This window comes from Lipotes vexillifer, unplaced genomic scaffold, assembly GCF_000442215.2.
Source record: "Lipotes vexillifer unplaced genomic scaffold, Lipotes_vexillifer_v1.1 scaffold704, whole genome shotgun sequence".
Taxonomy (NCBI): domain Eukaryota; kingdom Metazoa; phylum Chordata; class Mammalia; order Artiodactyla; family Lipotidae; genus Lipotes; species Lipotes vexillifer.
The window spans coordinates 1-72089 of record NW_006771640.1 but is presented as its reverse complement, the minus strand read 5'-3'; the positions used below and the strand labels follow the sequence as shown (position 1 = coordinate 72089).

At 39.5% G+C, this 72089-nt stretch overlaps 2 protein-coding genes across 2 annotated transcripts; one reads left to right on the top strand and one right to left on the bottom strand.

Annotated features, from left to right (window-relative positions):
- Nucleotides 1-6789: 6789 nt before the first annotated feature.
- On the bottom strand, nt 6790-9073 carry PEX12 (peroxisomal biogenesis factor 12). The gene is made up of 3 exons (XM_007447056.1): nt 8866-9073; nt 8017-8570; nt 6790-7189 (listed from the first exon to the last, which is right to left on the bottom strand). The coding sequence occupies exons 1-3, from the start codon at nt 8989-8991 to the stop codon at nt 6790-6792; spliced, it is 1080 nt and encodes a 359-aa protein (XP_007447118.1). The 5' UTR covers nt 8992-9073.
- A 5526-nt stretch (nt 9074-14599) lies between these two features.
- On the top strand, nt 14600-71267 carry LOC103070590 (AP-2 complex subunit beta; the record flags this gene model as incomplete). Its single annotated transcript, XM_007447057.1, has 13 exons — nt 14600-14695; nt 21095-21154; nt 25523-25628; nt 33222-33357; nt 35291-35536; nt 48441-48631; nt 50893-51114; nt 51640-51760; nt 51893-51988; nt 58593-58708; nt 60696-60861; nt 62560-62658; nt 71008-71267. Coding segments are annotated over exons 2-13 (1796 nt in total), but the record flags the coding sequence as incomplete, so codon positions are not given.
- Between the last annotated feature and the right edge of the window lie 822 nt (nt 71268-72089).

Sequence of the window (72089 nt, the reverse complement as noted above, 5' to 3'; positions counted from 1 at the left end):
ATTACACACCTAGTAAGTAGCAGAGCTGGGATTTGGACTCCTATCTATCTGATTCCAAAACCCATTTACTATCATTCTGCCATGCAGCCTTTACTGTTAGCAAGAAGAAAAAGACGCATGTCCTGTTCACAATCTAGAGGGGGAAAACATGTATTAAAGAACTCATTGCAATACAACATGTGTGATAACACCAGGTGTTATCGCATTGTTCTCATTCAGTTCTCATAACAGCTCTGTGAGGTAGGTACTGTCATTATTCCCTTTTCACAGACGGGGAAACTGAGGAACAGTTTGCAAATACTATAGTCCATATACATGACCACTACACTTAGTGCCATTCTGGAGAGCTAGAAACATATGAACAGTGTGCTTGGGGTGTTCTAAGGAGTGACAGTGACTATGCTTGTGAGAACAAGATAAGATTTCATAAATGAGATGGTATATGAGCTGAAACCTGCAAGTAATGCACCAAGTTGAGGGCTTCCGTGGTGGCGCAGTGGTTGAGAAAACGCCTGCCAATGCAGGGGACATGGGTTCGAGCCCTGGTCCGGGAAGATCCCACATGCCGCAGAGCAACTAAGCCCGTGTGCCACGACTACTGAGCCTGCGCTCTAGAGCTCGCGTGCCACAACTATTGAGCTTGCGTGCTGCAACTACTGAAGCCTGCGCGCCTAGAGCCCGTGCTCCACAACAAGTGAAGCCACCGCAATGAGAAGCCCGCGCACCGCAACGAAGAGTAGCCCCCACTCGTCGCAACTAGAAAGGCCGCGCACGGCAACGCAGCCAAAAATAAAATAAATAAAAAAGGACTAACCTCATTTCCATAAAGACAAGCAAAAAAACTTACCAAAAAAAAAAAAAAAGAGGGTTTCCCTGGTGGCGCAGTGGTTGAGAGTCCGCCTGCCGATGCAGGGGACACGGGTTTGTGCCCGGTCTGGGAAGATCCCACATTCCGCCGTGGAGCGGCTGGGCCCGTGAGCCATGGCCGCTGAGCCTGCGCGTCCGGAGCCTGTGCTCCGCAACGGGAGAGGCCACAGCAGTGAGAGGCCCGCGTGCCGAAAAAAAAGAATGCACCAGGTTGAGAAAGGGCGTTGAAGAAGGAAGGGGAAAACCAGGCAGAGGAAACAGCACTTGCAAAGGCCCATTCTCTTCACTGTCTAAAGTCTATCCTTAAAGTACAATGGAGGTCCTTCATAGGTCTGGTACAGAGCATATTCCATTTTTCTCCATTTATTTCCTCATATCTTTCTCCCCATCCCTATCTGACACTCGTCACATTCCTCCTGCTGTCCTTCATATGCCACCTCTCCATTTCTTACTAGCTCTCACCTGGACCATTGCAATCACTTGGCAATAGCTTCCCCTTCTTTCACTCTGCCTTCCTTCAGTTTATTTTTAAAACACAGTTGCATATTGAGTTTTCAGCTCTGATCACCCATCTCCTCAGACTCTGAAATCTTTAAATCTCCCACTTTCTCCAGAGTAGTCTAAACTACACAGCCAGCAAGCCACTATCTTGAACAAAGTCTTGCCCTGTCTTTCAAATCTCTTATCACCCCCTTTCTTTACACTAACACTGGTCCTGAAACTTTGGTGTGAATCAGAATCTCCCCTGGGGTACTTATTAAAAATATACACGCCTGGGTTCCAACTCCAGATTCAACCTTAATGATTCTGTAAGTCTGGATTGTGAGAGTTTGTCGTTTGGTTTTGATGCTGGGGGACATCTATGTTGTTAAGTTTCCTCCTGGTATTTCCAACTCACTGAATTTTGGAAAACACTACACCAGTTTCAACTTTACCTAAATTTGGTAAGCTCCGCTATGCTTTCTCATTTAATTCGGGAGTTAAATTATTTTCTCCCAGAATCTCCAAATCCAACACATCTTTCAAGACCCAGATCAAATGCCACCTCTCCCAGAAAGTCTTTCTTGCTCTCTTTCGCAGTTCTTTGATATTTAATGGCACCTCTTGCTTATTCAGGAAGCGTCCAAACCCCTGACAAGCCAATGAGTTTCTCCTGGTCGGGGAGAGAGGGACACATTCATCAAAGTCCACCCCAACCCCTAGCCCTCAGGCGGGAATTCGGCGCAAGCACGATACTGTCGGAACACTGAATCGATATTTCCTCTTGGAAAGCCAGGGCACACACACCCTCTACAGCCCGCCTCAGATGCCCTTCCCCAGTTGTGAAACGAGGCACCAGCAAAACCACTCCGGATGTCAGTCTCCCCAAGGTCGGGGATCAGGGAATTGGAGGGCGTGCGGGGACTACTCAGGGTCTTGCTTTCAACTTTGAGCATGTAGCCCGCCACGCCAAGAAGAGACTGCAAAGACGCCTGCGCCTTCCGGCCCGCTCTCCCCACCCCAACCCCGGCGTTCGCCTAGCCCTCCGATTGGCTGCTCCTCGCACCAGCCGAGCCTCAGGGCTGCGGCCCACGTGGTCCACTGGCCGTCGCGGGATTGGTTGTCCGGATCGGGCTGCTGCGGCAGCCGGCGGGGTAGCGAGGTGGAGCAGTGTGGGAAACCCCAAGCCCGTACCTCTGGGACTGAACGGCGGCCGGTGGGCTGCGGTCAGCCTCTGCAGGCCTGGGCAGGCCTCCTGAGAGTCTAGGGCGTAAGAGTTTTGGGGGGGTTTCCAAAGCGGGCTGCGGACCCCCTGCTTGAGGCTTTGGTTTGAGCCCTGGATCCGGCCTTGTGTTTCCCCGGAAGGATGGCGTCTCAGTCTTTCCTGAAGTTGGTGGGGTTTGGATGTTATTATTATTATTATCAGCAGTAGTATTGTTATTGTTGTTATTATTATCGTTTGGAGGATACACCGTGTATAAGTATTGGTGGTCCTGCGCAGGGTGCCATGCAGAATGCCATGAGTTATAAGTTGGAGGACGGAGGGCTTAGAGATGCTTGAGGGACGTCCTTAACCTATGTGAAATGTTGGCGGTAAGTCGGCTTTATAAACTGCTGATGCTTGTATAATCCAGGAGCTTAGGGTTCAGTAGGGAGGGTCGTTCACTGACTGAATTAAACTGTCGCTTATTGAGCCGCCTTCTGTGTCCCAGGCATCATTCTGAGTGTAATGGATGCAAAGGCCAGTAAGAGGAAGTCCTGGTTCTTTAGGAGCTCTGCATAATGGGGCTGGTGGGCGAGACGGAAAGTGGGGGACGTGAATGGGTGAATAATTGGCGTGTGATGCGTACTGTGGTGGGAAAAAGTGCTGTGGGAGTCAGAGGAGGGGATGACTGAGGGAGTTAGGGACCACTTAACAGAGAAGGTGACGTTTGAACAAGGTTTTAGAACTACAGACTTTCTCCAGATTGAAAGGGGTAGGGAAGGCGCTCCAGACAGAGGAAAGCTTACTGAGGAAGAGAACTAGGAAAGTGTGCCCTCTGTGTGTGGCTGGAGCACACTTGGAGCTCTGCTCACAAGTTTCATGCTTTTAGACAAGGTTATTTAATTTCTCTTAGCCTGTTTGCTTTTTGTAACGTGTACTTACTTCTGCACAGGTTGATGAGATAAAGGCTCGAGCCTCTAAACAGGCACTTTACTAGTTTCCCTCTCTTTGTGGAATTCAGTTGCTGAATGGAGAACACAGACCATAGATGTACGTTTTTAACTATGGAATATCAATCTACTGACATTTATAAATGGCTGAAGGAGGCATGTTGTGTCTCCAGAATTGTTATTTAGATACAATGCTGAAAAGCTGGAGAGGTTGACATTGTGATCCTAGTACTTTAGCATAGCATGTCAGCGATAGTAAACTCCGAGGTGTCATTTAGAATAAATAAAATGCAGGCAGCTTTCTCATTCAGAAATTCATCATCCATGTTGTGAATTACCCAGGCTTTGCATTGTTTCCTTTATCTTGCCCATGGCCTGGAGAAAAATGAAATTAAACCTTGTATTTAGCTGGTAGTGGAAAAATGTAAATCTGGTAATCAGACCTCAGTTTCTCTTTCCAGCATTGCTGTTATTTTGCTATGGACCTTTGTCAAATCCTAGCCGCCCTGGGTCTTGGACTCTTTAGCAGACTCTTGTATAAAAATTTTTATGACTATACTTTTCATCTTTGTTGGCAGCAGAATTGTAGATCAAATTGTATGTTAAATGAACTGGAGTTTACTTTATAAAGGATTTTAGGAGAAAATCTTTTCTAAAGATTTTGCTTTAGAACTAGATTATAAATCCCTTCACAGACATCCCTGAGATTTTATCATGCGTGGTGTTTGGACTCACTAAAACAAGAAATGTTTTTGAACTGTAAATGCTTCTCCACTCTACTCTGTATTACAAAAATTTTTTAAAAGCACCTCCAAAACAAAACTTGTTCAAGTTTGCATTTTTGTACAGCAGAGTTGCTTGAGGTGAATAGTAGAAGATCAAATATTGAAAGCCCACGGTTGCAACTTATCTAAAAAGAAGTCTTTTTTTCTCATGGGTAAACCTAAGTTTTCTTGGATGTGAAAATAGGGTGTTGGGCTGCTCTTAGATAATATAAGGAGGTGAAAAGCAATGATGCAATGATGAGTGAAGTATATTCTGACTTGGTATTGCCATTGCTTCAGTGTTGGCATTGACCAGGGTATGACCCCTTAATCTTCTCTCTGAGCTGATTCTGGTTGTGGTTTTTCCACATTGGTATGTTCTAGCCTATTTGGATACTGGTTTTATTATGTGTAAGAGTGTTTAATATTCTTCTTAATTACTGATACTTTCCTGTTTTTCTTTGTAGGTTGAGGTGAAAAATATGGCTTTGAAATCTTCATGGAAAACTGCATTATTTCAATCCTGAATCTGGTTCTGTTCCCTTATTGACTTATTACTATATTAAAAATGTTTAGTTAGCAGTGATTGTAAAATGAAAGTAATTAACATGTACATGTTTTTTGGGGGGAGACTAAGGGGAAACAGGTGTTCAGCCTAGAAAAACATTTCTCATTGGATTTCCTGTGAAGTCAGTGTGTCTTGGGTTTAACTTTGAAACAAATTAAAAAATTTTTAAATTAAAAAAAAAGTTTACTTAACTATGGTATTTGTTCTGGTAAAACCTTGTGGATTAATAAGAATTTTTGCAAATATCCATTATACTCTTCTCATGGTACATAAAAGTGTTAATATTTTTAAATCTATAGGATATTCTATTTCAAAATTTAGTTCTATTATCTTAGTGCTATCAGAAAATGTGCTTTGAATTGCTAAAATGAGTTGTGTTGGACACCTGTCTCAGCAGAGGCACTTAAAAATCATTTTCATCCTTCCTCTTGTAGTAATGATTTTTTTTTTTAACCGGTATGTTTTTAACCTGTATGTTTAATCCTGCTGATCCAGTGGCAACTTAAGTGTTTGTGCAGTATTTCACTTGAGAAATAAGGTATTTCACTCAAGATTGAATTCTTGCTGTTGGAGGAGAGGATTTCTCTCCAATATTGGATTAGCAAAAAAAGCAAAATGTTAATACAGCATGCCTCAAAAATCACAGGTAGGGGCTTCCCCGGTGGCACAGTGGTTGAGAGTCCGCCTGCCGATGCAGGGGACACGGGTTCGTGCCCCGGTCCAGGAAGATCCCACATGCCGCAGAGCGGCTGGGCCCGTGAGCCATGGCGGCTGGGCCCGTGAGCCATGGCGGCTGAGCCTGCGCTTCCAGAGCCTGTGCTCCGCAACGGGAGGGGCCACAACAGTGAGAGGCCCGCATACCGCAAAAAAAAAAAAAAAAAAAAAAAAGGCAAAGGTGGCCTGAATGAAAAATTTACTCTAAATACCTCGACTAATCGTTCAGTTTCCACATAATCATGACATGGAACAGCTCTTTGCCAAAAAACATTTATTCTTAAAATTTACTTAAGCATTTTGTAGAAACTTTAGTAACAGCCAGAATAATTCATGTCAGCTTAGCAAAGTCTTAACAGCAAGCAGAAAGAGCTTATGAAAAGGTCCTGTCTTTACACAGTCATAGTTAGGGCAGTATTTTACTTCATCTCTTCATTAATAGCTTTGCTTTCACACTGAAGTCTTCAGACTATTGTGTATATACATTCAACCCCTATTTTCCTGTAACCAGTTTCCCAAGGAAGATATGTGTGGTTCACAAAGGGATCTTTAAAAGGTGATAAACTATAGCAAATGTTACTTAACAAATGAGTCTCAGCATATGGAAGGAGAAAGTGTTTTTAAGTATTTCTATAAAAAGCATGTCCGTTGGGGGGGGTGGGAGGATGAACTGGGAGACTGGGATTGACATGTATACACTGATTTGTATAAAAGTGATAATTAATAAGAACCTGCTGTATTAAAAAAATAAATAAAATAAAATTTAAAAAAGCAGGTCCATATTTCACACTGTTTGCAAACCGATAAAACCTATTCCTCATAGGCAGATAAATGCTTTCCTTTCTCAAAAGGCCTGCTTCCCCTTCACTACCCACTCTACGAGGTCTAACGGGTTTTTCCTGAGAGCTTCTATACCTCTTGTCCTTTAAGGAAGGGGACAGGAAAAGCTTCTGAGCCGAGTACCCTCTTTGATCCCCTTCTCTGTGCTGACCCTCACATCCCCTGCCAGTCCTGATTCTCTCACTCTGACCAGCTCGGTCAACTCTAAGTAGAGGTGTCTAGGGAGCAAGCTAAAAGGTTAAGATCAATGAGTACATCCTTTTAAAGAAATCCATGTGGCTGTTTAAAGTTCATACAATTATTAATTGAGGATGATCAAATAATGCTATTTACCGTGTGGAAAACCAGCCCTCTGGCCTTATAGCGCAGTCATTTCGTTGTGAGACAAGGTGCTAATCCCTTTCAGCTCTCAGGGGAGTACAGTTTAATCAGATGCTGTACTTGTGTTGGATAACCTGTGATGGGACAAGCTCGGTGACTCTTCACGTAATTAAACGCACAGCGATAACAAAACACATAGCCAGAGGTGGCGAGAACGGGGTCATTCACCCGGTTTTTACGACACAGTGGGCACACAGTCTTCATTTGGGGCAACAGGGGAGAATCAGAATTGTAGTCTAGATGTACCGGTGGTGGTGGGGTAGGCAGGGCAGTCAATGACTTGATGGTTTCTTGGTTTCCGGATGAATACCACCACTCAAGGAACTGCAGGAAGAATACACCCACCGAGAGGCCAGTAGAGAGGCATGAGGCGGCACCTCCCACGGCTTGCTTCAGAGCTGACTTTATCTTCTCGCCAACGCTGTTTGGAGAACAGAACAAGGAGGCAAAAGGAGAAATTGTTTATTTAGGTACAATCACAGAACAACTAATACGCATGCAATTCTTACACTTTTCATTAGAACCGTTGATTGAGCTTGGGGATTGAATAGTTGCTGGACTGGCGTTTTCTCTTGTAAGTGTCTATTCGAAACAATTCCCTCTTTCTAACCTACCGTATTTTAGGAGTTCTAGGAGCTAAGCTTTGTTTTTAATGACTAGGGCTTGCTTTGTTTGCTTTGTGTTTTGAGAAAGAAATTAATGAGCCATTGATTATATAGACCTTTTATGGGGGTGGAAGATAGTATATCCAGAAAAAGAAATAACTCACTTAAAAAACAACTCAGCAGTACTGAGGAATACATTTGAACTTGTCAGAGAACACAGACACTAGGAGCAGGATAGCACCATGGTTAAGAGCAGTCTTTAGAATTGTACTGATCTGGCTTGAATCTAAGCTCTGCCGCCTATTAGCTGTGTGGCCTTGGCAAGGTACTCAACTGTTAGAACTTAGTTTCCTCAACTGTTAAATGGTGCTAATGCATTTATTTCATTGAGCTGTGATGAGGATTGAGATAATATACGTAAACACCTAGCAAAGGGCCTGGTACATAGCAAGTGTGTGCAAAAATGTAGCCAGTATGATGAGGAAGGTTACCAGGATGGCAATCCTTGTTTTATGGACACAAGAATTTTTCGATGATTTTATGAAATAATCCAAAGTGGACTGAGGGAGGTAAATTTCATAAAATTGGGATAAGATTTTAGGATTTATTAATCAAATATGTTGGGGAAATGTTAAGGCCTTACCTCCCAGCTGGTTGCTGCATCATGCTGGCTCCGCCTGGTTTGTGCTCCAGAGCTTGTATATCCTGAACTGTAAGTCGACCTAGCCGAACCCCAGCCAGACTCAGCAGTGGTGAGTGATGCTGAGCCTTTCCTAGGATGTATCGAAGCTGCTGTACAAGAAACCAGCCTTCCCAGGCCATGTTAACAAATGGGTAGGCTGCCAAAAAGGCCCTGTAAAATCGTTTCCAGCGGGAAGTAGGGGGATGGATGGAATATTCATCCTCTTCTCTCAGGCTAGAAATCAGCTTCTCCAGCTTCACTTTCAGATAGGGAAGAAGAACCAGGAAAATAACTGACTTCCAAAGCTGCTTCTTTGGGAGACCAGCACTGGCCAGTCTCTGAAGCTTGTGTGTGTCTCCCATTACGATCCTCTTTAAGCCATAGAAGTTTTCAGAAAACGAGGCGCTGGTTTTAGACAGATAATGTTGCTGGAGCAGAAGATCTAGCAGCGTGAAGATTTCATCAAACCACTTCCACAAGAAGCCGTAGCGGGCAGGATTTGATTCTGCAAGAACCTAAAGCAAAATAAGTAAATGAAATTCATTCCATTACACAGCTACTATGCCTTGTATTTATATTTCCTTTTTTTCCCTCTGAATTTCCACACTTTTCTTTCTGGGTCTACCTTAACCTCCCTGAAGTGCTGGGTATTCAGTACACATAACAAGAGACTCCATAACCATTAAATCACGTGATGTGCATTATACGCTAATTGGTTATTTCAAAACTTAGGCCAACAAATAAATTCAGATTATTGGCTTGGTTTTTACCCGGACGTTCCTAAAACTTTTCAGAGAATTAAATCCTTACCTTGACCACATGCTGAAGAGCAGGTCTCACTGCTGTCATTAAACTGTCCTGTGCTACCACCTCAAAGATGGATGGCTGGTCATCCACCGCAGAAGCAGCTGTGATGTGAGCCCCGTGCTCAGCCATAGTTCCGTGTGTGCACTGGGTTTTACTTTGCCCACAAACTCTCTAGTAAGCATGAACTTTCTGGGGGTGCCAGATGGGTGCTAATTTACAGGAACTGGGCAAAAAAGACCTCTTCCGGAGGCAGAGGGGAGGGGTCTCAAGTGAAGGTGAAGAATGAAGTCAACGCGGACACCCACGTTAGGGAAGTTGTGTGTGGGAGAGGTGAGTTGATTAATGCTGCACCTCACAGGGAAAAGCGTGACTATGGGGGGACAGGTACGGCGAAGGAGCGCTGGCCTCTCGAGCGGCAGTCCTGGAGGCGGCCAATCACGGACTCCCAATCCGGAGGGCTCAAAAGCCAGGCGGCTCTGAGGGATCGAAGGTGCCAGTGCAGGCCGGCCCCAACGGCCTGGCTCAGCTGTGGGCTGTGCAATCCCCCCGCCCGCGCCAGTCCTTGCGAGCTGACCCCAGGCGAGGGGCGAGGAACCCGCGGCGCCGCGTTTGAAAGCCGGTCTCGGCTTTATGTCAGAAGCCGCAACCGGAAATAGAAGCCGCTTGGAACCCGGTGGCCGTGGAGAGGCACTCTAGCCCCGAACGCGGCCCCGCGACCGGAACTAGAGAACTCTATGATCTCACAGGGACTTCCGCTTCCACCCCCAGCTGAAAGTAAAGAATCCTCAGCGGGCTCGGTTGGAGAGGAGTTTCCCGCTGGTTGGTTTTACTTTTCTTAGCTGGTTTTGCATCGCTGTCTTGTTGGAAAGCCACAGCTCTGATATCTCTCTACAGAGTCTTTTTGGCAAGGTGCTGTGTCGCCGCGCTGAAGTCTGGCGCCCGGAGCCAGAGCTCGGCCTGTTGCTGAGGCCTTTGTTCCCTGGGGCGATAGAGATAGAGGCGAGGGACCCAAGGGAATGTGGAGATGGAAGGCTCACTTTGCTTGCGGCGGGGGTGGTGGCTCACTATTTTTGCCGCCTTCGGGAAGGATTTGAAGTGACAAAGCCGAGATAGAAGCCTTAGCATTATGGCTGCCAGTTATTAAAAAAAAATGTCCTGCTGTTGTTCAGAATTTGGGACGATTATTTTTCATTCAAACTGGTACCTTAGTTGTCTTCTAGGTTAGGTTACGTTCGAGCAGAACTCTAGGCACTTGCTACACTAAATGAAAATGGTTCCTACCCTCGAACACGGTAGGATGCGTCACATTAGCGATATGAATACAGTGCTAAGACGGAGTGATGCTGTTGAATTCTAACTAGCATGAATTGGGGAGGCTTGTCAGAGAAGGTACTTTTCATTGTATACCAAAGTTAATGTAATTAACCTGACCTTTTGCAAACTGCTTTTACATCGTATGCAATTGCCTTGAGTAGCCGCAGGTTTACTGAATTTGGTTAATAGTTAAAGTTCATCTCCTCTCTCTCCAACCTCTCTCCTCAACCCCTGGGCTAAATAGCTAGAAATGGAAGATATTATTTGCTTACTTTATACCAGAGGACGTTATGGTATAAAGATAGTTAATTGTTTCACATAATGAGAACGCTGGAACAAGGTTTGGGTTTAGTTGTTTCAATAGGAGAAATAAAGTCTTGCAAATTAACCTTAATTGTGGTTCCAAAAAGTGTTTCAGGGAATTCCCTGGCGGTCCAGTGGTTAGGACACTGTGCTTCCACTGCAGGATGCATGGGTTGGATCCCTGGCCAGGGGAATTAAGATCCTGCATGCAGCGTGGCCAAAAAAAAAAGTGTTTTATAGTCTGATTGGATACCTGCTGGAGAAAGTCACATTGATGGAAGATTTTACCTTACAAGAGTTTTAAGGAGTAGAGATAATGTATCTATATAAAACACCTAGCTTTAGGTTCTTGGTCAGTGGTAGCTCTTACAGAGAGGCTTTTCTTAAGTGAACAGCAAAAAGACAAAGCTGAGAAATAGCATCACCTAAGACGAGTGGGAAGTTAGTTAAACATTGGTATCAGTTAGGGTTCTTTGGTTACAAGCAACAGAAAACAGGCTAATTTAAACTAAAAAATTTATTAGAAGAATATGGAGTAGCTAATAAAATAAGGAAAACCAGCTCTGAGGGAATAGGAATTACACAGTCCTCCTGGATGTTTCTAGCAAGAATTAGCAAAGTGTCATACAGGCATCGTTGTTGCAATGAACGAGCTTCAACAAATTTCTGTCACTGTACTTATGATTCAGATCCCTATTGACTGACCTTGGTTCAGATTTCATCTCCACTCCCTGTTTCACTCTTAGCCAGAAGAGTGCAAGACACCTTAATAGTCCTTTGAGGGTATTCCAAAAGTAAACTGATGTTGTTATGTGAGAAAAAAGGCAGTCAAAAATAACAATGTCAATTATTACAGCCAATAAATAATAAACACCTCATCACAGATCCCACTCCCAGGATTATGGTGTAATAAGCAAGACACAAAAATAGATTGCACTTATGTTAAAAGGTGTGAAGAGCCATCAGATAGGTTAATATGGTGAGTTTAGAGGAAGAGACAGTAACAGCTGGGAGAAATGAGGCCGTTCAAACTAGCTTAAACAGAAGCTATATTGGCCTTTGTAACCAAAGGGAAGATCGTTTCTAACCTCACGTTTTATCTCAGCTTCTTTCTGCCAGTTGCTTTCTAATACAGCGATGTAACCTGGTATCTCCTGCATCTTATATCAGGACCAGATGTCCACTGAGAAAGTTTTGTGGATTAGGTGGACCTCAGAAGATGAGTACATTTGGGGAAAGTCACAGTCATGGTGACAGGGTTTTCCAGGCTAGGGGAGCAGCGTGGATTGTATTTGAGGAGGAAATTGTTTGCTTTAAATATAGAGAAGAAAATAGGCCAATAATACATAGTCTATACTGTTGACCATAATATAGAGGCTCTTAAATGCTAGTTTTAGTACTTTGCTTGTGGACATTCATTCATTTATTCCTGAATAATTTACTTATTCATTTATTACTGAATACATCCTGTGTGCCAAGCATTATGCTAGGTGCTGGGTAGACAGTAGTAATAAAAACAGACTTGGTATCTGCCTTCATGGAATTTACGGTCTAGTTGGGGAGAGAGATAATGAACAAGTAAAGAGACTAATATATAATTTACAAATGTAATAAGAGGGCTATGATGGGGGTGGCAGTGGGGCCTGGGAGAGAAGAACCGTTTAGATTGGGTAATCAGGGAGTGCCTTTATGAGATTACAATTAAAATGAGACCTAAATTATAAGCCAGCCAGCCCTGTGTGGAGTTGGGGAAAATGAATATTAGGTAGGAGGAGCGGTAGTTGTGAAGGCCCTAGGATGGGAAAGAGCTTGGCCTATTTGAGAGCTGCAAAAGCTAGCAAGAGGTGAAATGAAGAGGAAATGAGGACTGACTGAAAAGGATAAAATGATATTAAGAGAGGTAGACAGGAGCCTAACCACTCATAGGCCATGGGAAGGCAGCTGGATTTTAGTCAAAGTACAATGGGAGGTCGTTGAAGGATTTATACACCGGAGTCATGACCAGGTTTATGTTTTTCAGATGACCCCGTAATGGTTATGTGGTTACATTTACTTTGTGAAAATTCATCAGGCTTTATATTTTTGGTGTGCACTTTTTGGAATGTTCGTTTATACGTCAAAAAAAAGTGAAACAAAAATCTGGCTGCTGTATGAATAGTGGTTGGGAGGACAGTTGAGGTGTCTAGTAGTTCAGGCAAGAGGCGATGGTGGCTTGGAATAATGAGGTGAATAGAAGGGATTGGATGAATTTGAAATATATTTTGAAGGTAGGATTGACAACTTGGAGATGGAATGAATGTGGCAGTTAAGAGAGAGAGAAGTCAAGAATGACCCCCAGATTTCTGGCTAGTAATTTCTGGCAGTGTAATTTGTTCAAATAATTGCAATCACAGCAAATATTTACATAGTCCATACTATGTGCAGGCATAGTTCTAAGTGCTTTACATACACTAATTCATTTCATCCTTGTAATAACATTATGATTGGATATTAGTATTTCTCCCATTTTATGGATGAGAAAACTAAAGAGCAAAGAAATGGGGAAAACTGGGAGAAGGATAGGTTCTGTACAAATTAGGAAATGAGGAGCTATTGAAAGTTTCTGAACCGGGGAGAGGTATGAATCAAAGATTTTTCTGGTGGCATGTCTTTACAAAATCCACCTCTGTCTTCTATGAGTTGTACCTGGAACCACGGCTTTTAAACACCCCCCGCATACTCTTATGATTTGCTTAATTTGGGTGGGCCATATGTGCAGACTTACGATCAGTGCGGTTAGCAATTTGGTGGTGAAGTTTGGGGACTAGGTCAAGGCTAGAGATAGATATTTTGGAGTCATATGGGTAGGAAAAATGATTGAACCCATGGTATTGCTAAAGGGTTAGTGTAAAGAAAATGTATGAATATAGAACTTAAAAATAAAGTGCTTGCTACTTTCTCCCTCAGATACCATCCTATATCTCTTCTCTTTCAGCCATACTTTCTTATGGAGTTATCTATTTTCATTTCCTTACCTCCCATTTATCTTCAAACTTCTGCAGCATGGCTTTTGCCTTCATTATCTCTGCTGATGGTCTCAGCAATGACATCGAAGACCTTTGTGCTGCTAAATCCTTGGACACTTTTCGGCCCTTCCTCCTTTTCTCTATAGCAACTGTTGTTGTTGACCACTCACTCATACATTTATCCATTCAACAAATTTTGGGGAGGGGGCGACTAGGCCTCAGAGATATAGTATATAGTTCCTATACTTTGATAGAACTCTAAAAACGTCCTAAATGATTATGACTACCTGCTTTTCCTTCTACCTCTCTACTTCTCAGTCCCCTTTGCACTTTGGTTTTTTCCCAGCTTCTGCCTCAGGCTCCCATTCTTCACATTCCTCTTCTTGTTTGGTTAAAGACTTTATTATTACTTAGAGCAGTTTTAGGTGGGAAGTTTTCGTTTAGAGGGGAAGGTACAGAGATATCTAGGTCTTGGTTTCTGAAAGGAACTTACTTTTGTGTAAGCACGCCTTTTACATGCTGGGCGCCTTACCTACTTTAAGCTTCACAGGCTGGAGAGAGTTATATTACTGGATTTATTTCACAAGTAAGACTAAGGTTGAGGAGACGTTAAGTAACTTTCCTAATCACATTCAGGACAGGGATTCGGTCTCAGATGGATTCAAACTCAGATCTGAGGCCATGTCAACCTCTTTTCCTTGCACAACTCTCCACCAGTCCCACTGCCCTTGTATGGTCTTGGGCTGGAGCACCATTGTCCACATTCCTGAACTGGCCAGGGAAATTAGCTGGGTTTTTTTTTTTTTTTAAGAAAACAGGATGTTTCACTATCCCTATGTGTAAGTTTTTAGAGAACTCCTGTGCGAGGAAACAAATCCAGGGAATGTCAGCTTGTTTAATAGATCCATTCCGATAGTCAGTGAACTTCCTCGGAGGCCCAGACCTCAGGTCGCTTCCCTACTGCGCAAAATTTTTCCGTCTCCAAGGCGACAGAGATGACCGCCTTTCTGGCTCTCCCGCGCGCCTGGATGACGTCACACGGCGATGCTGTCTGACGTCAGAGTTTCCTGTCCACCATCTTTGTCCCTGGCAAAGTGGGTTTTGCGCAGTGGCTTAGACCTGGAGAAGGAGTCGTGACGTGCAGGAAACCATTGCAACACCGCTCGGGCCGTGCTCTCTGGCTGCTGCTGCCACCCCTGCCCTTGCCTCCGGTGAGTTCGGGGCGGCTAACTTTGGGGTGTGTCCCTCTTTCATGGGGAAGGGGGCCAGGCTTGGTTGGAGACGGGCGGAGAGCAATCTTAGGAGCGTGACCGTTGAAGATGGAGTGAGCCGTCGGGTGTGACCGTTGTGAGGAAGAGGGTTGGAGAAAGGCACTCCACCGCTGGAGCGGGGTGAGGGAATCCGCGGGGTGGCAACTGGGAGTTGGGGGGCACTGGGGAAAAGATATGTTCGAAGTGGGGGGTTCGGAGGGCCAGAGGCCAGGGGTGTGGCCGGTAGAGCCTGGAGGCCGAGGGGAGAACCTTCTTCTCGGTTTGGCGTCGTTCACTGAGAGGCTGGGACGTGTCCAGGTACCAGAAGGGGAAAGGGGTTCCCCCAGAGTTTTGCTCATAGATGGGCAGACCTCGCCCGTCTTCTGTAATTTGAGGTTGAGACACCTCTTCCTCACCTCGTAATGGAGGAACATATCCCTAGAATCTTGACCACCTGGGGAAAGGAGAGGAATTCCTGACATTGGAGAAAGGGAAGAGAAACCTCCCGAATTGACCCGATGTGAGAGAGGGGGAAGCAGGTGGGAGTAAATCTTAGCCCGGAGTTTTTTCTTTCCGGTCTTAGAAGGAGCGGTCTGGTTTGAGGAAAGACTGTAGATTAAGACAGAGGTAAAGAAACTGGAACTTCCTGCTATTCCATATTCTTTGAATCCAAAGAATTGATTCATGCTCTTTGTTTTCAGAGCACTGAAAACAGTGCCCATTTGCGGGTCAGACTTTTTTTAAACTCACCTGGCTGCTTCATTATGAAGCAGTGTGAATGAAGTGTGAATGCTTCATTAAACTTTGACTTTTAAGAAGTGTGTTTTAAATGCCAAACACTGTTATAATCATGTGGTTTAAAAGAGAAAGTAAAGAAAACTCAGTAACTTTAGAAAAGGAAGAATGACAAAGGAAGTGGTCTCAGTGAGGAACAATTTAAATTATTAATCACCTCCCTGGTATAATTCTGTTGCTTAGCCTCAGGGTACACTTACAAAGTCATAATAGAAAGCAGCAAATGAAGGAGATGCAGCTGTACAAGAAAACGTGTAACACATTCCAATGATGACTAAGCGTGGTGGTAAGAGGAGAACTGTTTGCAGGTATCTTAATAGTTTTAAACTCCCAAAGAAGCAGGAAGTATAGTGTGTTCTGCAAATAGCCTCACTGAAAATTGGGTGGTAAACTTAATACAAAGCTAACGTTCTGTGACTTGAGACTCAAGAAAGTCCAGTTCTTCCATCTTTTCTTTTTCTTCTTTAACACACCCGTATTTTAAAATATTACGAACCAAGCTGAACAGGGAACGAATCAGGTAGGGCACATTTTCCTTTCTTCCTTCTTTTCTCTCCTTCCAGGCCTAAGTTTTCCAGAATTTATTTCAATTAAGAATTGGATGTAAAACTTTTGAGCTTTTTTTCTTACCGGATAATATTAACAGATTATTTTGTGGTCATTTTTAAATGGAAATTGCAGGTGTGTCTGTTGTAATGAGTTGTCTGCTGTCATTTCTTATGCAATAAATGATACCTGAAGATGCCATTGTCTTTGCATTATTGAAATATCTGATTAGCACCTCTCACCCTTGTAATGAAAGATTGCTGAAATGACCTTTCTGCTTTATAATTTGGTCAACTGTTCACTTTTTCCCTACTAGCACCAACTGTGTAAAGTCCTACTTTATGTGAATTTAGCTGCCATTTCCCAGGGAGCCATTTGAAATTAAGACCCTATTAATTTTTTTCTGGCCTTATTCTCTTTACGGGCACCGGAAGGAGGGAGGAGTAGTTGAGAAGGGACTTTTACAACCTATATTTAGTAGAAACTAGGTTATGTTAAATCTAGATGTATAATCCTGTACAAGGAGACCTTTTCTGAAATGCAGTGATATCATACTCTGGGCTAGGAAAGTTAGAGTGATTGTGCTTTTGACTGTGGCAGCATTATTTTTTTCTTTATCAGTGTTCTGAGGTCATACCTCAGGTCCTCGGAACAGCCGGTGACTTCTCTAGTTTGATCTGGTAAAAAGGTAGTGTGACTTCCAGTTCCATGATGGCTTGGCTTTGCCGTGGGACTCTCCTGAGGAATAAATTCCCCCTGCTCCCGGAAGGAACTTGATTTTTGAGGCTCTTCAGCAAATACTTGACTTATTCTTTGAACTCTATCTTGGCTGCTTTTTCTTTGGCTTCTAAAGCAGACAACAGTTTTTTTTTGTTTGTTTTTTTGCGGTACATGGACCTCTCACTGTTGTGGCCTCTCCCGTTGCGGAGCACAGGCTCCGGACGTGCAGGCTCAGCGGCCATGGCTCATGGGCCCAGCCGCTCCGCCGCATGTGGGATCCTCCCGGACCGGGGCATGAACCCATAGTCCCCTGCATCGGCAGGCGGACTCTCAACCACTGCGCCACCAGGGAAGCCCCAGACAACAGTTTTCACCATCCTATGATTTAGAGAATCTGACCATATTCATCTCTGGTGTGTGATTAAGAGTGTCTCATTAAAAAAAAAAACAAAAACAGTGTCTCATTTAAAAATATATACAGGGACTTCCCTGGTGGTGCAGTGATTAAGAATCCGCCTGCCAATGCAGGGGACATGGGGTTTGATCCCCGGTCTGGGAAGATTCCACATGCCACGGAGCAGCTAAGCCTGTGCGCCACAACTACTGACCCCACGCGTTGCAGCTGCTGAAGCCCACGTGCTCTGGGGCCCATGTGCTGCAACTGCTGAGCCTGCGTCCTGCAACTAATGAAGCCCACGCACAGCAACGAAGAGTAGCCCCTGCTCGCCACAACTGGAGAAAGCCCACGTGAAGCAACGAAGACTTAACGCAGCCGAAAAATACATACGTTTGCAATTTTTTGAGGTGAAATTCACATAACATAAAATTAACCATTTTAGAGTGAGCAGTTTGGTGGCATTTGGTACATTCACAGTGTTGTGCAACCCCGCCTCTTCTCATTTGTTTTTGTTTAGTCTAGTTTATTTGGGGGGAGTTTCTTTTAGCTTAAGTCAGGAACTGACATGATAAAATGTTGCTCTGCCAATATGAGTAAGGGATATTTCATTACTGTTGTGTAGGACAGTGCGAGATAAGAGAGTGGTGTGTTTCTCCTTTTTCTTGAAAAGCAGGGGTTCTTAATTTAGGGTCTAAGATCATGTACTTGATTCTGTCCTCTTCCCTGAAATTTTGTGGGCTGGTACATTATTCTCTAGTTAAGAACTTAGTGCTCACAGTGTAAAAGGACAGAAATCTATTCCTCGATGATGAAATTTGTTAGGGGAAGTAATGAAATGTGTGGGTCACTAATAAAGGTACGATTTAAGACTAGGTTAATTTAATGTTTAACAGATGGTGCTGAAATTTTCTGTTAAAAATTTAATATATGTGAATGTGTATGAGAGCTTTAGAAAACAGAACGATTTGGGGGCCCTTTTTCAAAGGAACAGTGAGAAATTCCAAGCAGCTTTTGTCTTTAAATGTTAAGCAAGTTTTGGGCTTCCCTGGTGGCGCAGTGGTTGCGAGTCCGCCTGCCGATGCAGGGGACACGGGTTTGTGTCCCGGTCCGGGAGGATCCCGCATGCCGCGGAGCGGCTGGGCCCGTGAGCCATGGCCGCTGGGCCTGCGCGTCCGGAGCCTGTGCTCCGCAGCGGGAGAGGCCACAGCAGTGAGAGGCCCGCATACCACAAAAAAAAAAAAAAAAAAAAAAATGTTAAGCAAGTTTTAACTTTTGATGATCCCAAAGGACTAGAGTGGCTTAATAACATCCTGGATAGACCATAATGGCCTTGAGCTATGGCCCTCCTGTCAGGCTCTAGTACTATAATCATTTCTGTATACTGGTTTTCCTCTTTGTATATATAAGTTCTTAGATGATAACTTCAGATTTATTCCAGGTCTTTTTTTAAATTAATTAATTAATTTATGGCTGTGTTGGGTCTTCATTGTTGTGTGTGAGCTTTCTCTAGTTGCGGTGTGTGTGGGCTTCTCATTGCGGTGGCTTCTCTTGTTGCGGAGCACGGGTTTTAGGCTTGTGGCCTTCAGTAGTTGTGGCATGTGGGCTCAGTAGTTGTGGCTCACAGGCTCAGTAGTTGTGGCACACGGGCTTAATTGCTCCATGGCACGTGGAATGTTCCTGGACCAGGGCTCAAACCCACATCCCCTGCATTGGCAGGTGGATTCTTAACCACTGCACCATCAGGGAAGTTCCTATTCCAGGTCTTTTATGTGAAGGACTCCTTTCTTCAGTTTGCCTACTTCACATTTAGTTTACATTGTGAATGGATTAAATGACTAAATGGATTAAAAGATTATAATTCTTTGAATTTCAGCCAGAAAAGACATTATGAAAATACTACATAAGACAAGCCTCTGAAGGTAGATAGCTAGTGGGAAGCAGCCGCATAGCACAGGGATATCAGCTCGGTGCTTTGTGACCGTGACCGCCTGGAGGGGTGGGATAGGGAGGGTGCGAGGGAGGGAGATGCAAGAGGGAAGAGATATGGGAACATATGTATATGTATAACTGATGTACTTTGTTATAAAGCAGAAACTAACACACCATTGTAAAGCAATTATACCCCAGTAAAGATGTTAAAAAAAAAAAAGGCCTCTGTTACAGGCTCACTTTAAGTTATAACAAATAGTGTCAAATCAGAAATTTCTGTATTCTATAATGATTTGTGTGAGTTCTAGCTCACTTCTCTTAACAAGGTAAATTCAGTGAAATTCTTGTACAACCTAAAAGCACTATTGTATAAGGATCAGTACTATAAACATTAAGTAGCTCCTTGGAAAGATAACAAATGAGTCTAATTTCCCTTAAATAGTCCAAGTAGTACATTTTAGAGAACAAATTTGAGCCAACCTTTTTTCATTATTTTATGATTTTCTGGCTTTTTTCCTTAATTGCATTGATTTGTTGAGTGCTTAGGTCTTTTTTCTCAGATCCATAATTACCATTGTTTGTGGAGGTATTATCGCTCAAGTTTGCCAAATATATTATCACTCACGTTGTTTTGACCAGAAAATAATGAGTAGGTGCCAGGGAATCTGTCCAAAATTTGGTGATAAGTATTATTAATGATGGTGGTCAGTAAGAAGATAATCATTTTTTAAAAAATTTACTTGGTTGTGTCAGGTCTTAGTTGTGGCAGGCGGGTTCCTTAGTTGAGGCTCGCTGGCTCCTTAATTGTGTCATGCGAACTCTTAGTTGTGGCACGCATGTGGGATCTAGTTCCTGGACCAGGGATCGAACCTGGGCCACCTGCTTTGGGAGCGCAGAGTCTTAACCACTGTGCCACCAGGGAAATTCCAGAAGATACACATTTTTGAGATACTCATTTTTGAGTGCTCATTTTTCTTTATTAAAAGAAAATTTTAATGTATTTGAAGAAGTCAAGTACATTGGACAAAATCTTAGGGTTTCTCAAATCAGAAAACATTGTCTCATTATTTGGGGAGAAATGTGATCAGTCCATGCTGTTTTGGTTTTACCAGTGGAGCCTTATGTCAACTGGATTAATTCTGGAAATTGGAACAGAAAAGTTAAAGTTGAAGCTGGGATCCGCGTTCTTTTAAGTTTTAACACCAGTTCTGATTCTCTTTAGTACTCAGTGTGACTGGACAAATATCTCAGTTTTTTGCATTGTTTTTAACTGTAAACTGACATTTTTTATTTTGGGGAATACTCGGGGGAATTGTAGGTTGTTGGAAATACGAAAACCATAATTTAAAAATCCATGCATAACACCTCTCTAAGATGTTTGCCTCTCTAGGTGTTTGTCATGAAAGTATTGTCCTACTAATCTACGCTTTTCTTTTTTTTCTGAAAGAAATTCCTTTTATTGATAGCTGCATGTAATGGTGAATAGGTTGATAAAATTTTTTTCTCTTTCAGTTTTACTCTGTTTCAGAATATATGTCTTAGAGTGACTCCATCTTGAGGCAGGGAAGTAAATCAGATTTGCTTTAACGGAAAGTAATGGGGAGATCTTTTGAAACAAACTTTTCCTTATTTTAAATATTGGAGTGACTAACTGAAGATGTATTTGTAAAAAAAATGTAGCTTTAGGTTTTGGAGGCTCTGAGAAGATAATTGTGGATAAAATCATAAAACTATGATAGGTTCAGATTATCACTCTATTCCATTAGGCCTTTGGATTTTGTTCCAATTAGCTTTTGAGGCAAGGATTACATTCTTAATTATCCTTGCATCCCTTTGGATCACCAGTGATGGTTGTAAGGATGAAGATACTTTCTGAATGCAGAAATTCTTGTATATAAATGATCGTAAAATTAGTTGAATGCCTTGCTGGACATAAATAACTTGGTTAAAGGAATTCTCTTCTCTTGCTGTAGGTGCACATTAAAGATCCACAACCATGACTGACTCCAAGTACTTCACAACCAATAAAAAAGGTAAGTATGAGAACCTGATCACAGCCTATTTTGAAGATTCTTCAAAAGTTGTGGTGTAAGATTGTTCCAAGTAGAATGCTCCTGACCTCTTCAGACATGTATGTCTTGGACCATCTCATTGGGGATATCCTACAGAAAAGTGTATTGAGTAAATTATTAAAGTATGGGTTTTTAAAGATATGGCTGTGGTGCACATCATTTTGACTTGAAGGTTTTAGTGAAAGGAAGAGATCCAAGATTGATCCGTTGAAGATTGATAGCTCTGAGGAGGGTAAAAGGAAGAAGCACATTTATTTTCTCTTTTTTAAAAAAATTGAGTTTAATTGGTTTACAATGTTGTGTTCATTTCTGGTGCACAGCAAAGTGATTCAGAGGGGTGTGTGTGTGTGTGTGTGTGTGTATACATATATATATTCTTTTTCAGATTCTTTCCCATTATAGGTTATTACAAGATACTGAATATAGTTCCCTGTGCTATACAGTAGGACCTTGTCCTTTATTTAATATATGCTAGTTTGTATCTGCCAATCCCAAGGTCCTGATTTATCCCTTCTTCCCCTCCTGTTTGGTAACCATAAGTTTATTTTCTGTGTCTGTGAGTGTTTCTGTTTTGTAAATAAGTCCATTTGTATCATTTTTTAGATTCCACATATAAGTGATACCATATATTTGTCTTTCTTTGTCTGACTTACTTCACTTAGTATGGTAATCTCTGGGTCCATCCATGTTCCTGAAAATGGCAGTATTTCATTCTTTTTTATGGCTGAATAATACTCCATAGTATATATAAACCATATCTTCTTTATCCATTCATCTGTGGATGGACACCTAGGTTGCTTCCATGTCCTGACTATTGTAAATAGAGCTGCCATCAACATTGGGGTGCATGTATCTTTTCGAATTAGAAATTTCTCTGGATATATACCCAAGAGTGGGTTTGTTGGATCATATGGTAACTCTAGTTTTTTTGTTTTTGTTTTTGTTTTTGTTTTTTTGTGGTATGCGGGCCTCTCACTGTTGTGGCCTCTCCTGTTGCGGAGCACAGGCTCCGGACGCGCAGGCTCAGCAGCCATGGCTCACGGGCCCAGCCGCTCCGCGGCATGTGGGATCTTCTCGGACCAGGGCACGAACCCGTGTCCCCTGCATCGGCAGGCGGACTCTCAACCACTGCGCCACCAGGGAAGCCCGTAACTCTAGTTTTTTAAAGAACCTCCATACTGTTTTCCATAGTGGTTACACCAAATTCTTTTATTTTTTACTTGGAAATAAACATTTTATTACAAGGAGTACTACTAAAGCAATACAGCAATAAAAAGTAAAAATGAAAGTTCTCTCCCTCCGTATTCCTGTTCCTGATGGGAACTCAGTATGTATCCTCAGTCTTTTCTATGCATGTATTAATACATATGATTTTTAAAATTTTTAACCAAAAATGATTATGCAAAACAATGCATGGTAATTTGATATTTTCTTATCCTTCCACACATGATGATTTCATGCCATCATTTCTGAATTATGGCTGTCAAAAGGCATAATCTCAGTGTAATCATGAGGGAACACCCGTGACAGCTGAGGGTGTTCTATAAAATGACTGGCCTGTACTTTTTAAAAATGTCATTATCATGAAAGACAAAGGCTGGCCAGCTGTTTCAGATTAAAGGAGACTAAAGAGACATGACAGTAAATGTAATGCATGATCCTGCATTGGATCCTGGCCCAAGGAGGATGGGGGTAAAATTACTATAAAAGACTTTATCAAGATCTTTGAATAAGGTTTATAGATTAGATAATGACAGTATATCAATGTTAAATTTCCTGATTTTCATCATTGTATTATAGTTATGTACCATAATTCCTCGTTCTTAGAAGTTATACACTGACATATTTAGAGCTAAAGAGACATGATGTCTACAGTTAACTTATTCAATGAATCAGAAAAAAAAGTATAAATATATAAAAAATATGATAAAGCAAATGTGGCATAATGTTAGCAGATGGGGAATTTTGCAACTTTAAGATTAAAATGATTTCAAAAGAAAAAGAAAATGAGAGGGTACACATAGTGGCCTGGAGCACCAGAAAATTTTCTAGAAAGCACAAGCATATTTCTGTCGTTTGGAGTTATTTAAGGGTAAACTTCTATTATAATACAGAAAACACCATAGAGAGTTGCTTAATTACATTAGCTACTAGTCCATGGCTTTCAGCCTTGCCTGCACATTGGAATTGCCCAGTGAAGTAAAAGACGATAGGTGACGTCCAGTCCTACCCCTGCAGATATCCTGATTTCTTTGGTCTGGGATATGGCCTAGATGTGGGGGTTTTTTAAAATCTCCCCAGAATTTTCTGATGTGGATTGAGAACTGTTGCTAGAACACTGGATTGATAACTGTTGCTAGCTGCTAGCAATGCTTGGTAGATTTGATTCAGGGGAAAAGGAGGGGGGAAAGATAAGAATTTAATAAAGCTGTAGTATGTGTGAGATACCTTGCCTCCGTGCTCCTCCTTGGCTCCACCCAACTTCTTGCTGTTTTTACTGCTTATAGCGTACAAAAGCATTTAGCCCCTTGTCATTCATTTTCAGCTTTTTTTCTTATTCTCTTATCATTCTGAAATGTATTTATTTTTTCTGTTAACATTTTGTGTGCTTTGATGACCAAGATATTTCTATAATAACACAAAAAGATGTAATTTTAAAACTCACCTAATTTTTCAAACCTTCACTTATAATGGGTCCTGGTAACCTTTTTTTAATTCAGGGATTTTTGTAAAGGTTTGAGACTTGCAGATGAATCATGGCTGGGTAAATACCACATTTTAAAAAATGGATAGACTGTGTTCCTTTTTCTTCCTGTAACACCCACCAGAACTGCCACTGGAGCATATTCTTTAAATTTATGCTGTTGGAGTTGGAATAGTTTCAGTTATATCCTGTGTTGATTCTTCAGCTCCTGCTGCTATTCACAATTCAGATTTTCTGAAACCGTGCTGCTTGTCCTTTACCGTTTTCAGAGGTAAGTGATGGGAACCCTAAGAGCTGGATTTGGCAGCAGAGGACTTGGAGAAGAGGAGAGTGACTCCTTAAAGGGCCCAGCTTTTCTGTCTGTGCTTTTTTGCAGCTGTCAAATAAAAGGGTGATTTTTGTAACAGTTTGTTTGCTTTGTTAGCGATGGATTTTGATGTAACAGGCTTTTTTAGTGCTCAACTTCTGTGCTTCTTGCCAGTTCATCCTTCCCATTTAGAGGCTTCAGCAGATCACCTAGTTTGCTGCCCCCACTATTTCTATACTGGTGAACGAGGTTAAAGTGAACAACAAGAACAGTCATAAAGGTGGAAGAAAGTGAGGCAATACTGTGGATTGAAAGTTGAAGTGACAATAGTGAACTTCTTTTTCGTGGTCTTATAGTATATTTTCTTCTTTCTTTTAAAACCAGTTGAGGGTGGTTAACCTTTTTTCTTATTTCAGCTCCAGCTTTCTGAAGATAGGTGAGCCTGGGCCTTAAAATAGTGGTGACAGTCCTGGCATTTCACGGTGCAGGGCCTGAGCAGTCAGTCATTTAAGATTATACCTTTAGAAATGACTCTGGTTTGTACCATTCTTGAAGCTTCAGGATTATTACTTCTGTTCTTAGATTGATTGAACAGGATAGGGCCTTAAAGCCCATTATCATCTTAAAGTACTAATTAGAGCAGTGATTCTCAACCCTGATTATACATTAGAATCACTTGAGGAAACTTTAAAAAGTATGGACATAGGAGTTCTACTCCTTGACATTCTGATTTATTTGGTCCAGAGTGGAGCCTGAGCATTGGCATTTCTAGATACTTCCCGGGTAATAGTGTAGCCGACGTTGAGAAACACTGGATTAAAGAGTCGGGAGAAACAGTTCTAAGGCCAGCTCTGTCACTCGCTCACTTAGTGACATTTGAGCCTCAGTTGTTTGTGGAGTTGAGAGTAGGTGAATGAGGAGTCTCTTCTGGTTTGAAAACATTGATTTGTGAACCTGTTTCCTGCCTGCATTTATTTTTTCCCCAGGACTTTGAAATTCTGACGGGAGATCATCCCTCAGATGCCGTTCTCTCCCCATCGTAGTAAGATATCATGAGATATCTTTCGTTTTTCCCACTTCTGTGCTTCCTGAGATCTGGCTTACACCTTCCTCTCTGGCGATAACCCCAAAATAGCATTCTTATCAATGGGTTGGTTAATATTCTAGGGATTTGAACTGTACCTATCCTATAATTTTTAAATAATCTTATTTCAGTTGCAGCCCTGCCACTGGTCAGCTGTTGTGTTACTTGCTATATAGTACAGTGTTCTGCTCTAGTTCTCTGATCCTGGGACCTCACCCATTTGTTGTCTTTTAGGAGAAATCTTTGAATTAAAGGCTGAACTGAACAATGAAAAGAAAGAAAAGAGGAAGGAGGCTGTGAAGAAAGTGATTGCTGCTATGACTGTGGGGAAAGATGTTAGGTAAGGGTAATCTCTTCTGCTTTGCTCATTTTAGACTCTTACTCTATGGCTTTTACTGCCTTTTTATTTTAAGCGGAGGTCTTTTTAGAAGCCCATATGATTTAAATTTATTTATATATGGCTGTGTTGGGTCTTCGTTTCTATGCGAGGGCTTTCTCTAGTTGTGGCAAGCGGGGGCCACTCTTCATCGCGGTGCGCGGGCCTCTCACTATTGTGGCCTCTCTTGTTGCGGAGCACAGGCTTCAGACGCATGGGCCCAGTTGCTCCGCGACATGTGGGATCTTCCCAGACCAGGGCTCGAACCCGTGTCCCCTGCCTTGGCAGGCAGATTCTCAACCACTGCCCCACCAGGGAAGCCCTACTGCTTTTTATTTAAAGCTATTACAGTCAGAATATATAAGAATGAGTTTGTCCCGCTGGAAACATCAGGAAGTGTAGTTGCTTTTATATTAACTCTGTGACTAAGTTTTTTTTGTTTTTTTTAAGAGTGAAACGAGTTTGATTTCACTTGCATACAGATCTAGCATAAAAGCTCCTGAGAGCTGACACAGTTACAAATCTGTTGCTGAGGTAGTTTTAGAAGATGATAAAAATATACTGAGAAGCAGAAGCCCATGTGTACTTTAATTGGCTCAAGCCAGTGCCCTCAACTTTATAACTCTGCCTTTAATTGCTGAATTCAAGATGAAAATCAGTGGTAACAAAATCCAAAGGGTCTTTTTTTTTCCCCTCCCTTTTTTCTTGTAATTTAGGAAGGCCCTTTGGAAATAAATAAGGATTGTCTGCAGGCCCCTGAGGATTCCCGCGATCCTTTCCATGAAATCCATGAAGTCAAAGCTATTCTTGTAATAATACTTAGGTGTTATTTATCCTTTTCACTGTGTTGACATTTGCATGGCTGGTGCCTTAGTGTGAATTAAGGCAGTGGTGCCAAACTGTAAAAGTAGTCATTGTATTCTTCATGTGCTTGCAGGAAAAAAGGGCAGTTTCACTTAGGACTGTCCTGCATGAAGCACTAAAAATTTATTTCAGTAAACCTTGAACCTTGAGTTCAGGTCTTTTTAATATTCTGTGTGATGAAATAGGAATTAGGCATAAAGTACTTCTACTGCATAGCAACGTGTGACGGTTGACTTGAAGAAAAGCCCTTGCACAGTTGTTTGACTTGTGAAAGAAAGATTGACAGACAGAACTATAGTTAATCAGACTTCAGTATTTGGGAGACATTTTATAAAGAATGAACAAAGTGAACCTGTCACTTCAAGGGAAAAAATTTGACAGTAGATAAATTTTGACTTTAAAGTAAAAATTAGAGTATTGGAAAACTTGTATCTCCCATCGTGAGCTTGATAGCTTCCCAATACTTAGAGATTTTTCTGATGAGATTGGTGGTGAAATTAATGACTGTGATTATTTGCTGCTGTATAATGAAATATGCCACCATAGAGAAGATCTGCATAACTCATTGAACCAATATTTTCCAAATGACCAGTGCATACATCACAAAATTATGCATGGGTAAAATATCCATTCAAAATAAGTGATAAATGAATGGATTTTAATGCAACTTGAACTGCAAAGAATTGATATGAAAAATTATGGTTAATATTTTTGTGTGACATAGTGATTTTTTAAAAAAGTTTGTAAAGATATACACTAAAATATTATATATGAAATGTATGTGCAGGATTTGTTTAGAAATTGTTTAGAGCAACTAAATGGGGTAGGGACTGGGGGAAGGCGAATGGCTTGAGGTTGTGTATGAAACAAGATCAGGTTTGTATCAATATTTGTTTTTAGCTGGGTGATGGATACATGGGTTCATTAAACTGCTGTCTCTAATCTGAAAATTTTCATAGTAAAAGTTTTTTAAAAATCTATTTTTATACATCTTCTTGGGACCATTATTATAAATTATTTAGTAATTCATTTCTGTGGTAAATATTATCACTAGTGGACATTTGTCCTCACATCAAATCACTTTTTAAATTAAGGCTGTTTCTTTTTGTTCTGTCCAACAGCCTGGCACCAACATCTGTTCGCTTTCCCTTCCTCTTTTCTCAGCTCTCTCAATAAGTGATAAATGAATGGATTTTAATGCAACCAAGTACAGAAAGTTTATTGATATGGTTTCAGATTCCATATTGTACCTAACTTTTAAGAAACTACCATTTGTGGACTAAAAACAAAAAGAAAAACAACCATTTGTCTAGCTTTAATGTATCAAAGAAGAACATCCAGTTATGAAAAAGCTATTAAAATACTCCTCCATTTTCCAATTTATATACGTGTATGAAAATGGATTTTCTTCTTACACTTCAGCTAAACAACATTGTGCAACAGGTTGAATGCAGGAGCATGTGTGAGAATCCAGCTGTTTTTGTTTAAAGTAGACATTAAAGAGTGGCAAAAATTAAAACAATATCTTAATTTAAAAAAATAAGTAAAATAGGTAGATTTTTACTTTAAAATATTTATGTTAATATGAAATGCACTGATTTTCCTTTTATTAGTTGGGTCAAATGCTGCTGATAAGAAATGGATGAGTGCAAGAATGCCAAGTAAATGAATGCAGGAGCATGTGTGAGAATCCAGCTGTTTTTGTTTAAAGTAGACATTAAAGAGATTGGCAAAAATTAAAACAATGTCATCTTAATTTAAAAAAATAAGTAAAATAGGTAGATTTTTACTTTAAAATATTTATGTTAATATGAAATGCATTGATTTTCCTTTTATTAGTTGGGTCAAATGCTGCTGATAAGAAATGGATGAGCGCAAGAATGCCAAGTAAATTCCAGCATCTAGTGGTGGATGTAAGGTGTAGTAACTCAAACATCTGAGAAGGTCCTAAGGCTAATGATGACCTTCCTAATGTCATTAAGAAAAGGGAAGTCTAAATTTAAGTGCATTCTATGTCAGGCACAGGGACAGATGCTTTTACTTACAATGTTTTTTATAGTCCTCATATCTTCTGAACTAGAGGTTATTCTGAATTAGAAGTTATTCCATGTTAGAGATCAAGCAGTGTATACTTGGAGAGGCTAAAGAATAATCCCAAAGTCATACAGCTGGTGGTAATGTAGCCAGGATTCTAACCTAGTGTCTGAGTCCCAATACCTGTTACTGGTCACTTCCTTCATGGATGTATATATACAATAGAATTTAAATGTGTACATGGCACACACGTTTAGAACTGTTTCATTTTCTGAAAATGGTTAAAATTTTGAACAAAGGTCCTAATTATCTGAGAACTGTTTTAATAAGGAAACTAATCAAATAAGTTCCCACTGGTCAGGGATGGAAGAATATGTGCATTAAAAAGCATAACAACTGTAGTGCTTTGAACTGCAAAGAATTGATATGAAAAATTATGGTTAATATTTTTGTGTGACATAGTGATTTTTTTAAAAAGTTTGTAAAGATATACGCTAAAATACGCTAAAATATTATATGTGAAATGTATGTGCAGGATTTGTTTAGAAATTGTTTAGAGCAACTAAATGGGGTAGGGACTGGGGGAAGGCGAGTGGGTTGAGGTTGTGTATGAAACAAGATCAGGTATGTATCAATATTTGTTTGCAGCTGGGTGATGGATACATGGGTTCATTAAACTGCTGTCTCTAATCTGAAAATTTTCATAGTAAAAGTTTTTTAAAAATCTATTTTTATACATCTTCTTGGGACCATTATTATAAATTATTTAGTAATTCATTTCTGTGGTAAATATTATCACTAGTGGACATTTGTCCTCACATCAAATCACTTTTTAAATTAAGGCTGTTTCTTTGTGTTCTGTCCAACAGCCTGGCACCAACATCTGTTCGCTTTCCCTTCCTCTTTTCTCAGCTCTCTCTTTCCAGATGTAGTGAATTGTATTCAGACTGACAACCTGGAACTAAAGAAGCTCATGTATCTCTACTTGATGAACTATGCCAAGAGCCAGCCAGACATGGCCATCATGGCTGTCAACAGCTTTGTGAAGGTAACTTTTTCCCAGGGACTCAAGAACAGTCTCTTCTACCTCAGAAAACCTTTTCAGAAGTGTCTCTTGATATGGTTAGTGTCTGCATTGCAAATAAGCAACCTCTGTTCCAAAAGAGGGCCTCTAGAGAAGTATTGGCCATTGAGTAGGAATATTCATGATTTAATAAGCATTCTGTATGCCAGAGTTTGTCATCCAGTTCAGACCATATGGTGAGCCTTCTGTCAGCTGGGCTTGGTGCATCCTTGCCAGGTGGGAGAAGAAAGCCTGGTGAAACCTCACTGTTTTATCTTCCAAGGCTGACAAAGGTTGGGCATATCATTGTAGTGTCAGTAACCTGGGGTTTTACCTATTTTATCTTTGTAGAAATTATGCTTATGGTTCAGACGTAGTGGAAACTACAGGAGCTACCTTTTAATTTTGTTTTATTGAATACGTCTTACAATAGTTGATTAACTTTTTTGTTATTGTGGACATTTTCAAACATATTCAGGTTGAGGGAATAGTATAATAAATTCCTAAATATCTACCTTGTAGTTTCAGTAATTACCAACCTATGGCCAGTTTTGTTTAACTTAAACTCTCCATACATGCTTTCCTGACCCCCAGCTCCTCTCCTACTGGATGATTTTAAAGAAAATCCCATCTTAAGAATGAAAAAATCATTTAATCAGCTGATCATTAAAGAAAGTCCTTAATATTATTGGATATCCAGTCAGAATTCTATCATTAGATTTGATGACCCATGTTAGAGATCAAGCAGTGTATACTTGGAGAGGCTAAAGAATAATCCCAAAGTCATACAGCTAGTGGTAATGTAGCCAGGATTCTAACCTAGTGTCTGAGTCCCAAAACCTATTACTGGTCACTTCCTTCATGGGTGTATATATACAATAGAATTTAAATGTGTACATGGCACACACATATAGAACTGTTTCATTTTCTGAAAATCGTTAAAAATTTGAACAAAGGCCCTAATTATCTGAGAACTGTTTTAATAAGGAAACTAATCAAATAAGTTCCCACTAGTCACGGATGGAAGCATATATGCCTTAAAAAACATAACAACTGGGGCTTCCCTGGTGGCGATGTGTACATGGCACACACGTTTAGAACTGTTTCATTTTCTGAAAATGGTTAAAATTTTGAACAAAGGTCCTAATTATCTGAGAACTGTTTTAATAAGGAAACTAATCAAATAAGTTCCCACTGGTCAGGGATGGAAGAATATGTGCATTAAAAAGCATAACAACTGTAGTGCTTTGAACTGCAAAGAATTGATATGAAAAATTATGGTTAATATTTTTGTGTGACATAGTGATTTTTTTAAAAAGTTTGTAAAGATATACGCTAAAATACGCTAAAATATTATATGTGAAATGTATGTGCAGGATTTGTTTAGAAATTGTTTAGAGCAACTAAATGGGGTAGGGACTGGGGGAAGGCGAGTGGGTTGAGGTTGTGTATGAAACAAGATCAGGTATGTATCAATATTTGTTTGCAGCTGGGTGATGGATACATGGGTTCATTAAACTGCTGTCTCTAATCTGAAAATTTTCATAGTAAAAGTTTTTTAAAAATCTATTTTTATACATCTTCTTGGGACCATTATTATAAATTATTTAGTAATTCATTTCTGTGGTAAATATTATCACTAGTGGACATTTGTCCTCACATCAAATCACTTTTTAAATTAAGGCTGTTTCTTTGTGTTCTGTCCAACAGCCTGGCACCAACATCTGTTCGCTTTCCCTTCCTCTTTTCTCAGCTCTCTCTTTCCAGATGTAGTGAATTGTATTCAGACTGACAACCTGGAACTAAAGAAGCTCATGTATCTCTACTTGATGAACTATGCCAAGAGCCAGCCAGACATGGCCATCATGGCTGTCAACAGCTTTGTGAAGGTAACTTTTTCCCAGGGACTCAAGAACAGTCTCTTCTACCTCAGAAAACCTTTTCAGAAGTGTCTCTTGATATGGTTAGTGTCTGCATTGCAAATAAGCAACCTCTGTTCCAAAAGAGGGCCTCTAGAGAAGTATTGGACATTGAGTAGGAATATTCATGATTTAAGCATTCTGTATGCCAGAGTTAGTCATCCAATTCAGACCATAGGGTGAGCCTTCTGTCAGCTGGTCTTGGTGCATCCTTGCCAGGTGGGAGAAGAAAGCCAGGTGAAACCTCACTGTTTTATCTTCCAAGGCTGACAAAGGTTGGGCATATCATTGTAGTGTCAGTGACCTGGGGTTTTACCTATTTTATCTTTGTAGAAATTATGCTTATGGTTCAGACGTAGTGGAAACTATAGGAGCTACCTTTTAATTTTGTTTTATTGAATAGGTCTTACAATAGTTGATTAACTTTTTTGTTATTGTGGAAATTTTCAAACATATTCAGGTTGAGGGAACAGTATAATAAATTCCTAAATATCTACCTTATAGTTTCAGTAGTTACCAACCTATGGCCAGTTTTGTTTAACTTAAAGTCTCCATACATGCTTTCCTGACCCCCACCTCCTCTCCTACTGGATGATTTTAAAGCAAATCCCAAACATCTTAAGAATGAAAAAATCGTTTAATCAGCTGATCATTAAAGAAAGTCCTTAATATTATTGGATATCCAGTCAGAATTCTCCTATCATTAGATTTGATGAACACAGTAATAAGGTTGTTCTTATTAGGGTTTTTGTTTTGTTTTGTTTTGTTTACTTCTTTTTCCTCTGCCTGGAATTTAGTCTACATTAAAAGCAAAAATCAGACAGCATTTCTAAAATTAGCTTCTATTAAATTGTTTTGGAAAATAAACATGCTTTCTTCCTTCTCGTGGAATTTTTGTTCTTTTTCTGTGTTTAGCTACAATGTACAGGATCATTATAACATTTCATTCTTTCTGTCTGGTGATTCATAGATGGATGATATCATTGGAAAGAATTTAGTTTACATTTTTTGGAAGTTAGCATGTGCATAGGTTTATAATGTTTAAAGAAATGTTTTAATATAGGGCAATTTAAGGGGTGTTCCTTCTTGGTAAGTGCACGGGAGAGGCCACAACAGTGAGAGGCCCGCGTACCGCAAAAAAAACAAAACAAAACAAAAAAAAAACATAACAATTGTAGTGCTTTGAACTGCAAAGAATTGATATGAAAAATTATGGTTAATTTTTTGTGTGTGACAGAGTGATTTTTTAAAAAAGTTTGTAGAGATATACACTAAAATATTATATATGAAATGTATGTGCAGGATTTGTTTCGAAATTGTTTAAAGCAACTAGATGGGGTAGGGACTGGGGGAAGGCGAGTGGGTTGAGGTTGTGTATGAAACAAGATCGGGTATGTATCAATATTTGTTTGCAGCTGGGTAATGGATACATGGGTTCATTAAACTGCTGTCTCTAATCTGAAAATTTTCATAGTAAAAAGTTTTTTAAAAATCTATTTTTAGACATCTTCTTGGGACCATTATAAATTCTTTAGTAATTCATTTCTGTGGTAAGTATTATCACTAGTGGACATTTGTCCTCACATCAAATCACTTTTTAAATTAAGGCTGTTTCTTTGTGTTCTGTCCAACAGCCTGGCACCAACATCTGTTCACTTTCCCTTCCTCTTTTCTCAGCTCTCTCTTTCCAGATGTAGTGAATTGTATGCAGACTGACAACCTGGAACTAAAGAAGCTCGTGTATCTCTACTTGATGAACTATGCCAAGAGCCAGCCAGACATGGCCATCATGGCTGTCAACAGCTTTGTGAAGGTAACTTTTTCCCAGGGACTCAAGAACAGTCTCTTCTACCTCAGAAAACCTTTTCAGAAGTGTCTCTTGATATGGTTAGTGTCTGCATTGCAAATAAGCAACCTCTGTTCCAAAAGAGGGCCTCTAGAGAAGTATTGGACATTGAGTAGGAATATTCATGATTTAAGCATTCTGTATGCCAGAGTTAGTCATCCAATTCAGACCATAGGGTGAGCCTTCTGTCAGCTGGTCTTGGTGCATCCTTGCCAGGTGGGAGAAGAAAGCCAGGTGAAACCTCACTGTTTTATCTTCCAAGGCTGACAAAGGTTGGGCATATCATTGTAGTGTCAGTGACCTGGGGTTTTACCTATTTTATCTTTGTAGAAATTATGCTTATGGTTCAGACGTAGTGGAAACTATAGGAGCTACCTTTTAATTTTGTTTTATTGAATAGGTCTTACAATAGTTGATTAACTTTTTTGTTATTGTGGAAATTTTCAAACATATTCAGGTTGAGGGAACAGTATAATAAATTCCTAAATATCTACCTTATAGTTTCAGTAGTTACCAACCTATGGCCAGTTTTGTTTAACTTAAAGTCTCCATACATGCTTTCCTGACCCCCACCTCCTCTCCTACTGGATGATTTTAAAGCAAATCCCAAACATCTTAAGAATGAAAAAATCGTTTAATCAGCTGATCATTAAAGAAAGTCCTTAATATTATTGGATATCCAGTCAGAATTCTCCTATCATTAGATTTGATGAACACAGTAATAAGGTTGTTCTTATTAGGGTTTTTGTTTTGTTTTGTTTTGTTTACTTCTTTTTCCTCTGCCTGGAATTTAGTCTACATTAAAAGCAAAAATCAGACAGCATTTCTAAAATTAGCTTCTATTAAATTGTTTTGGAAAATAAACATGCTTTCTTCCTTCTCATGGAATTTTTGTTCTTTTTCTGTGTTTAGCTACAATGTACAGGATCATTATAACATTTCATTCTTTCTGTCTGGTGATTCATAGATGGATGATATCATTGGAAAGAATTTAGTTTACATTTTTTGGAAGTTAGCATGTGCATAGGTTTATAATGTTTAAAGAAATGTTTTAATATAGGGCAATTTAAGGGGTGTTCCTTCTTGGTAAGTGCTCTATTTGTACTGTATTTGGAGGCACTTGCTAGGAAAGGAGAATGTATGTTAATCAGGATTTCAGAGGGCCCTCTCTGCTGCTTCGCACAAGGAACTTATGTTGGGCCCAAACCAGCTTCTAGATTCTCCTTTGCTTTCTTGGCTGTAGGCCCCAGATATCCAGCCCTCTTTTCTCCCTGCTTAATATTTGTGGAATGGGACATATCATTCCAATTTCTGATTTTTTGTTCTTGGTGGTGGTTTTTTTTGCGGTACGCGGGCCTCTCACTGTTGTGGCCTCTCCTGTTGCGGAGCACAGGCTCCGGACTCGCAGGCTCAGCGGTCATGGCTCACAGGCCCAGCCGCTCCGCGGCATGTGGGATCTTCCCGGACCGGGGCACGAACCTGTGTCCCCTGCATTGGCAGGCGGACTTTCAACCACTGCACCACCAGGGACGCCCCAATTTCTGATTTTATCCTGTACCAGAATACAAGCCCAAAGCCCTTTTCTGCTTTTAGTGCAGGTCCAACAATGGCCATGGGGATGGTAACACCAGCTATCTAAGCTTCTGCCCAGCTCTGGAATGAATCCTATAGGGCATTTCTTCATTGTATATGTAAAGCAGTTAAATGAATTCCTAGCCTAAACTCTTAAATAGGCAATTGTTGTACTTAGGAAAGGAATCGTATGGGAGATGTGGGTTCTGATGTAGAATGAGACTGGAAGCCTACATTAATTAAATATTCTTTTGTTGCTTATATAAACCAGACTGTTTAGTTTTCTGGTTTATGTACACCTGTAGTTGTCAATGATTGTTTTTTATAGGACTGTGAAGATCCCAATCCTCTGATTCGGGCCTTGGCAGTCAGAACCATGGGGTGCATCCGGGTGGACAAGATTACAGAATATCTCTGTGAGCCCCTCCGCAAGTGCTTAAAGGATGAAGATCCCTATGTTCGGAAGACAGCAGCAGTCTGTGTGGCAAAACTCCATGACATCAATGCCCAAATGGTGGAAGATCAGGGATTTCTGGACTCTCTGCGGGATCTCATAGCAGATTCAAATCCAATGGTAATATGTTTCTGCGTTTATAAGAGAGCAGTATTTAAAATGGGTCCCTTTAAAAAGCATGTTTAAAATAAATTTTATCTTTGGGACATTGAGCCATAGGTTAGCTATGTGAAGCATGACTTCTGTGTGTCCCACAGATTGTCTGTCTCACACCCTACATGTTTCTGAGCTGAAAACCAAGTACTAAAATACAAGAGTGTTTTTTTTTTAATTGAAGTATAGTTGATTTACAATATTGTGTTAGTTTCACACGTACAGCAAAGTGATTCTGTTTTTTATATATATGTATTTTCAGACTGTTTTCCATTATAGATTATTATAAGATATTGAGTATTGTCCCCGTGTTATACAGTAAATCCTGTTGCTTTTCTGTTTTATTTTTTAATTTTTTCTAGGTTATTTTTTTTTTTTGGTGGTACGCGGGCCTCTCACTGTTGTGGCCTCTCCCGTTGCGGAGCACAGGCTCCGGACGTGCAGGCTTAGCGGCCATGGCCCACGGGCCCAGCCACTCCGCGGCCTGTGGGATCTTCCCCGACTGGGACACGAACCCATGTCCCCTGCATCAGCAGGCGGACTCTCAACCACTGCGCCACCAGGGAAGCCCAATACTTTTATTTTTTATTAAAACAATTTTTTAATTGAAGTACAGTTGATTTACAGTATTGTGTTAGCACAGCGACTCATATATATATATATACACACACATACACACACACACACACACACACACTTTTTCAGATTCTTTTCCTTATAGGTTATTATAAAATATTGAATATAGTTCTCTGTGCTATACAGTAGGTCCTTGTTGGTTATCTCTCTCATATATAGTAGTGTGTATATGTTAATCCCAACCTCCTAATTTATCCCCCCCTTTCCCCTTTGTTAACCATAGGTTTGTTTTCTGTGTCTGTGAGTCTGTTTCTGTTTCGTATATAGATTCATTTGTATTATTTTTTAGATTCCACATGTAAGTGATATAATATTTGTCTTTCTCTGTCTGACTTACTCCACTTAGTATCATATTCTCCGGGTCCACCCATGTTACTGCAAATGGCAATATTTTCTTCTTTTTTATGGCTAATATTCCATTGTGTGTGTGTATATACACACACACACCCTACATCTTCTTAAGCCATTCTTCTGTTGATGGGCATTTGGGTTGTTTCCATGTCTTTGTTTTTTAAAGATTAGACTTTTTTTTTAATTTAGTTTATTTTATGTATTTATTTGGTTGTGCTCAGTCTTAGTTGCGGCTCGCGGGCTCCTTAGGTGTGGCATGCGAACTCTTAGTTGCGGCATGCATGTGGGATTTAGTTCCCTGACCAGTGATCGAACCCGGGCCCCCTGTGTTGGGAGCATGGAGTCTTAACCACTGCGCCACCAGGGAAGTCCCTGTTTCCATGTCTTGGCTGTAGTAAATAGTGCTGCTGTGAACATTGGGGTGCATGTATCTAAAATACAAGGGTCTTAAAGCAAACCTTTGTATCATACTTACCCCCTGTATTTGCTCAGAAACAAACCGGTTCTTTCATCATTTTCTTAAAGAAACTTTACCTTAAAGTTTTGGGACCTTTTATTTCTCCTATTGACATTTTAAATTTTGCCTATATAATGAAGGAGAGTAAGTCTCAAAGTGGTACATTGGCTCTGCCAGTAACTGAAGTTCATTTGAATTGAGTGATTGGTCATTAAGTATCATTACTGAGAAGATGGAGGAACTTAGCCACTTTCTCTCCTTTTTTTGCCAAGGCATTCTTTATGTGGAGTTGAGTAACACTGAGCTAATCAGTGGATAACCTCTGAATATTTCACTGTTGAACTTTTTGAAAGAGAGAGTTGGATTTGCTGTGAAATAGACGTGTCTCACTTGCAAATTACCTGCTCAGATCTCTGCTTTGATACTTCATTTGGTTCATCTTACTCTTTGGGTAACCTTGGCTTCTATTTATTATCTTTGAAACTTAGTATCAAGGTCAAAAAATGAAGTAAGCCATATTTTTTTTTTTTTTTTTTTTTTTTTTTGCTGTATGCGGGCCTCTCACTGTTGTGGCCTCTCCCGTTGCGGAGCACAGGCTCCGGACGCGCAGGCTCAGTGGCCTCGGCTCACGTGCCCAGCCGCTCCGCGGCATGTGGGATGTTCCCGGACTGGGGCACGAACCCATGTCCCCTGCATCGGCAGGCGGACTCTCAACCACTGCGCCACCAGGGAAGCCCATGAACCCATACTTTTCATCTCAACTGTATGTCCTGTTTTTTTGCCAAAAGTATTACAACTGTCTTTAGATCATTGATTTTCCTTTTATCAGTTGGGTCAAATGCTGCTGATAAGAAATGGATGAGTGCAAGAATGTCAAGTAAATTCCAACATCTAGTGGTAGATGTAAGGTGTAGTGACTCAAACATCTGAGAAGGACCTGAGGCTAATGATGACCTTCCTAATGTCATTAAGAGAAGGGAAATTTAAATTTAAGTGCATTCTGTGTCAGGCACAGTGACAGATGCTTTTACTTACAGTGTTTTTTATAGTCCTCATATCTTCTCAACTAGAGGTTATTCTGAATTAGAAGTTATTCTAGGCCTTTCTCACCTTCTGAGATGGCCCACACTCTGTGGAGTGTGTTTCTCCTTAGATAAATACACTTCTTACCTAAGGAAAAAAAAAAAGTTATTCCATGTTAGAGATCAAGCAGTGTATACTTGAAGAGGCTAGAGAAAAATCCCAGGGCTTCCCTGGTGGCGCAGTGGTTGAGAGTCCGCCTGCCGATGCAGGGGACATGGGTTCGTGCCACGGTCCGGGAAGATCCCACATGCTGCGGAGCGGCTGGGCCCGTGAGCCATGGCCGCTGAGCCTGCGCGTCCGGAGCCTGTGCTCCGCAATGGGAGAGGCCACAACAGTGAGATGCCTGTGTACCGCAAAAAAAAAAAGAAAAAGAATAATCACGAAGTCATACAGCTAGTAGTAATGTAACCAGAATTCTAACCTAGGTCTGAGCCCCAATACCCATTACTGGTCACTGCCTTCATGAGTATATATATATACAACATGTTTAGAACTGTTTTGTTTTCTCAAAACGGTTAAAATTTTGAATGGATAAAGACATTAATTATCTGAGAACTGTTTTACTATGGAAATCCTCCAAATCCTCTTAATCTGATGATGGGTATGAGTCCTATTTTGTTCCACTTTTTCAGAAGTTGCTCCACATGGTGGCAGCACTGTACCAGCAAATATCAGAACCTCTTGCAAAAGGAATTAATGCTTCTAGGGTGTTCTGCCGTAGTAGTTTTCTTGTAGCTCACTTTAGAAGGGCATTCTAGATGTGAAAGCACCAGAACATCTGGAGAAATTACTTTGAAATTGGAGGGTAACATGTTGATAAAAATCTGACTACTCTTGGGGTTATGTTGACCTTCAGGTTGATTCCTGGTAGTATACGTTGCTACAAGTAATAGGGCTTTATTATATTTTCATTTCCTGTCTTTTATGGGGGAATCTCACACACCTCATTTTCCTGCAGTTGTTTTTACCATTTTATACTTTAGTTAAAACTGACTTTCCGTGAAATACTATTTGAAAGAGAAAAAATAGTTTGAAGTAAAAAAATTCTCACTGTTAAGTCCTAGGTTAACCTCCCTGAGTCTGTTTCTTCTTCTGTAGAGTGAGAGGTACCATCTTAGAGAGTCGTTAGGAGTATTAATTGAGCTCTTGCATAAAAAGCATCTGTGAAAGTGCCTGGCTTATGAGAGTTCATGAAATGATGGCTGCTGCTGCCGTGATTATGAAGTAGACATTAGGCAAAGGTTAGCATTATTGCTACAATATTAATTTAGAGGGTTCTGACCCCTTTGATAGCTATACAGGTTCATATGGTAAGATCTTTCTGAGGAAATTAAAGCTAAACTTATTTCCGGACACAGATTTATTAGTCCATTATTTTGAAAGTAAACGTATTCAGAATGAGGAAGCACTTTGGCATGAGAGGAAAATAGCTCCTATGATTTCTTCACAAATAATCAGAGTTTTGAAAATTCTGTCTCACTAAATTGATATTTGCAAGAAAGATACACTTTTGGGTGATAGTGATAATTCTCTAGCTTTTGCCCATGCATTAGGATTTTCCCTCCTTACTGCAGTTTTCCTTTTCTCTCTTAGAGGCATTTTGAGGTATTCCAACTTCAGTTAATGTTTCCCCCAGAATCTGCCACTCCAGAGACTCTTGACAGCCCCACCACATGTACTTTGCTTTTTGTTTGTGAGCTCAGGTCTCCTAAATCCTTTGGCTCAGCGCCTTAGCCCCTTTGACCTTGTCTTCTGAGCCTTCTGAGTTCTACCATCTCTCTGAGAACTGCCCCTGGGAATGCCCTTCTTCCATTGCTCTGTCCTGTCTGCCAAAGCACAGACTACTGAATTAGTTAAAAAAACAAAACAGAAAAAACCCCAGAAACATATTTTCGTTTGTTGAGGGGTTTTCTGCACAAGAAGCATGCTCTCAGAGCTTGGCCCAGTATGGCCTTTAGCAACGGTTCTAGTTAAACTGCCGGCTTCTTTTAGTATGAACTTATTTTGGAAAGCTGTTTTATGAAAAATAACATTTTTTTCTCAGAAAAAGTATGTATTTTAACCATGTGCTAGCCAGCATGTAGAAGCCACATGAGATTATGACAGTGGTTCTCAACTGGGGGCGATTTTGCTTCCTGGGAGACAGTTGGCATTGTCAGGAAACACTTTTGGTTGTCACAACTGATGGGAAGGTTGCTATTGGCATCTAGTAGGTAGAGTTCAAGGATACTTTAAACATCCTGCAGTGCACAGGGAGCCCCCTACAACAACATGAAGGACTAATTTGTTTTAAAAACTTAAACAATGCCTGACATATAGTAAATGCTTAATAAATGACAGCTATTCTCGAGAAACAGATCTAACGTGACGTACTTTCTGATTATTGTAATTTCTCTTTAGGCTTTAGAAGGTTTGTGGTGGTTTGCTGTCAGTCTGAGATGATAAATGATGAAAAACTGAAGTCTCTCTAGATCACTTTGTAAATTTGAGAAGAATTTTTGTCAGAATATGTTTGTTGTCCTCATGGGCAACATTAAATCATCTATTAATGACCTCATTTAATTTAGTACTTTAATTATATGAATTCTGTTATCCCTAAATATATATCAATAAATAGGAGAAGAGTTATAAAATTAAAATATTATATAGAAGCGAAATTAGAAATGCGTGATGCTCTTCATGCCCGGCGTCCATAAAGGAGTACCAGAGCTGGTAGAATTTTAGGCATGTGTGAGAGTGTCAGTATGTGGTAGGCTCTGGGTAAGAATGATGTAGGAGGTAACATGTTCACTCAGTCTGTGTCTGGATGCCCCAAGTAAGTAATGTTGTATTTGGTACTAAAAGATGAGTTGCTGGTAATTTCTGCAGGATCAGTGTTGAGTAAGTGGAATCACTGGAGGCTGCTCTGTTATAAGGGCAAGTGCCCATCTCTGTGCTTTTCGGTTTTTAAATTCTTGCAGAGGGAGGAATCAATTTTTGTTTTCCTTTATGATAAACTTTGTGGAGATCTTTTTATGTGTATTCTCACCTTAGGAATTTTAATCATCAGTTTTCATTTTATCAGTTATTACTAACTTAGATTTTTGGGTTTTTTTAAAATCTCATTTTGGGGGCGGGTTTTTAGATTTAGAGAAAGTTGCAAAGACCGTACAGAAAGTTCTCATATACCTATCTTCACACAGTTTTACTTAATGTTAACATCTTACATAACCACGGTACCTTTGTCAAAACTAAGAAATTGGCGTTGGTACATCACTATAAACTGAAGTACAGACTTTATTTTACCTGTTTCAACACAAATATCCTTTTGCTATTCCAGGATTCAATCCAGCATACCAAATTGCATTTAATCACTTCCTTTTATAAAGAGTTGACTCACTCTTCATGAAAGTATCTCAAAAACAGAAAAGTTCTTTGTAACTGTGAACTTTTTTTTTTTTTTTTTCGCTCCAGTACTAACACACGAGGGTTAAAACTCAGGCTCTGAAACCAACCAGACTTGGATTTGTATCCTGGTCTGCCATTCTTAGCTTGGTGGTCTCCCTAAACATCTCAATATCCTCGTCTACAAAATGGAGATTATAAACAGTGCCTCTATCATTGGATCGTTGTGAAAAATAAAAGAGGGCTTGCAAAGCACTTAATAGTGAACCTGGTATAGAGTAAGCCCTTAATAACAACAAACGTTTCTTTATTGTATAGTGATCGTGGTGCTGGTTATTAATGATTTTAGAAGGGTTAATATTTCAACGGCAAATTTATTTTTAAAGGTATTTAATTCTTTTTTTAAATAAAGCTGTTTTTATTATTTTTTATGATTTTATTTTATTTATTTATTTTCCACTGTGTTGTGTCTTTGTTGCTGTGTGCAGGCTTTCTCTAGTTGCGGTGAGTGGGGGCATCTCTTCCTTGCGGTGTGCGGGTTTCTCATTGCATTGGCTTCTCTTGTTGCAGAGCACGGGCTCTGGGCTCACGGGTTTCAGTAGTTACGGCACGCAGGCTCTAGAGCGTAGGCTCAGTAGTTGTGGCACACGGGCTTAGTTGCTCCCCGGCATGTGGGACCTTCCCGGACCAGGGGTCAAACCCATGTCCCCTGCATTGGCAGGTGGATTCTTAACCACTGTGTCACCAGGGAAGTCCCAAAGATATTTAATTCTTTTGTATACGTTATTTAAAGCCAGGCATTATTTTTTAAGGTGATTCTGAGGGCAGCTTATCCACAAATGAAGTAAATCTATTTACAATATTACTTAACACATCATTGCAGGATTACTTTTAAAAGATAATTGTTCAAGGATATGCCTAAAGCAGTTTTCATAGACAACTTCCTGAAAACTGGATCTGTTGTACATAGTAATTCAGTAGTGTACCGAAAGATCAGGGCTTATTCATTTCTTAGTGTCCCTTTTAAAATGATCTCAAGGCTCTAATTTGGCAGGGGATTACTTACTCTCAAAAGGGAGATAATGGTGGATAATAAATTTTTTGTTTTGTTCATGTTGCAGCATGCTTTTGTGTGATTTTAGGGCTGGTGGGCCAAGTAACTCTTGGCTTCTTAGGAGTGCCTTTTGTCCATTTGTAGATATTTATTTGTAGTGATTTAGCTTTGTGAATATTCATATTTCATCAAAACACATCTTAAGCTACTTATGTAAGCCCCTTAAGTAAGTAATGAGTTTTATTGAGGCTAATTTTTAAATCTTACTTGTTACCAGATATTCAGACTTTCTTGCTGTAATGGGATGTGTTGACTCCACTAGGTAGATGTGTTCACTTAGCTTCCTCATTCTGGGAAAGAAGATGGGGAAAAAAAGGGAACATTACAGAATGTCATATGTAGTCAGCATATTATTAGTTGGCAGTCTGGACGGTGTCTTGGATTGAAACATGACTGTAAAATTAACTGGTACCGTATAGTCGTTGTATTCTTTTTTTTTTAATGCATTTAAAATTATTTATTTATTTATTTATATTGGCTGTGTTAGGTCTTCGTTGCTGCACGCAGGCTTTCTCTAGTTGCAGCGAGCGGGGGCTACTCTTTGTTGCAGTGCGTGGGCTTCTCATTGCGGTGGCTTCTCTTGTTGTGGAGCATGGGCTCTAGGCACGGGGGCTTCAGCAGTTGTGGCATGTGGGCTCCGTAGTTGAGGTGCATGGGCTTCAGTAGTTGCAGCACACAGGCTCAGTAGTTGTGGCTCGAGGGCTCTAGAGCACAGGCTCAGTAGTTGTGGCGCATGGGCTTAGTTGCTCCGTGGCACGTGGGGTCTTCCTGGACCAGGGATCGAACCCGTGTCCCCTGCATTGGCAGGCGGATTCTTAACCACTGCGCCACCAGGGAAGTCCAGTCATTTTGTTCTTAAGGAGATGATGATGACTGAAACATGCTTAGAATAAATGCCCTGTGCTTTAACGTGTTATTTGAGGCAACTCCATAAAAAAGAAAGTGAGATTCTGAACTGTTGCTGATTTTCAAGAGGATAAAAGTATGCAAATCACCTTTATTTTCCATTATAATAGTTTTGGTAAGTTATTCTACTGCGTTCAATTTATTCAAGTCTTCAGGGGCAGCAGCCAAAAGGATTGTAAATTGAGTGGGAAAATTGAAGTGTTTGTTCAGAGTGTGTGACCTTGAAGGTCATTGCTAGAAATGAAAGTCTTCTAAATATAGTTAATAGGAGGAAGTCACTATATTGCGAAGTGCTATCTTTCTTGGGTTCTGAGGCTATGAAAATGAGTGAAATTAGAGAGATCATTCAAAGGGAAAGGGAAATGTGTGAGAGATTTCTCCTAAAGGAGCTTCTGTCTGTGATACTCCACTCCCAATGTATATCTAGATTTCCTTCTAGAGTTCTTTTTTTACGGGATCATTTTTATTTTAACCATACCCACCACTCCAGCTTGCTCCTTAAAGAAAAAAAAAAAAAAATGAGGTCTGGGACGTCCCTGGTGGTCCAGTGGTTAAGACTCCACTTGCAGGGAAGAAGATCCCGCAAGCCGCAGGGCGCAGCCAAAAAATAAAAATAAAAAAAGTAATGTCAAATTTATGTCCTCAGAATTGCTGCAGATGAGACAGGGGTAGCTTATAAATCAGATTTTATAGCTGGATAGTAAATCTTGCCTCTTTGAAGTGCTGCTAGGATGTGATTGTCTCTGAAATATATAAAGTAGGAGAATACATTTTTCTCCTTGTATAAATCTGCCTGGAAATAATGTTTTGATTATATTATTCTCCCCCGCTCCGATTTTTCTTTCCCTTTCCCCCATTTGAAGTTCACAGCTCTTGGAACTTCTATAAATGCAGGCAGCAGAGTGATTAGTACTCAGACACTAGAATCAGATACAGGCCTTGAGTTTGTTTCTTTTTTTTTTTATTTTTTTTGCGGTACGAGGGCCTCTCACTGTTGTGGCCTCTCCCGCCGCGGAGCACAGGCTCCAGACGCGCAGGCCCAGCGGCCATGGCTCACTGGCCCAGCTGCTCCGCAGCATGTGGGATCCTCCCGGACCGGGGCACGAACCCGTGTCCCCTGCATCGGCAGGCGGACTCCCAACCACTGCGCCACCCGGGAAGCCCCAGGCCTTGAGTTTGTATTCAAGCATTTTCCCTTTCCAGCTTTGTTGGCTAAGCAAGTCACTGAATTTCTCTAATCCTATTTATAAATTCATTTTTAAAGCCTATTTCCTTATCTGTAATAGGTGGATTTTGATAGCAACTACCTTAGAGTTGCTGGGAAGGTAAATGGCATAGTAAGTGTTCAGTAAGTTTTAGCTATTTTTGTCTTTTATCTCTTTGTCCAATTCTATTAGGTATAGTATAAAGTAAGTCAAAACACAAATTGCTTACGTTAAAAAAAAATTCAGCAGACTCCAAGGGTCCACAATGAACTGTCAAATTGAAGGGAAGTCTGTAGTTAGGGCAGAGAAAAATTTGTCTAGTATTGAGTGTGAGTGCACACGCACACATGCACGTGCACGCATACTTCTGTATGTATGTATATGTTTGTGTTTAATATCGGTATCTGTAAAGTATACATATTATATTAGGTCTACAGGGGGTAGGGGTGGGATGGGGAGGAGGAATGTTTCATTGCAGTCTTCCAAAGAACAGAATTTACCATAATTGGGAGGCAAGATGAATTAAGAAAAAAATTTCTTTTGATGCTATGGGATATGTTCCTTTGTAGCCTAGATGCCAGCTCTTTGTAAATCAACCAATGTGCTGAGAAAACTCACTTAAACCCTATTTATAAATCCATTTTAAAAGCAAAACTTCCTTTAGAAACCCCTTTCTTTCTTGGGAACACCAGTTTTTCTGAGATTATAATTAAAAGGCCATTGTTCTCTTCATGGCAGTGTTTCCTAAAAGAACTGCCAGTTTTCTAGGGGGGAGAATGTTATGCATGTTAGTCTTAGTTCAGATTCAAAGTGATGGTACAAGAGAAAGAGACATAACCTTTGTTTTAATACACTAGCAAACCAGGGCAGTTACTGCAAGAGTCAGATTTTTTCTTTTGATAATGAATTATTGTTTGGAGAAGGCTCTCTGGGAAGAGGAAGTATATCATGTTTCAATCTATTATTTTTAAAGTTTATTTTTAAAAACAGATAATATATGTACTACATTCTATACAAAATTCCAAAGAAACACAGAGACCAGTGAGTTGTCCTGTATACCCCAGCTACCCAGCTGCTGTCTTGAAGTCAGTCTTTGCCTGCTGGAGATTCGATGCTTATTTTAAGTTTCCATTAGAGTGAGAGAAGCATGGCTTACTGACCAGGAGAACTCTAAGCAGCTCTTTATGGGCCCACCTCAGTATATTTCTGAAAACTTAGCAGTATGAATGTGAAGATTAGGAGATGAAAGTGGAAAGGTAGAATAGAAGGAATTTTAGAGGAATAGCAGTAGAGTTTTGTTATTGGGGGTGTATCTCCTCTGGCCAGTCATTGGCTCAGTGACCATTTGGCAGTGATCTTTTTTCCTCATGCAGACTTTTCTAAACATAATCATATAATCTGATCTCTCTGGATATTTTAATGAGATTTACTTTTCCCTGTTTCTTTTCTTGTTTTAATGTGATAATAAGTGAAAATTGCCTGTTTTACCACCAGAACATATACTTCATTAGCTGCATTATGTACTTGGTTTAATTTCCAGTTACCTGTGATGTTAGCAGAGGAGTTCTAATTGTTCATTCTGTTCAACATTTCCTGTTAACAGACCTCATATTTAATTTTTTTTAACATTAAAAAAATTTGGCAGAAATGGTAAGTCATGACAGGACATTTGTTTTGGACGAACTGGTAACCAAGACTGGGCATGTGTTGGCAGCAGGAGAGGAAAACGTGCATTTGTTCTTCCAGTGTGACATTTTGATCCTTTATCCTATAATCCAGTGTATTAAGTGTATTATACAGGGGAAACACAGTACCTTTTCCCTGAATGTAAAGCACTGAGATGATGGAGATAATTGTTTCACTTTTCATGCTTTTTAATTTTTACTAAAGGCCATGCTTGATGGTGTGGTTGGCAAACAAAAATTAAGTCAGGAAAGAACTTCATGCATGCTATCATGTGATAGGTGAACTAGATAATCCTTCTCGATTTGTCTTAATAACAATAAAATATTATATCCATAATCATACTTACCAAGTGAACCTTTGATTTTTTTCATCTTGGAATTTTTTGTCCTGATCACTAAGTTATAACTGAAGGTGATTCCATTTGTGGCATCATTATCTTAGTTAATGGATACTGTCATGAATGTATTATTTGATTTAAAAAACCATATTCTCTAGAATTTATCTTCTAGGTAAAATCATATACTGGGATAATCTGCAGAGTACCCAAGTGATATGGATATTAAAATCAATAGGTAAACTGTAACCGTTATGTTTCTTCTCTTGCTAGCAAAAGGATAATCATACAACTCTTATTTCTCAAGCTTTTAACAGGGACTTCAGTAAGAACTAAAAATGAGTTGACATTTCTGAGAATCTTTTCAATATACATAATTAATGAAGCTGCTACCTATTGCATCTCTGTATGCTTACAGAATATTTATATATAGCCTTACTGTGCTAATATTTAGAGACAGCTGAGAGCCTCACTGCAAAATGTGGTTTTAAATTCATTTGTACAGAGCTATAGTTTTTTGTCTGTTTTGTTTATTTTTGGGTGTTTTTATAATCTTAAAATTACTTTAAACATTCATTGGTTGTAGATTTCTTAGTTAAATTAGACATAATCTGTAATTTTGATAAAGTGTCCACTTTTTTTTCTTGCAGCTAGTATGGATTTCTGGGTCTGTAAGTCAGGATACAAGTGTACTTTCTTATATTTGGTAGCAATTTTTCATTTATCATACTGCCTGAGTTAAGGATACATTTGAGGTACCATATTTCATTGATTCTAAGTTGCATTATTATTTCCTGTATTATGTAGAAAGAAAAATACCTCCTATTAAACTGACATGCCGTTGATTAGTAAATATATCCCAACTTCAGAGATGTTAATATGAAAAACCGTGCAACTTAGTCTTGATGAATTATGGTAATATTGCCACCTTAACTTTGTATAAGGCTTTGTAGAAAGCACTTATACGTAAGCCATCTGATTTTATCCTCAAATTAAAGCTAATCTGAGAGGTGGATTAAATTATCCCATTTTCAGATGAGGAAATTGAATTTCATGGAGGTTACGTGCTTTCCCAACGTCATGTTACAGTGAACTATGGTTTCAAGGTTGCATTTTCTTACTCTGAGACTTAAGGTGTGATTGACACCTGAAGTATCACCTCCCCACCCCCCAGTACATGCACACCCATACACCTATAAAATTGTTTGCCCTAGATTTTTCTTTCCATTGCCTAATGTACATGTTTCATATTTAAACTTCACTGTTTTGTGTTTTTTGTTTTGTTTTGGCTGTGAGGCATGTGGGATCTTAGTTCTCCAACCAGGGATCGAACCCATGCCCCCTGCAGTGGAAGCATGAGTCTTAACCACTGGACCACCAGGGAAGTCCCTAACCTTCACTTCTTTTACAGCTGTTCATGGGTCTTAATTCTACTGATAGTTTTGACTACTATTAAAATTATTATTGTTTTAATAGTAAATCTTGAGGGACTCTCTGCTAATATGTGAATTGTTTTAATTCTGTGTTGCCTGACCATGAGGAAGCTATATATGCCATCATTAGTGGTTTATTATACGTTTTGAAAGCAGTATATCTCTTTCTAGCTGACTGCGTAAAATGTTCAGGAACGGTTATGGGTTGAGATCGATGAAGTGATCCAGAGAAATAGTTGTACTGTTCTTGACAAATCAAGGTCATATCTGCTTCTTTCCCAGGTGGTGGCTAATGCTGTAGCAGCATTATCTGAAATCAGTGAATCTCACCCAAACAGCAACTTACTCGATCTGAATCCACAGAACATTAATAAGCTACTGACAGCCCTGAATGAGTGCACCGAATGGGGCCAGATTTTCATCCTGGACTGCCTGTCTAATTACAACCCTAAAGATGACCGGGAGGCTCAGAGGTCAGTCTGTTTTTCTGGATAGTATCTAGGAGTCTTGCCTGGTTCAGTAATTTCTAGTAAGTCTGTATTAGAATAAGGGTCTGTTACGTTGAGAAAATCAGTGGCTTATAGGATATATATTGCTATCCTGTGGTATTTTCTCAATGTATTTAGGAACATTTTAGGTGGTAGAGTAAACCATGCAAAAAATAGCTCTTCCTAAGAGGAGATGTGTATTTTTCATTTCTTCTTTGAACAGTATAGTTACAACCCTCTGAAAAAACTCTCCCTCATCATGGTCTCACATCTCCCATACAGCAATTCCTAGCCATTTGGCAAACAAAGGTTTTTTGAGTGTCTCTCACTGTAGTGACAAAATTTTCGTTCTTTTAGATACATAGTAAGTGGCTTGATACTAGTTATTGAGCTGCCTTATACCTATAATTAGTACTAGAGAAACTGTGTTGCAGCCAGCAAAATGTATGATGTCTTCCGTTAGATCCAGGGATCACATCAGTCTGAATTTGGAGAAGATTTTGGAAGGCACACCTGGATTGTTCTGCTCAGCTCTCTACCACTTTAGTGTTGCAGATTTTCTTTGACTCTCAGATACTCACTACTAAATTTCATATACACATACATACATTTTAGTTTACAGAATTGGAGGTATCATCAGTTTTTATTGAGCATTTTGTGTGTATAGGCACTGTACTAGGCAAAATAATTCTGAAGAATTGTTGGCTCTTCATTTTATTTTATTTTATTTATTTATTTTTATTTTTTTTTGCGGTACGCGGGCCTCTCATTGCTGTGGTCTCTCCCGTTGCGGAGCAGAGGCTCCGGACGCGCAGGCTCAGCGGCCATGGCTCACGGACCCAGCCGCTCCGCGGCACGTGGGATCTTCCCGGACCGGGGCACGAACCCGTGTCCCCTGCATCGGTAGGCGGACTCTAAACCACTGCGCCACCAGGGAAGCCCTGGCTCTTCATTTTAATTATGGTAGATAGGAACCTTCCTTGCCCGGCTAAAGCTCGAGCTACCATAATGTAAGTGCTCTTCACTTGTCTGGGAAATTGTTCCCTCTGGATTTAACCAAAGCTCACCCTGATAGTTTCTTTCCATCACTGAAAGTACAAATATCTTCTGGAAAGAACTTTACATACAATTTTATTTTCTCTTGGTCATTAACATCTCACACTCATTCACTCAGCAAATATTTATTGAGCCCATGCTGTATGCCAGGCATTGTTCTAGGCTCTGAGGATATAGCAGTGGACAGACAAAAATCATAGCTCTTATGGAACACTTATTCTGAGGGATAGGGCAGAAGTATATATAATATGTATACGTAATACAGCATATAATAGGTCAGATGATGATAAGTGCTAACAAGAAAGATAAAGTAAGGAAGAGATCTAACAAATGCTGGGTGGTCAGGAAAGGTCTCCCTGAGAAGGTAGCATTTGTATAAATACCTAAAGGAGGTCAGGGAGTCAGCCAGGTAGATACAGGAGGAAGGGAGAGAAACACAGCTTACTTACCTTGTGTCCTTAACTGAGTCGGCTAGCCACTCACGTTGCCTAAGAGCTATCAAAATTAGGTTAATTTCTGAAGAACCCTCAATGGATAACTAAATATTCTATATTTTATGAGACATTTAAGTGTAGGTGGCAGGGACTAGGAGAAGGGGATGAGGCTGAGAGAGTATTGCAGTGGTATTGTGTTGTTAAAAACAAACAAACAAACACCCTTCCCGAGATTCCCTATTATGCTGAATACAAGAGGTTGGGTGGTTTTCCCTGTCAGCCCATCTCCTTCTGCATCTTACAGTGAAACTTCAGCCACAGTTGGTTGATATCTCTCACTATGAAATAACTCTCAGAATGCTTAATTTGACTTCCTATAGGCTGAGGAGAAATGGGCTGTGAGGCAGGGAGCCCTTACATAATATGGGGAGACAGAGAGGACTATAAAATAGGAAGGTAAATGGTGTGAGCTTCAGGTGTTTGGAGTATTGGCTAGTTCCCTTCCAGTTTGAACATCCCTTATTGCTGTTTTCCTAAAGTCTTCTGATGTCCCTGCTCTGTTTGTAGTTTGCTGGGATTGAGGCATCCACAGTGTTGGATCCCAAATTTACCTATGTATGGAGTTTTGACTTTTCTAACTGATTTTCTAATTTCTTTATACCTGGGCCATGGGAACCTCTGACAACATTACCTTACAGATTGGATTGAGCAAAGAAATTATAATTTAAGGTACTAATTTTCATTTTCTGTCCTCAGTATCTGTGAGCGGGTAACTCCTCGGCTATCTCACGCCAACTCAGCAGTGGTGCTTTCAGCAGTAAAAGTCCTAATGAAATTTCTAGAGTTGTTACCCAAGGACTCTGACTACTACAATATGCTGCTGAAGAAGTTGGCCCCTCCACTTGTCACTTTGCTGTCTGGGGAGCCAGAGGTGCAGTACGTCGCCCTGAGGAACATCAACCTAATCGTCCAGAAAAGGTTGGGAAAAAATGAATTGGTGATTAAAGTGTTTGTAATTTTGAATTAAACTTAATAACATCATTATTAAAGAGGACTGTGTTAAAACTCTGTTTAATGTTTGGAAATGAAAATACTGTGTGGTAGAGCAACTTGCCCAGGGTCAGGAGGCTAACAGTTGATTTTAGAGTGTTCCTACAGTGAATGCCTGGTGTTGCTCTACAGTTTAGTTTCTTTTCTGAAGGAACTCTTAGTTGTATGATAGCTAGTGTCTGCTTAATATGGTTCAGGCTGTAATTTAGATCAGGTTGTTGTTCTTCCAGTGGTTCTTTTTGGCAATATATACTTTACTCCTTAACAAGGATAAAAATAGTCTGCCAGATGGATCTGGTTAGAGGGGTGTAGAGGAAGTTTGTGAGCTTTTTCCCCTGGAGTGGAGTGTGTGAATGGAGAGCAGAGAAGCACAGGTTAGGTATTAATGCAGACTCAGGAGGATATATCAGTAGATGCCTCACCTTCCTTATCTTGTGTTTCTGTGTACCACAGGCCTGAAATATTGAAGCAGGAGATCAAAGTTTTCTTTGTGAAGTACAATGATCCCATCTATGTGAAACTAGAGAAATTGGACATCATGATTCGTTTGGCATCCCAAGCCAACATTGCTCAGGTCAGACTTAAAGTAGATTCAAGTTAGGATCTAGTAACTAAGATCTTATGATCTGGCCTTCAGAAAAACCTAGGCCATGAAATTGCTGTTGGAGAATCCTTAATGATTGTTCACTTCATGGATTTTTAACAGGTTCTGGCAGAACTGAAGGAATATGCCACAGAGGTGGATGTCGACTTTGTGCGCAAAGCTGTGCGGGCCATTGGACGGTGTGCCATCAAGGTGGAGGCAAGTGTCCCATGGTAGTTGTGCTCACGTTGTGGGACTCTGGGTATTCTCTTCACCTCTTTCCTTACATTTTTAAGTTTAAATTTAAAAATACATTTTTAAGTTTATGAAAATAATAAAGCACATTTTTAAAATATTAAAGAATTTTTAATGAAAAACAGCTGTCCCTGGTCCGTCTCTTTCCCGAGGGAATCATGTTTAACTCTGTTCCTAGTTTTAGTCATTTTGATTACTTCCATATCTCTAATATCCTTATGCTACTATTTATTGATTTACCAATTGTACACATTGTCTATTAACTTTCCGCTATGAGAGAAGCAACTTGGTTCATATACTCCATCGCTCCTACTTCTACTCTTCTGTATAGCTCCCCTGTATAGTTATATCATGAGGTTTTTGTTCCTATATTATCTTTGTAAATTGAGATAATATACCTTTATTTCTTGTTCTATCAACTAGAGTCTTGCAAAGCTTGCTGTGCGTATTATGCCTGTAAATATGTAGAGCCTATACAATCAAATGATTGCGTTTTCTTTCTTATAAAGGCTTTTGTTTTTTCTGTAGTTTATAATGGCCTTTGTTTTTGTTTGTTTTTTTAATTTCATTGTGCCTTCATTGCACTCCTATCTTCTTCCAGCTTTTCAAGCATAATATCAAATTAATAAAACTTTTCTTTTGTTCTAGACCCTTCTCTCTTCCAGTCCTCTGTCCTTCCAGTCCTTACTCCAGTCTGGGTGGTTGCTTTCTTGTCTTCTGCACAGCCGTCTTTCCATACAGCCTCCCTTCATTGCTGTTTCTTGTTATGGGTACTTTTTCATAGCATTCCTTTTTTTGTGGTTGCAATAGTTTCTTAAATCTCTTGTGATATGAGTTACAGTTTTTGGTTTTGTTTCTGCAGTTTGAATTTAATTATCTGGAATATTTTATGGTGATGGTTGCATGTCTATATATGATTTTTTAATTGAAGTGTATACCATACTTACAGTAAATTGCTGCCTATTTATATTAAAAATGAGATGACAGAAAAGTTGTCAGGACTTCTGTGCACATAGGCAGGGCTGTTGACTAGCAGGTTTCTGCTTTGGGGCAGGGAGTTGATCTTTACTTGGAAGTCCTCTTGAAGAGCTTCTCTGTGGTCTTAGAGGGCAGATTGGTTCTAGCTTGGTTGCAGCCTTCCAGTAGGTATTAAGGGCTACAACTTACAATTCAATGGTTCCTGAGTCACCAAGCCTCTGTTGTTTTTCCTCATTCAGAAGTTTGTTGCAATTAATGATGGCTTCTGTGCACAACGATATTGTGGATTCAGAGCTCCACATTTGTTCTTACTACTTGACTATGTGCAATTCTACTTTTTTTTTCTTTTGACATTTTATTTAATTATTTATTTATTTATTGGCTGTGTTGGGTCTTCATTGCTGCGCGTGGGCTTTCTCTTGTCGTGGCGAGTGGGGGCTACTCTTCGTTGAGGTGCATAGGGGCTTCTCATTTCGGTGGCTTCTCTTGTGGCAGAGCACGGGCTCTAGGCGCGCGAGCCTCAGTAGTTGCAGCACGCGGCCTCAGTTGTGGCTTGTGGACTCTAGAGCACAGGCTCAGTAGTTGCGGTGCACAGGCTTATTTGCTTCGCCGTATGTGGGATCTTCCTGGACCAGGGCTCCAACCCGTGTCCCCTGCATTGGCAGGCGGATTCTGAAGCACAGCACCACCAGGGAAGTTCCTACAATTCTACTTTGAGTCAGATTGGACCATATGATTTCACAAGGATAGTTACTAAAATAATTTGTACAGTATGACCAGTGCTTCACAGGAACAGAAGGAAACATGCTGTGTCAGAGAAGTGTCTCTGAAAGCCAAATTCCTAATTGACCTTCCTTGTTTTTATTTACTGAATGCTGCTTCATATAGTTACCACTGATAAATCATTTAGTAGACTAGTTGTTATAGCAAGAAGTTAATTAATCCTGGTTTCTACTTCTGGTTCTGCCAGCTCAGTTGCTTCAGATACTTAATATATACTTCTGTTGCTCCATTTGAGAAATGGGAAAATCTGTTTATTGGATCGTGATGTGTTACATCTTTTTTTTTACTACCACACTTCTTAACTTAGCACCACTACTTAACTTTTTTCTTTTTCTTTTCTCATTGTGGAATAGCCACCTGCTTATGGTATTAATGCAGACAATTTTCAGAGCTATTTTGGTAGCAGAAGAGTCATTTTGTGCTTTTCACTGCCAGAATGTCATTGTCTTACTAACCTCTCTGACAGTGCTCTTGCAGAGAGTCTCATTCCAAAGTTAAAGAGATTTTTCTTTACCTGGAATTACTAGAAAGTGTTCTCAAAGCATCTAGATTCCTAGCGGCTGTTAGTACCGTCTGTTGTGACTGAATGGAAAAGTTATCCATCATCTTCTGGAAGAGATGAGCTTCTGGTGGCTCTCACTTCTTCCTTTGATTCAGGGTGCCCTGGTGGGAATATGAGTGTGTGAGGAATGAACTTCCTTGGGAAGCTTAAGATCAGCCTTCAAGAATCCTGCCTTTTAGGTAGTGTTCTCTTATCTACAGTTACCTGGATTTGCCTAAGAACTTTTCTTAGAACTGGTTAAATCATGAAAGTTATTAGTTGGAAAGAGTTGCCTAGTCCAGACACAGTTATTGGGGCAGGAGAGGCAGTGATTGCCTGCTTTTAACTAACCTATCCATGGGACAAGGGCAAGAACCAGCGAGGGAATTGTAATAGCCTTTCTCTGTAGCTTCCAGACTGAGCTGCTGCTTTTCTCTCAGGGCATCTGACCCTTTTTTAATGTGTAGTTGGTTTCAAAGATATGACAGATGAGAAAAAAAGAGTTTTAGTTTAGTGCTTAGCTAAGATAACAGGGCCTATTGTAAAATTTGGGTGTTAAGAGTTGGAGTTGTTTTTTATCATGGCTGTAAGTACAGGTGTTTCCTTGTTGCTTTAAGTATCCTGAGGTGGAAAAAAATGTATAATTTTATCATATTAAGTTGGTTAGGTTAAAGATTAAGCATAAGCCATTGAGTCAATAAATAACACTGAAAAAGTAATTTCATAGTACTATTTTTTCAGTAACTTTTGCCTATTCTTTTTTGTTTGGTTGTTTTTTTTAATAGATTTTACTCTCCACCCCACCTCCAGCTTTATTGAGGTATGATTGACAGATTTAAAGCTGTATATATTACAGTGTATACCTGTTTCTTTAAGGAGGAAATAAACCCCTGCCCTCCTGTTCTTACAAATAAAATGATTTTGTTTGCGAGATTTATTTATATGCTTGGTTTTGTTTGAGAGAGATTAAGTCACTAAGTTAAGGTATTTCTCACTTCCCACTCTTCTGTTCTTTGGTGTTTACCATTTCTTATTTTTGTAGCTCAAGATAAGGTACTGACTTATGTCTTATGCAAACAAAAAGCATATGTATTTACTACATAAAATCATAAAAAAAGACAAGTTAAAAGTAGAACACTCTGCTTTCTCCTACCCCTGTTCTACCCTTCCAGAGATGATGTGGACATGATTTTAAGTCTTTGTTTACATAGTCCTCCATAAACAGGTGTGTTTTTTACAAAAACGAGATCATTCTACAAATGCTATTTACTTATGTTTTGTAGTCTGCTTTTTTTGCTTATTATACATGGACATTTTCCCATGTTACTGATAATATTTTACATCATTTTTAGTGGTTTGTAGACATACTGTGTGATTGCTTCATAATTATTTAGCCTTTCCCTTCCTGTATGGACCTTAAAGTTGTTTCTGCTCTTTTCCAAATAATGGTTATAAGGAGGATCCTTGTAGCTAAATCTTTGATCTCTAGTTGAGGTGACATTTTTTTCATTACGCTTAGCCATTTGGAATTGCTTTTTCATGGCATGTGTATCTTTTTTCAATGTGTTATCTTTTCCACATTGATTTTTTAAAGTTTTTTTAAATTAAAGGTATTAATTTATTCAATACCCCTTCATTTCATTAATAGTTATTTTCCCAATTATTTTCCTTTTGATGTCATTTGACTTAGGAGTTCGCATAGGAGTTCGCATTTCCTTATGTAGTGAGTTCTATCCATTTTCTCTCAATGGTATATTTTTTACAAAAATTAATAAATTTATTTATTTATTTATTTTGGGCTGCATTGGGTCTTCGTTGCTGTGTGTGGGCCTTCTCTAGTTACAGAGAGCGGGGGCTACTCTTCGTCGCGGTGCACGGGCTTCTCCTTGAGGTGGCTTCTCGTTGCGGAGCATAGGCTCTAGGTGCTCGGGCTTCAGTAGTTGTGGCATGCAGGCTCAGTAGTTTTGGCTCACGGGCTCTAGAGCACAGGCTCAGTAGTTGTGGTCACGGGCTTAGTTGCTCTGTGGCATGTGGGATCTTCCTGGACCAGGGCTCGAACTCGTGTCCCCTGCATTGGCAGGCGGATTCTTAACCACTGAGCCACCAGGGAAGTCCCTCTCCCAATGATATCTTTAGTGGACCACCTAGAAAACTGTGCTTCACTTCAAAGTTATATAAAATTCACTTTTATTTTCTACTTTAATGGCACTGGTTTGGTTAAAGATAAGAGTGTGGGGATCAAACACCAGAACAATTCATCCTTTCCTTACTGTTATGAAATGTTGCCTTTATCATATACTAAATTTTATATGACTGTATGCCTTTCTCTGTTTCTGGACTTACTTTGTATATACAGTGATTGGATATTTACTTTTGTTCCTCTGCCATACCGCTTTAATGGTGTTTTAAAAATTTAATCAAAAGCAATATAGGTGAGATGACAATTTGCTTGAAAATTACTATCCTGGACTTAATTGTTTTTGAATATTGATGCATCATGGGAGATGGCCTTTTGTTTATCTTTATTATAATAATGAAACTAAGGGTTCAGTAAATGTTAGCTTTCTATCAAGCCTTATGCTGAGTATTTGTACTATCTAATTTGATAATTTAACCCTTACATGCTTTATAATTTATCATAACTTTTATATTTAAAATTTCCCAACTGTTTTGCTCTTGTAATAAGAGCACAGGAAATAACTAGTTGAAAATGAATAAAATAGAATTCAAAAATGGGAAAACTACAATAATAAAAGAGAACAGAATCATCATATATATGACCTCATATAAATAACCTCAAGATGCAATTTTGTTTTCATTATATTGCTTGGAATGGTTTAAATTATAGTACCTTTAAAAGATTTTATTACAGGAATTTTTAGGTATACACTAAGGTAAAACTGATTAATGAGCTCTCATATACCCACCATCCATCTTGAACAAATGTCAACACATTGCTGTTCCCATTTGATCTTCTCCCTCTCCCTCCCCCTTCAAGGGAGTGGGTTACTGTTATATTTTAATGCAGATGTCAGATATGATCTTATTAGAGTAGTCCAATGTGTATATCTAATAGATAAGGTCCTCTAAAAAAAATTGTCATGATATCGTTACCATACTCAACAGACAGTAACTCTTAATCTCATTAAATACCTAGTCCATGTTCAGTTTTCCCTAATTGTGTCTGAATGTCTTCTTTCAGTTGCCTTGTTCAAGTCAAAATCTAAACAAGAGCTAGCTATACATTGCATTTGGTTAATATGTCTCTTAAGTCTTTACTTATTTATTTGGGTGCCATTTATTGAAAGGACTAGATCATTAGGCTTGTAGAATTTTCCAGAGTCTAGATTTGACTGATAGTATTTTAGTGATGTTGTTTATCTCATTCCTTCATCCCCTTGAGAAAACTAAATCTAGAGGCTTGGTAATATTCATATTCAGTGTTTTTGGCAAGAATACCTCTTAGATACTGCTGTGAATTTCCTATTTCATCTTATTAGGAGGCATATAATGGAATGACCCATCATAATACATTGTAATATATGATAAATCAGTCCTTGGTTTTTAGGATCTCTCTTCTGGAACCCTTCTTTTAAAAACTATGACTTATTGTTTCAATACATTAGTTTTGTCACTTGTATTCTTCCATATTCCCTTCATTAATAAAAGACTAATAGATTAAATTCTATTTTATAGATGAACCATAGGTTGTGGAAAATTGCAGTTTATCTAAGGCCATAGACTTGCAGTTATATAGCCCAGAAGATGGCAGATTTTTCTTAGAGTTTTTTGAGTCACAGATAACTTTGAAAATATAATGAAAACTGTAAACCTTCTCCCAGGAAAATATGCTTGTGTGCACAAATGAAATTTGGCAGTTTCATTTCAAGAGGTTTAAAGATGCCTTCTGTCTGTGCTCATTCATGAACTGCAGATAAAGACCTCTTACCTTGGCTTATTCTTTCATTCTCATTCTTTCCTTCTACCTTGACTTATGCTTTCTTCTCATTTCTGTCATCCTGGCTATCCAAGATGATTTTTTTCACTTGAACTGTTTCTTGTAATGAGTAAAATTTGGAGTATATCTAGAACTTCTGTATATCTCCATCAGATATCCCAGCCTCTAGTATAGTGTGGTCAAATTAAGTGCCTCATCTTTTAGTCTAGTTTAGTTGATACACCTGAATGTTCCAAAAAAATATTTTTTATGTTGAGGTTGTGTTATTGGATAGATCATCTGACTTCTCATTATGTTCCTCTTTGCAGCAATCTGCAGAGCGCTGTGTAAGCACATTGCTTGATCTCATCCAAACCAAAGTAAATTATGTGGTCCAAGAGGCGATTGTTGTCATCAGGGATATCTTCCGCAAATACCCCAACAAGTACGTCCAGATACTTCTGCCCCTCTTCCTCAGATCATTTAGGAAATGTTTAAGTAAGGCACTTTAAGGTTGGCTAGGTAAGAATTAGTCTTTGTAAAGTAACTGGTCATAATTGAATACTTTATTAAAAATCAGAAACATATAAGTTGGTTAGCACAAGGATTCAAATCTGATTTTTCACTCTGCTTTATCACTTTTAGAAGAATTGAAGCTCTGTCTGAATATGCATTGTCAATTGGCATACGTTAAAGTTAGATTCTTTGGTGATGAAGTCACTATTAAATAAGGATACCCATATATTCCACGTTGTCTGGGCATAATCCATTTTATGCCTCTTACCAGGCATAATTAATAATTGTGCCGCTTTTCACTCTCAGAAACGTCTCAGTTTGAATAATAAATTATATGGTCACCTTATTGTAAAAGCCAGGGAGGTGACAGCTTCACTGTTCACTTAGTATGTTACCTAGCACTTGTAGAAAATTATAGAACATGTCAGAGTTTCAGGCCTTTTCTGAAGTATTGTAGCTGCTTCCATTAAGATATACAAAATCTACATTTTCACTCCACAAAAATTTTCACATTGAGGCCTCTTAGTTATGAAACAAAAATACTTTTTCATATTTGCTTTTGAAGGCAAACAATTAAGGAATCTGAAAGAGTGAAATAAGAGCAGATCTTATAAGCATCCTAAATATCATTTTACCTTATAATCATAGAGATGAACTGTGCTAAGGCTTCTGATTATCATTAAAGATAATGTGAAATGAAGTGACTTACAGTTAGTTAGCTTAGTGGTGGACTCAGAATTAGAAGAAATATTTTAATAAGATAGTGGCTTATTAAGCATTATATATACTATATATATATATATATATTTTTTTTTTTTTCTAGAAATGGTATTTTTGGAAAAAGGATCATATACTTTTACCACTCTCCCAGGAAAGAGGAGGGTTGGGTTTCTAAACCTCTTGATTAAGTGGGGAGGTGATATATCTTAATATGCTTGGTAAAGAAATATGTCCATTTCTGGTTTGTATTACTGAGGGATTATGATAGTTTAATTTTAAGAAAGCATTATCGAGAACCTGGCTTAATCAGTGGAAATAGGGCAAACAATTAAGTGTATTATTCAGTTGTCCATATCTCATTTATTATACAATTTCATTCAGATGTTTAAAACTGCATTAGCCAGGCTTCCCTGGTGGTGCAGTGGTTGAGAGTCCGCCTGCCGATGCAGGGGACACGGGTTGTGCCCCGGTCCGGGAGGATCCCACATGCCGCGGAGTGGCTGGGCCCGTGAGCCATGGCCGCTGAGCCTGCGCGTCCGGAGCCTGTGCTCCGCAACGGGAGAGGCCCGTGTACCACAAAAAAAAAACAAAACACATTAGCCAAGGAGATGGATTTAACATGGTAAAGAATGAGAGCTATAGACCTGTAAAAATAAATACTTGAATTGCTTATTTCTTTAGAAAAACAGGTCATTAGTGTGGGTGCCTTGGGAGGAAGGAACATACAGATCTCTATAGAAAGCAGAGATAGGTGGATAAGAGACAAAATTACTGTTTCTGGCTGCTATTGTTGTCTGACTCCATTTTCCTAATAGTAAAGTGGAATTTCTGTTCCTCTACGATGAAGGTAAAATGAAGTAATAGGAAAATTCTCTGATCTAGTTATGAGAAAGACTGTGAGAAATGTAAGGTAGTGGTATTATCTTAAACCATAGGTTAGTTTTTCCTTGTGAAAAGAATATCTGATAAGTTTTTACAAAGATTTATGGTCTAGTTATTAAAACATAATTGAAGGAAAACTGAAGACATTTATAATTTTCTGGCTTTAAAGCCTGTACATTCTCTTGGCTAAAAGTCTTTGTAGTTTGGTGGTGGTTTAGGGTACCTTGTCCATGGTTTTTTGCTTTTTAGGCTTCATTGTTAAATATACTTCTCAGTTTTGCCTTCAGTAACCATAGTCCGTTTTGTTATATCAGATATGAAAGTATCATTGCCACTTTGTGTGAGAACTTAGACTCACTGGATGAGCCAGACGCTCGAGCAGCTATGATTTGGATTGTGGGAGAATATGCTGAAAGAATTGACAATGCAGATGAGTTACTAGAGAGCTTCCTGGAAGGTTTTCATGATGAAAGCACCCAGGTAAGTTCCCATCTATATCTTATGTATTAGATGTTTTGGGGACAATTTCAGGAAAGATAAAGGTTAGGCAGTTTCATGTGTGTGAATTTATATACACATATAGTATGTTCATTTTTCTCCCCAAAAGGGGTGACCTTTTTCAGTTGCGCTAACTTCTGTTGGAACAAGCCTGCCTAATTTAGACAGTGGTTCTCAAACTTTAATGAGCCATAGAAGCACCTAAGCACTGGTGTTTAACCTGTGTTAAAGGACAGGTTGCTGGGCCCCACCCCTCGAGTTTCTGAGTCAGTAGGTCTGAGATGGGCCTAAGCATGTTCATTTCTTACAAGGTTGAGGATGGTGATGCTATTGCTGCTGCTGGTCCAGAACCACACTTTGACAACTACTGACTTAGAGCAGTAGTTATTACTTTTTAATTTTCTGTCACCTAAAGATGATTACCCATTGCTGTTAGTAATGGTTTTGGCTCAGTTGCAGCTGGGGTTTTTGTCTGGGGTGAAGGCTGGCATGTGCAGTTTGAAAAGATTCTTTGTGGATGGTCAGACTCCTTCCCATCTTCTGTCTGTCTTCTACCAAAACTGAGAGACCTTCGAGTCAAAGGCCCAGAGAAGCAGATAAATTATTAAAGCTTTTTCCCCGGCATTTGTACTCACTGCAGATTGAAGTTCATGTGTGTAATCTATCATAGTAATTTTAATAGGTCCTACAAGGAACATATACCAGCCAGTAGTTTCATGGTTCGGCAGGTGACTCTTTTTTTAAAATTTTATTCTTTTTTTTGTTTTTAATAGATTTGTTTCATTTATTTATTTATTTATTTTTGGCTGCATTGGGTCTTCCGTTGCTGTGCGCGGGCTTTCTCTAGTTGCCGTGAGCGGGGGCCACTCTTCATTGCGGTGTGAGGGCTTCCCATTGTGGTGGCTTCTCTTGTTGGGGAGCAGAGACTCTAGGTGCGCAGGCTTCAGTAGTTGTGGCGCATGGGCTTAGTTGCTCTGCGGCACGTGGGATCTTCCTGGACCAGGGCTCAAACCTGTGTCCCCTGCATTGGCAGGGGGATTCTTAACCACTGCGCCACCAGGGAAGCCCTAGCATGCCACTCTTAATTGGTTGTGGTCTGGCATAATTCTACTGTCTTGGCTCTTGCCTCAGTATGATAAATGATTCCCTGATTCCCTGGAAGTTGTAGCTTTTGGTGGAAGTAAATAATAAAGAATTTGGTCAGGAACCAGTTTTATTGCCGTCAGTATGAACCAGCAGTTTTTGATGCCAAAAAATGCAATTTGGAGATAGGAGGCTAGTGATTTCAGGAATGTGGCAACCAGCTGGATACACAGAAATCAAAGTAATTACTTTCTCTGACGTAACTAGTATAATGATCAGTCCATCTTGATCCAGTATTGTTCTTAATTGAATTTGAGAACAGGCTGGCTTTAGCAGGATGTCAAGAGTTATGATGTGTGTTTACACATGGAATCTGATTCAGATATTCAGTTTACCATTTTCCTCTTTCATCTCTTTATAGGTTAAGAAAACCTTTGACTGCTATTGTGGATATTGGCTGAGTTTTAACCTTTGTTTCTTAATCAAAATCAGAAAGACCTCATAGTAAGTCATATTTGGGAAAATATCACTTTGGAATTCATGGTGTGGAATAATGCAAATGCCTTTCACTTTACCTATTAAATTACATTTGCTTAGGTACAGCTCACTCTGCTTACTGCCATAGTGAAGCTGTTTCTCAAGAAACCATCAGAAACGCAGGAGCTGGTACAGCAGGTCTTGAGTTTGGCAACACAGGTAAGAAGTCTGAAAAAAGCATGGAGTTGATTTGTCTTGTTTTAAATTCTAGGAAATTGTGAAACTTCTTCCAAGAAGGTTCATTTGCAGAGATTTTAAACGGAAGGAGTGCAGTCTTTAGATTCTGTTAAACAAATAAAAACAGTGCCTCTTTTACATATTCTGCTGAATTAGAACTGGTTGTATGGCTTCTAAATGAATCAACTGACTTCAGTTTTAATGATAATTCATGAAAATTGAACTTAGACTCTTTAGTGTTAATGAAGGACATGACTGTGAAAATGACATTGAGTCTCACAGTATCTCCTTCTGGGGGACTTAATTTCAGCTTTCAAATGAAAGTACCCTGTAGAGACGGTAAATGCTTTGACAAATATCTCGTGTGCTGTTCTACCTTCTAGATAAGTTGCCTTTCTCTTTAAGTAATTTTTTTTTTGGGGGGGGGGTACGCGGGCCTCTCACTGTTGTGGCCCCTCCCACTGTTGTGGCTCCCCGGAGCACAGGCTCCGACGCGCAGGCTCAGCGGCCATGGCTCACGGGCCCAGCCGCTCCGCGGCATGTGGGATCTTCCCGGACCGGGGCACGAACCCGTGTCCCCTGCATCGGCAGGTGGACTCGCAACCACTGCTCCGCCAGGGAAGCCCTCTTTAAGTAATTTTAAAGTGCTAATGCTGCTTCCTTAATTATTTAGTATTTTTGGTCCTTTTAGGGAGGGTTCTGATTTCAGGAATGTGGCAACCAGCTGGATACACAGAAATCAAAGTAATTACTTTTTCTGATGTAACTAGTATAATGATCAGTCCATCATGATCCAGTAATGTTCTTAATTAGATTTGAGAACAGGCTGGCTTTAGCAGGCTGTCAAGAGTTATGATGTGTGTTTACACATGGAATCTGATTCACATATTCAATTTACCATTTTCCTCTTTCATCTCTTTATAGCTGTATATTAACAGCATTTGAACTCTTTTATAGTTCTTTAACCTAGTTCTGAGCTGTCATCTTTCCTTTTTTTTTTTTTTTTGCTCTGGGGAGCTTTATTTCATATCAATAATGAGCACAATTGGAGGACTAAATATGGTAAATCCTGTAATTAATTACTACGGTTGGGGTGTGCACTTAGTACACTTCTTGAAACCCAGTTCCAAACTGAGACCACAAATGTGAACCTTGAATAGTTGCCAATACATCATCTGTTAAGTGGTCAAAGCGCATCATTTGGTACATGATAAATGCAAAGTTCTTCTTTCCTCTGACAGTATTTAATTTTAGAAATGCCAGGAATCCATTTTAAGGAAAAGAAGTTCGACGGGCAGATAAGGCATTTGAATACTTAATGGAATACTATAAAGCAGACAACATTATTAAATAAGTTGTTTATAGAATGTGCTATACAACTCTGAAAAAAATACAGCCAAGAAAACTGCTAGAGTCAAAGGCTACTTTCTGACACTTGATTCAAGTACAGATGTTTTACAGTCAATGAACTCAAATGTGAAGAAGACCTCAACTAAAAATTAAGATAATTGTCTTGTCTGATTACTGATGCACGTAAACATTACTGAGAATTATCGCTTGATTATCTTTTAAGGAGCAGTTGACCAACAGTAGTTGAGGTTAAGGATGTCAGAAAATTCACTTCACAGAAAATAGAGGTGTCCCACTCCACCCCTTGTACCTCTCAGTTTTCTCCATTTCTCCAACAAATTATGAATGAGCTTTTGAATGTGCTATTTCCCCAAGTCTCTAAACCTTCACTTGACCCCATTATGGTTAGTGGGAAGAAGCATCCATATGAGTATGTGGAGTCAAGGGCAGGCCATGGCTCACCATCTGTCCATGAAAAGTGGACTGGGAGGGTGTCCCTCACTGATGAGGCATGTCTTGGCACTAAGAGCAGAAGTTGGTCATCTTCTGAATCAAAGTAGTTTAGGTTAGACGTTCATTTTCACGTTAGTGTTTAATAGGTCATCTACAGGGGGACATTTTGAATAGAAATTGCCCCTTAATCATGTAGTGCTTATTACAGACTCTGCAGGGTGATTGCCATTAAATTAGCCATGTATTTGACTTCATCTTAGGGCCTTGAAGCTCATTTCTGTCTTTTGCTACAGGCCCTGGAGCCTCTCTCCTTTGTATGAAAGAAAGAGCTCTGTATAGATTAACCAGATTCAAAGAAGTCTTGTGTTTATTCTAGATGGTAATATAGTAAACTTGACTTTAATGAGGCCTATGTACTAACACTTCAGAAAACTCCCTGAACACAGATAAATACCTATTTATACAGTCTCTTAGCTTTCTCAGAAATCTCATTTTCTTCAAGAATCATGGGATTTCTGTTTATTAAAGTATCTCAAGTTTTAACTCTCCCCTGATGGCCACATTTCAAAGCATCAGCAATATTTGGCTCTCCATGAAAGTTACCACAAGAAGTAGAAAATAAGGAAAGAGAAAATGTAGAGATGGGAGTGCTGGGTGGTGACCTAGAATCACTCAGCAGTTAAGAGACTGTCTCAGCTTACATTGTGTGACAGATTCATGCCTCAGCCAAATTGAAGATTCTGTGTTTATGTATATGTGGAATAGTCAAAATCATCTTAACTGCTGAAAGGCCACTTGACATTCATCCACATTGGAAAATAGATACACCTTTCCTATTATTAATTTTACATCTTTTAAAATTTATTTGTTAGAGCTCTTTGAAGTGTTTTTTCTAAAACTTCCTTTTGCCTGAAGCAAAGCAATTAATATTATCTATATTGAGCATTCTAGATTTCCTAGTCTAGACCCTTTATTACCCATTTGTATCTCTGTTAAGATGGAGTTAGAACAGTTTTCTAAAAAGAATTTTGGCTTTGCTCCTTCTCTGCTCACTTTTTTGATTTATTTATTTATTTATTTACTTTTGGCTGCATACGGGCTTTTTCTAGTTGCAGCGAGTAGGCGCTACTCTTCGTTGTGGTGCGCAGGCTTCTCATTGCAGTGGCTTCTCGTTGCAGAGCACGGGCTCCAGCAGTTGTGGCACGTGGGCTTCAGTAGTTGTGGCACACGAGCTTAGTTGCTCCGTGGCACGTGGGATTTTCCCAGACCAGGGCTTGAACCTGTGTCCCCTGCATTGGCAGGCAGATTCTTAACCACTGTGTGACCAGGGAAGTCCTGTCTACTCACTTCTGAATAGATAAGGCTAGCCTCATAATCAAGTGAGTGTCTTTGGTAGAGTCTATTGTATTCAGAAGTTCTGAACCCTGCCTTCATCTCCATTGTCTCTTAAGGCCTCTGTATCTGTATTTAACAGGCAGCATAGGAGAGCTGTGTTTTAGGTTCTTGTCAGAGTTCAAACACTCTTATTACAGTATTTGCCTAGATAAAGTGGTTTAGGGAGGATTCCCTATGTTCTTATAGATGTTGAAATTTACCACTGAATCAAGCCAGATTAGTAGAGAGCTGGGGATCTAGACTGCATTGTATTTGACCCTTATTAGAATTGTTTTTACTGAATTACACTAATATCATCATCCTATAGTAAGGGTTGTCATGAGAAACTATCCTCTTTAGATCTGTTATCAAAGTATTTATTCCATTATATATTTTTTTCTCTATGAAACCCCATAAAAAAAATTCCTAACCAGTTTTGGATTCTCTTATGCATTAGTGTGTAATTAACTGCCCCTCTGAATGGCTTATCTGACTAGACTTGTTTTTCGTATCAGATGTTTGAAACCTTAGAATCAGATTTAAGGATCTCCCGTAGAAAATGTGTGGGTCATCGTGGCTTGCATTTTTCTGCCTTTGCTTCTAATTTATGTTCTCTAGCCTTAGATGTGTTTTTATAAGCTTTGTTAAATCCTTTTCTAGAACAGGGCAGGGTATAAATAAACCATCAGATGTTCCTAATTCTAGATTTTCTGTACAAGGACTAGTAGAGAATCTTAGTAACCACAGTCATCTGTATAGTGCTTACTATGTGCCAGGCTTTCAGTAAGGGTTAATACTGTTACTCTTCCCATTTTATAGGTGAGGAAACTGAGACATAGAGAGGCCGGCCCAGTTAGTATGGGATGGAACTAGGACTCAAACCCAAGTATCCTGGCTCCAGAGTCTTTGCCCTTTTCTACTCTGTTAATGCTGCTTCTCAAGTCTGAAAGTTAAGAATGACTTTTGAGAATACGCATTTCCTCTCTTCCCTGCCTGAAGCATTGTTGTGCATAAGCCAGTATAAATAAGTGAACTTAGAGGTTTTAAGATTATTGTGGATGATTATTTCATCTTTGGCTATAAATAATTAATAAACAGTTTCTCTAGACTTGCCTTTTCTGTCCAGTTAATGAAATCTGAGGCATTAGCATAATAGAATAAGCACATTTATGTAAGTCTTTTCCACTGGAATTTTCCTCTGGAATTTTTTTCTCAAGTTCATGAAATAAGAACCTAATTTAATATTTATGTTACCAGCCATAAATTTCTAAGTTGAGGGCAGCATGATCTGCTGAGTTATGTTAATTTGAATTGGGTGGTGGGGTTCTGTTTCTGCTACATTCCCTGTGACTGGGCAAATTTCTCTGTCATACTACTGTTCTGTCTTTATAGTAGACTTAATCCTATTGTTTATCTATGCTGAGAATTCAGTGAAGTATATGTGAAATCTTTGTGCTTCTAATTTTAAATAAAATGGTGGTATGATTAGAAATATTATGGGACTTCCCTGGTGGTGCAGTGGTTGAGAGCCCGCCTGCCAATGCAGGGCACATGGGTTCGAGCCCTGGTCCGGGAGGATCCCATATGCCGTGGAGCAACGAAGCCCATGCACCACAACTGCTGAGCCTGTGCTCTGGAGCCTGCGGGCCACAACTACTGAGCCCACGTGCCACAACTACTGAGCCCACGTGCCACAACTACTGAGCCCACGTGCCACAACTACTGAAGCCCATGCGCCTAGAGCCCAAGCTCTGCAGCGGGAGAAGCCACCGCAATGAGAAGCCCACGCACTGCAACGAAGAGTAGCCCCTGCTTGCGGCAACTAGAGAAAGCCCACGTGCAACAATGAAGACCGAACAACGAAGACTCAATGCACCAAAAAATAAATAAATTTATAAAAACAACAACAATAAAGAAAAAAGAATAAAAGGGGAGCAGAGAACAGATAAGACAAATAAAAAAGAAATGACAACAGTTCCAAACCTAACCATCTCAATAAGTACATTAAATGTGTCTAAGCACCCCAGTTAAATGACAGAGATCAACAGGTTAGGAAAAAAATATATATATATGTATATATCTATAGATATATCTATATATATAGATATAGTTATAGATATAGATATAATTAGGGGAAAAGAAAACCAACCCTTGAATCCATGGCTTTATTTCAAAGATTTGTCTTTTCGCTTTGATAGTTTTAGAGGAATTAGTAAAGAATACTCAAAGAAGTGTCCAAACTTTAGTAATTACTATTTTTAGTACATGGAAAAGAAGTCTTCACCTTAGTTTTTCCATCTGTGAACTAGAGACGGTCATCATCAAAATCACCTGTGCTCCGCGATGAGGAGTGACCCCCACTTGCCACAGCTAGAGAAAGCCCATGCACAGAAATGAAGAAAGTCTTCACCTTAGTTTTTCCATCTGTGAACTAGAGACCATCATCATCAAAATCACTTGTGCTGCTTGTTAAAAATAAAAGTTCCTGGGCCCCACTTCTGACGTAATGAATCAGAAAGTCTGGAATCTGCACTTTCAGTGGCTTTCCTGGTGTGTTAAAATGTTGATGCACATTATAGTTTAAGAATTACTGTTTCAGAGCTTGCCTGGTACGAATTGTTTTGGAAGCTCTCAAATTTTGGGAAATACACTATTTTCTTGAGATCCTTACGGGGGCCTATCAGACTAGCAGTACAGTAGATCCGAAACCAAATTTTCTGAGTCACCAAACACATAATGGCACCTTAAAATCATAAAAATTTCTATTTTCTTGTCATTAGCCTTGACTGGGCCTGATTTATCGTGGTCTCCATGTGAATTAGTGAGGCAGTGAAGGCCAGCTGATAGTAGTCCTAACAGATCACCCCTCAGGATAACTGAGTTTGCACAGTGGAGATCCTTGCCCACTCTTCACTTCTAGTCCTGTAAAATTTGCACCCATTTTCTCATTTCTCATAGGACTAAATTTTTCTGTTAAGATTTACAGTACGTATACCCTTTGATCCAGTGATTCTATCTCCAAAAGTTTGTCCTTTTGCAGTGTTTTGAATTTGTGGGGGGACTCAAGCTATTTTCACAGAAGTATATATTTTGTGAGTCCCCACAGGAATTTTTTTTTTTTTTTGGCCATTTGGTTAAATATGTACCAGCTATATGAGAGAAATAGTTTGAAGTAGAAAAAAAAATTATTTTGATAAGTATATTATGAAGCTGTATTATGTAGTTTATTTTAATATGTTTAACAACTTTACTACTATATAAAGGCAAATTAAGTTTTCCCAGTTAAGTGATGTGTAGTGTTCATTCTGTAATAAAAAGCATAGTCTACAAATTTTAAATGACATGCTTTGGGGACTGAATATACAGATTGAAATTTAACTTTTAATTTAAATATCAATAAAAGCTGGGCAGGGGATTGCTTTCCTAATGTGATACTTGGAGAAACTTGTATTCTGCTGTTTTAAAAACTCGTTTATGTTTCATAATATTCACGCCTTGTTTCCAAATGAAAATCTAAGTGAGGAGGTTTCAGGCTGCTATTTATAAATACTTCCTCAGGAGCAAATTAGCCCCCCTCCCAACAAGCAACAAAACAAACTCATTTAAATTGGATAGTATCACTGTTTCCCATTTTTAACCCTGGCATTTCAAATACTACAAACATTTTAATATGAATAATACATGTATATGTGCATTTCTATTAGAATAATGCAACCTATGAATGTGATAAAGATTATCTTGAGGTAAAATTTACCATTTTTATACTGTATTAACTTGTATCTCAGTGTTCTTTATGCTTTTTTGTTCTTAACCAGCACTCCATTTTGAGTGCAAATTAAATAATACATGATTAAGAAAATCTATATAAAACCATCAGGGTCACTTCTGGTATTGAGCTGAATGATACGTGCCTTAAATGGCTAAATTATAAACCAGTTCATCTGCTTATGTAGAAACTCATGGGAAAAACCCTGGCCTAGTTTAAAGAAAATAGTTTTGTATGTGTTTTAAATACAGAAATTGAAATGGGACTGATTGTTGCCTTTAATAACATGATACCACTGGAACAATTCATGCATAAATGAATGCCACTATATAGACATTCTGAGAGGTGGATACCAGGATATTTATTGCCACTTTGTAATGATTGCAAAAATAAATAGTAGGAAGGAGGGAGAAGGAGGCAACAGCCTAAATGTTCATCAGTAGAACACTAGTAAATAATGATGCAGTGCTGCATATACAGTGGAAAATGGCAGCTGTATGTGCCAATATGGAAAGCAGCTTGAGGAGCAGTATATATACTATGAAACTGGTTTTGTATAAAATAAATATATATGTGTGGGAGCTCTCTGGTAAGATATATAGTGCACTGTTAATATGGCTATTTTGGGGATGGGGAGTTAAGGTGGGGTAGGGTTGGATGATAGGGGGAGACTTATTTTTATATTATACATTTCTAAATTGTGGTGTGTCATTGATAATAAATTTTTCTTAGCCATGACCATGTATAAAATTATTTTTAAACAGCCACAAAAAAAAGAAACGAGACCACTAAATTCAAGTGTCACCCCTTTTAGAAGCACTTAGTTATGTGCTCTCTTTAACAGTTTTTTTTTTAATTATTTAGGTAATAGTACCTCTCATACTATATTGTAATAATTAATATTCTTTGAGCTCATTGAAGTCAGGCACTGTGTTGTTGTCTCTTTATTTCCAGGGCCTAGCCAGTGTCTCCATAGGAGATACTTAATAAATATTTGAATGAAGAAAGAAGGTATGGGTGAAATATATGTAAGATGTGTTTCATGAATAATCCTGCTAATATTAAAGCAGTTAAAAACATTATTTTTATGTCCTGAGGCCATCGTAAGCAGTTGATTTTTACTGGCTTAAACTTTATTTTCCTTTTCCCAACTTCGTTTTGAATTTGAGTCTTAGAACTAACCCACTTCAATTTATATTTAAATTCTTGGAAACATTAGAGATTACAGAATTATGACTCTATTAACAATATATTGAGTCTAAATATCTTCTTAACGGCCAACTCTGAGTAAATCACTTCAGCATTGCCTTGATAATAAATCCAGCAGTTTGGCTTTCTGTATGGAGAAAGGTTACATTTAAACCTTCTTGCCGTTGCCTTTTCATTAGGATTCTGATAATCCTGACCTTCGAGATCGGGGCTATATTTATTGGCGCCTTCTCTCAACTGATCCTGTCACAGCCAAAGAAGTAGTCTTGTCTGAGAAGCCACTGATCTCTGAGGAGACAGATCTTATTGAGCTAACTCTGTTGGATGAGCTCATCTGCCACATTGGTTCTTTGGCCTCAGTGTACCATAAGCCGCCCAATGCTTTTGTGGAAGGAAGTCATGGAATCCATCGCAAACACTTGCCAGTACATCATGGGAGGTAAGCAGGTAAACTAGGTTTGAGTGAGAAGTGATTCTCTGTTTAGACGAAGTTGGTCTTCCTCAAGCTTTTATAGCCTAGAAAAATTTGTTATGCATTTGGCAAACCTATTCTACTGCCCTGGAGGCTTCATCTGAATGCTAGTGACCACGCACAAGCAATGGGTTAAAAGGCCTCTCTGTGTTCTAATCTCAGAGTAGGTAAGGTTGTGCCTTTAGAAAATTGTGGTGAAGATTTTCTAAATGGATAAAGTTTGAAAGTTGCTTAAGTCTCCAGAAAGATGAGGCTAGAAATTTTCCCAGAGTTGAAAACTTGGTAAAAAGCCTGTACAGGCATACCACAGAGATAGTGCACTTCAGTTCCAGACCACTGCGATGAAGTGTCATGAATTTTTTTTTTGTTATTTTTTCAGTGCATATAAAAGTTATGTCTATACTATACTGTAGTCTATTAAATGTGTAATAGTATTATGTCTAAAAAAATAGTCTACATACCTTAATTTAAAAATACTGTATTGCTGGGGCTTCCTTGGTGGTGCAGTGATTGAGAGTCCGCCTGCCGATGCAGGGGACGCGGGTTCGTGCCCCGGTCTGGGAGGATCCCACATGCCGCGGAGCACCTGGGCCCGTGAGCCATGGCTGCTGAGCCTGCGTGTCCGGACCCTGTGCTCCGCAACGGGAGAGGCCACAGCAGTGAGAGGCCCGCGTACCGCAAAAAAAAAAATACTGTATTGCTAAAAAATGCTTATCATCATCTGATAATGCAGGGTTGCCACAAACTTTGAATTTGTAAAGACTGCAATATCTGCAAAGTGCAATAAAA

Coding starts and splice junctions, on each gene's coding strand:
- PEX12 (XM_007447056.1), bottom strand. CDS start 8,991: ATGGCTGAGCACGGGGCTCACATCACAGCTGCTTCTGCGGTGGATGAC. Junction 8,571..8,865: donor CTCTTCAGCATGTGGTCAAG/GTAAGGATTTAA, acceptor ATTTTGCTTTAG/GTTCTTGCAGAATCAAATCC. Junction 7,190..8,016: donor ATGCAGCAACCAGCTGGGAG/GTAAGGCCTTAA, acceptor TTCTCCAAACAG/CGTTGGCGAGAAGATAAAGT.